At 39.4% G+C, this 72,089-nt stretch overlaps 3 protein-coding genes and 1 pseudogene across 3 annotated transcripts in view; all 4 read left to right on the forward strand.

The window, feature by feature from the left end:
- The first annotated feature begins 1,649 nt into the window (after positions 1 to 1,649).
- SLC30A5 (solute carrier family 30 member 5) lies at positions 1,650 to 36,460 on the forward strand. The gene is made up of 16 exons (XM_065905414.1): positions 1,650 to 2,019; positions 10,606 to 10,728; positions 15,410 to 15,476; positions 16,901 to 16,986; positions 19,615 to 19,702; positions 22,270 to 22,357; positions 25,034 to 25,110; positions 25,338 to 25,508; positions 26,020 to 26,308; positions 26,484 to 26,692; positions 27,318 to 27,475; positions 28,484 to 28,613; positions 31,879 to 32,086; positions 32,865 to 33,091; positions 34,058 to 34,186; positions 34,788 to 36,460. The coding sequence occupies exons 1-16, from the start codon at positions 1,925 to 1,927 to the stop codon at positions 34,956 to 34,958; spliced, it is 2,316 nt and encodes a 771-aa protein (XP_065761486.1). The 5' UTR covers positions 1,650 to 1,924; the 3' UTR covers positions 34,959 to 36,460.
- A 14,374-nt stretch (positions 36,461 to 50,834) lies between these two features.
- Positions 50,835 to 60,604, forward strand: CCNB1 (cyclin B1). Its single transcript, XM_065905597.1, has 9 exons — positions 50,835 to 50,983; positions 51,607 to 51,777; positions 51,871 to 52,023; positions 53,694 to 53,876; positions 58,362 to 58,520; positions 58,732 to 58,968; positions 59,242 to 59,382; positions 60,000 to 60,110; positions 60,318 to 60,604. The coding sequence occupies exons 1-9, from the start codon at positions 50,963 to 50,965 to the stop codon at positions 60,423 to 60,425; spliced, it is 1,284 nt and encodes a 427-aa protein (XP_065761669.1). The 5' UTR covers positions 50,835 to 50,962; the 3' UTR covers positions 60,426 to 60,604.
- Positions 60,605 to 67,381: 6,777 nt separating this feature from the next.
- CENPH (centromere protein H) overlaps positions 67,382 to 72,089 on the forward strand; it is a 17,391-nt gene continuing 12,683 nt past the window's right edge. The window contains exons 1-2 of the mRNA XM_065905380.1: positions 67,382 to 67,534; positions 70,932 to 70,987. Coding sequence (XP_065761452.1) covers positions 67,410 to 67,534; positions 70,932 to 70,987 — 181 coding nt within the window. The 5' untranslated portion in view covers positions 67,382 to 67,409. The remainder of the gene's footprint in view (positions 67,535 to 70,931; positions 70,988 to 72,089) is intronic.
- Positions 68,246 to 69,613, forward strand: LOC136146722 (mesoderm-specific transcript homolog protein-like; annotated as a pseudogene).

The raw sequence follows: 72,089 nt of genomic DNA on the forward strand, positions 1-72,089 counted from the left end.
GCTCTAGAAAAACAAGATAGCTAGTTGTTACCACCACCATCTGGATTAGAAAATAACAATTCCGCAAAGAAATTGCTACAAGAAAAACAAAAGCTACAAAAAAGTCACTTCAAAAAGTGAAGCAAGAAAGTCATTCTTTGTTCAGCTTTACCTGATCTACTCCCCTCTGAGTCAATGACTACCCACTAACCCAGGTAAAAGATATGGATGTTTTTGTACAAATTCAAGAAACAAACGTCCTGAATTTAAAACCCAGTTCACTGATGGAGTGTTGTATCTTTGCTCTCTTCTTTGCCTCAAATGGGAAAATACACATCCTTAGCTTTTAAAGTTTATGCCTTCCCCTCGCACCCTAGAGCCCACGCTCTGCAACGAGAGGCCACTGCAATGAGAAGCCCGTTCACTACAGCTAGAGGACAGCCCTGCTCTCCCCAATAAGAGAAAAGTCTGCGTAACAGTGAAGACCCAGCACAGCCATAAGTAAACAAACAAATAAACAAATAGAAATTAAAAGTAAAGTTCATGCCTTCTTCTTTGTTCTACACTTAGGACGTTATCTTTCCACAGTGTTTTTCTCACATATCCAAAACTTAGTTTCCAGATCAGCTTCTATCCGTGAGTCTTTTCTGGTTACACCTGTATCACACCTTTTTGGGGAACCCTTAGCATTTGTGCATTTAAGGTGTAATGCTGCCAACCAGGTCTTGCTCTCAAATTGCTAAATATTTTCCACAATAGATTATGAAGTCCCAGCAGGCAGAGACTATGACTCCCCATTCTCTAAAAGGTTACCAAGACTCTATGTATCAATATATTTGAATTAAGTGGAACATTGTAAACTAATCATAATTTACACTGCTCAAAAACCCTATTTATATCTCCATATCCCAGTCCTCAAATTTCCCTATAAATAATAGCTAACATTTACTGATTACTATATACCATTCACTGTTACAGACACCACGTATTAACACTTAGAATTCTCCCAACAACCCTATGACATAGATACTACTATTCTTGCTTTGCAGATAAGAAAACGGAGGTACAAAAAGGCCAAGTGACACAGTAAATGGCAGAGTTGACAGTCAAAGAGAGACAGACACTGAAGCCCACTTTCTTAACTTTTTAGCAACAGAAAAATAACCCTAATAAAAGAGGGATGGGATGGAGAGGGAGGCGGGAGGGGGGATCGGGATGGGGAACACATGTAAATCCATGGCTGATTCATGTCAATGTATGGCAAAAACCACTACAATATTGTAAAGTAATTAGCCTCCAACTAATAAAAATAAGTGGGAAAAAAATAACCCTAATAAAGCCTGGTCCTAGGTTTACTGATGTGCCAGGATTAAGTAACAAGTTTAACAGCCAGAATTTAAAAGAAATTCTACTCTATTAGTAATTCATCACAAGTGGGGCATTTTCTGTCTCCTGTCTCCGCTGCAGAACTCGTTGTAGTCCTTGCGGCCCATAGGTGGCGCTGCAGGGACAGGTATGTGCTCAGGCTTCATCAATGGGAGGGGCAGATGCGGGGGGGCGAGAACTCCATTCAAAGCCCCGCGGTAGGAGGAGCCTTGGGGAGGAGAGGGGATGGCGAGTGTTGCTCAGTGCGCAGGCGCAGGACGAGGCCCTCCCGCCCCGAGAGTGAGGGCTGCTGGGCCTGATGACGTGGCCTGGTCGCGTCCGCTCCGGTGAGCCTCCGGGAAAGCCGGCGCCCCCGGAACTGTCCGTGGCCTAGTCCCGACGCACGCGTGCTTGTGAGCCGGGGATAGCGGCGGCGGCGGCGGTCTGGCCTGCGGGGACCTGACGGGGCCGTTGCCATGGGGGAGTGACGCGCCCGCGCCCGCTGTTCCGCAGAGCGGAGAGACATGAGGAGACCCCGCCGCGGGGGTAGCGGCGGCGGCGGCGGCTCCTGATCCCCGGGATGGAGGAGAAATACGGCGGGGACGTGCTAGCCGGCCACGGCGGCGGCGGCGGCGGCGGCGGCGGCCTTGGGCCAGTGGATGTGCCCAGCGCTCGGTAAGGGACCGATCGGGCTCCCGCTTCCGGAGCCACTCTCTCCCTGCGCCCGCCCGGCCGCTGCCCGGATCCTCCCCGGTGCACGCGGGACCCGGCGGCCGACAGCCCGGAACGCCCGCCTGGGTGCAGTCCGCGCTCCGCGGCAGCTCTCATTGGCTCCCGGGTTCCCCGCTGCGGGATAAATGCTCCAGGACCCGGGAAGGTTCCGCCTGAGTTTCTGGTGTTCAGAGCGGTCCGTTAACCTTAGAGCTGCTGGCCAGTTCACGTGAGAGGTTTTCTGACCTGTCAGAAGAATTTCTGTCGGCTGTTCCTCCCTCAAATAGTAATTTGGTGATATTTAACCTTTCTGACGTCTGCCTGCGTACCTTTTAGAGGAAGGGTCACCATCACCTCTTCAGGCGAGCAAATCAAAGTACAAACAGATGAACTTTGATGTTCAGGTTATAACCCCGCACATCAAGAATCCAGCCCGCCCTCTAGTTTTTCTTTTCCTTTCTTCGCCTATTTTGTTTTATCGTTAATTAAGAAATGCGTGCGCATTGCCAAAAAGTTCAAACAGTACAGAAATTCATAGAGTGAAAAGGAAAAATTCCCCCCTCCCGGTAATGTTCCCACGAAGGCCAGAAAGGTCAGTACAGTGACCACTTTCCAGCTTGTCTTTCTGGACCTATGCTAATTTCTGAGGTAGTGTCGCAGGATGCACGAAATAGGGCTCAACAGTTTGATTGAACCTGATTTTCATCGCCTTTATATATATTTTTTTCATCGCCTTTATATTTAATAGGGTTAATGAAGTTAGGTGTTTCTTGTTCTTGGATATCTCCTTTGAGACTGGAAGATTGCTTTGCTAAATTCTTTGGAACTGTATAAATAGCATTATTAACATAACTATTTTTCTGTGAAATGCTGAGCCACTTAAATCAGCTTCATTTTTTGTAGTACAAATTTAATTTTCTAATCTGTCTTGAACAGCTCATTTTTGTAAAATAAAAACATGGTGGTGGTGGTTTGGTCGCTAAGTCGTGTCCAACTCTTTTGCAACCCGATGGGCTGTAACCGCGCCAGGCTCCTCTGTCCATGGGATTTCCAGGGCAAAAATACTGTAGTGGGTTGCCAGTTCCTTCTCCAAAAGGCCTTCCTGACCCAGGGATCAAACCTGGGTCTCCAGCATTGCAGGTGGATTCTTTACTGACTGAGCCACCAGGGAAACTAAAAAAAAAACCATCATATCAAGTATTATTTACTGAGAAGTGACAGCTAAATGTAATAGGCAATTCTGGTGTAGCTTTAATACTGAGAAAATGTGGTAAAGGATAGTACTGGGTCAGTTGATAAAAGTGGACTGTAGATGACAGATTAGATAAAAGTATATCCATGTTAAATTTCCTATAGTTTATAACTCTGATTTCAGAAGAGAATGTTCTTGGGTTTAGGAATACAAGTAATTAGGGATAGAGGAGCATAATATATGTAACTTACTCTTAAATAGTTCAGGGAAAAAAAAGTTTGCACCTGCCAATGAAGGAAATGTGGGTTCAATCCCTGGTTGGGGAAGATCCCCTGGAGAAGGGGATCTAAAAGACCCCACATGCCATCAGGAAGATTGGAGATCATAAGTGCCATAACGGAGACCTGGAGCAGCCAGGTTGAAAGAATTTTTCTTTATTATATAGACTGAAAATCAAATTCTGATTATAATCTGCAACAAAAGCTAATTGACAGATTCTTTATGGATATTTTTATGCCTGAATTCACAAATATAAATTGTTTTACATGTTTCTGTGTTAGCTTCAATAAATCCTCTTGGCAGGAAAGAGCAGAGGGTGACAACCAGCATTTGTTAAGCACTTCGTATATTCCAGGGACTTTGCATGCAGCATTTCACTTAAGCCTTACAACAGCACTGCAGACTCATTAGTTGTGTCCTTGTCTCACAGATCAGGAAACTGCGACATAGAAAAGTAATTTTTCTAAGGTCACACACCTAGTAACTGAACTGGGAGTCAGTTCCCTCAAACTTCTTTTTTTTTTTTTTTTTTTTTAGCTAGAAGCTTCCTTTTTATTTATTTATTCATTTTGGCGATGCTGGGTCTTCTTTGCTGTGCGGACTTTTCTCCAGCTGCAGAGAGCAGGGGCCCCTCTCCGGTTTCAGTGTGAGGGCTTACTGTGTGGCTTCTCTTGTGGAACTCAGGCTGCAGGGGGCGTGCGGGCTTCAGTATGGTGACTCCTGCCTCTAGCGCACAGACTCAGTAGTTGTGGCAGCATCACTGAGTGAGCTGCTCAGTTAGTTGGTCCTTGGCATGTGGGATCTTCCCAGACCAGGGTTCAAACCCGTGTCTCCTGCATTAATTGATAATTGCAATAATTGATAATTATTGAATTGATTGATAATTATTGGATGAACCCATGTCTCCTGCACTGACTGATAATTATTGAATTGATTTATATTTATTGATAATTATTGAATGTCTCCTGCATTGCAGGCAAATTCTTTACCACTGAGCTACCAGTGAAGCCCCCAAACTTCATTTACACTGCTTTCTACATAGTAGATACTTAAATATTTATTGAATGAATCAAAATAGAATTACATACACTGATTCTGTCTTTTAACTGGAGAACTGTGAGCTGCTACAGTGGGCAAAGCCTGAAAGGCAGGTTTGAATCCAAACTCAGATTTCAGTAATTTCAGATTTGAAGAATGAGTTTTTTTTCTAACCCTTCACAGAAAATACCAGTGATACCCTTGATGAGGCTACTTAGTGGCAGATAATGATTTACAAGTCAGGAAGGTGGATTGGATCGCAATAAGTTGCCTGAAGGATCAGTGAGTGGCTCAGAAGCCACTGCCGCCATTAAAGAGCCTCCCTTCCTCACCCCTGAAAATTTCCCTCTTGGTATTTTTCCCTTTGCAACGTGAACTAGGGATTATGTGCTTATTATTAATAGTATATGGTTACCTGGCCTTAGCTAGTGTTTTGTTGTTAGCCCCACAGGAAGACTTCATTAGTTGACACTTTAAAAATCAAAGTATCTACCTTTCAGGTAAATATTCAAATAGTTTTCCTAATAATGACAAAAACTTCAATATATATTACATGAAAAATCACATTAAAATATCAAACTGTGTACAGTGGTAAATACATGAATGTATCTAAAATATATGCTTGTCCATACATGGAGATGCAAAGGAAAAGGTTTGGAAGGATGTCCCCAGTTGGGCACCTGTGAGCAGAAAATTAGGAATGGTTTTATTTAAAACGTTGATAACAAGCAACTACTCAGGAATTGCTGTCACTGGTTTTTTTGTTGTTGTTGTTGTTTTAATTAAAAAGGAAAAGCATCCCTGGTGGCTCAGTGATAAAAATCTTCCTGCCAGTGCAGGGGACACAGGTTCAATCCCTGATCCAGAAAGATCTCATGCTCCAGAGCAGCAAAGCCCTTGAGCCACAACGGTTGAGCCTGTACCCCAGAGCTGGGGAACCGCAAGTATTAAAGCCCACTCACCCTAGAGCCCAAGCTCCACAACAAGAGAAACCCCCGCAGTGAGAAGCCCACACACTGCAACTAGAGAGTAGCAAGTATTACAGGGACTTCCCTGGGGGTCCAGTGGGTAAGCAGCCAGCTTACGGTGCAGGGATGTGGGTTCAATCCCTGGTGGGGAACTAAGACCCCACATGCCTGGGAGCAGCTAAGACTGTGTGGCAGAGCTAGAGGGTCCATGCGCTGCAATGAAAGATTCCTCATGCTGAAACTGAGATGCATGCAGCCAAATAAATAGTTTCCAAAAGAAATACTATGTTTAATGTTCTGTATGACTGAATCTTGCCATTAAAGTGCCAAATTTTTAAGTTTTGTTAGCACTTTAAAGAAAAATCATTCAGAAATAATTTTACATATTCCCCTATCTTAAAACAAGTCTATTAAGTATAGTTTACCTTTTTCTTGATGACGAGACTTGATTTGTACCTGACTGTTTGTGACTGCATGGACCATAGCCCATCAGGCTCCTCTGTCCATGGAATTTTTCAGGCAAGGACACTGGAGTGGGTTACCATTTCCTGCTCCAGGGAATCTTCCCAGCCCAGGGATGGAACTCAAGTCTCTTGTGTCTCCTGCGTTCTTTACCACCATGCCACTTGGGAAGCCCAGATGCAACACACACTCTCTAGTTGTGGTTCTTGGGCTTAGTTGTTCCACGGGATGTGGGATCCTAGTTCCCCCACAAGGGGTCAAACTCACATTTTTTTATTGGGTTGTTTGTTTTTTCTACTTAGTCTTTAATACACACACACCTGAGATTCTGTAGACTACTTTTGTTTCCCTAGTTGCAATTAATTGCTTCCACATCTGTTCCTTTAGATCTCTGCTTATTAACCTGGGTCACATAAATACTTGTTTCTTGCCTGTCTTCTTTAGACCTCAAACTCCTTGAAGGGAGGGCCTCTATTACAAGTTTCTTGGATAGCACCTGGAAATGCATTTAATTGTAAGTAACCAAACTAAGAGAGCTTTAAACAAATACGGATATATTCTTCTCACATAAGAGAAGCCAGAGGCTGCCAGTACTGGTTCAGCCCCTCAGTAGTACCATCTAGGAGCAGATTCTTGGCCTTTGCTCTCTACCATTCCAAGTATGACTCTCATATTCAGGCTTATTGTCAAATGGAAGACATTTTTTAAAGAATGTTAAGATTTTGGTAACATTTTTAAGATAAATTTTAGATAAAAGTCCTCCTTTGAAGTCAGAAAGAATGCAGAACTAGTTCCAGGTGCATCAGGCCCTTTTATCAGGAGGAGGGAAGGCTGTCATACCTGAAGCCAACCCGTCAGACTGGTCTCATTAGACTCCAGTGACACCTGGCACATAGTAAGTGAGCAGGGAATGTTTGAAAAATGGCTTCACAGCTCCTGAGGGCAGTACAAGGCTCTTTGCTGGCATCAGGAATTCCCAGGTTGCCGGGGTTTTTAATGTACGTCTGTCTGTCTTTTCTGGTCTCTTGTTTTATCCTCCCTGTCTTGTTGACAGCGTCCTTGCTTCTAGCCTGCTGCCTTATTTTTACATCTAGTTAAGAGCTGAAGGAGTGAAGCGCTTGAGGCTTCGAGCTTCCCTCTCTCTTCCCTCATTCTGAATTCATGCCTGGGTGGATGACAGTTTCAATTGCCAGAAGCTTGACTGCCCGTTATGTACTGTGTTACTGTGCTGTCCGTATTGCTATGCTAGACATCACTGTATCACACAAATGTTAACAGCAGAGTAAGCATTCTTTCGTTTAGGAAACATTTGCTGAGCACATACTATGTAAGTCCCCTTGTTAAGAACCGAATAAACAGAAGAGTTCTAACTCAAAAGTAGTATTTTTATTGGCTAATTACAAATTGCTACCATGATCATTAGCATTAATGTAGTTAATTTACTTCAGTCTATCTGACTTTTTTCTCTAGCTTAAGTGAAGTTGCTCAGTCGTATCCGACTCTTTGCAACCAGGTAGACTGTAGCCCGCTGTGCCCCTCTGTCCATGGAATTCTCCAGACAAGAATACTGGAGTGGGTTGCCATTTCCTTCTCCAGGGGATCTTCCCGACCCAGGGATCAAACCTGCGTGTTTCCTGCATTGCAGGCAGACTCTACCCTCTGAGCCACCAGGGAAGCCCTAGCTTAAATAGAGAAAATCTACATTAATCTTGGGTGTAATATGCATTTTGTTTGTAATATTTAATGATTTTACCCTTCGTGAGGGCCACTGTGAATGTATAATTGGAAACAGTTTAGAAGATGGGAATCCCCAAAGCCTTCTGGATGAACTTGGGTTTTCTATGTGACCTAGTAAAAGAGCATATTTAAGAGTCAAGGACTGGGCCCTCACTAACTCTATGGACTTCAATTTCCAATCTGTGACAGGAGAGGAATTGGACTAGAGAATCTCCAAGGTGTTTTTCAGCTCTTAAATGTTACTGGTTTGTTTTTTCTAGTGCATATACATTTGCTTTCATACCTACATAATTGCTAGAAATGCGATGGATTTTTCATGTCATACTGTGTTTTCAACCAGTCTGCAAACAATCCAAAAACAAAATACACTCAGTTTTCTGTTGTTGTTATAGCCATAATTTTATTATTTTTTCCAGTACTCCTTTTCTCATTGAGATATAACTTACTGTAAAATGCACAGATTTTAAAGGTACCAGTTTGCATTTTTTGCAAATGCATATTCATCTTTCAGCACAATCAAGCTATAGGCCGTTTTTATCACCCCAGAAAATCTGCTTGATCTTTTAAACAGAAATTTCAATATTTATACTCTTCTATAGGTAGATTAAGTAGGAACCTCTGTGCTTTAGGATTTGAGTTACGTCATTCTGCAAAATGTTTTTATTACCTTTTTGGTGATAATTATCACATTGTTAAAATTCCCAAATGGCACCATTAAAAGGTCCCGCAGATTATGTTCATGAAAAGAAAAACCATTTTGTTCTAAATCTGATTTTCTTTAATATTATTTGGTCTAAAACAGAAAATGAGCTGTCAGATGGTGAAGATGATAGAATTGTTGAGATTCATTCTTTCAGGGGCTGAAATTTATTTTCACAGTTGCATTAAAACTTCCAAAAGTATATATTTTGATGTCTTCTTAAGCAGATTACTGTTTGTTGATTTAGTGCCATGAGACTTAATGATTCACACTCAATGATTTTTTAGAGCATCCTATGTACATTGGTATCATCGCAAATCCAACTGTTTTAGCACTACTATTTGAATGACTAAGGTTTGCTTTAACCTTCTGTGTCTGCTTTTTTGTATTTTCCTCCCATGGGTAGAGACTTCTTCCTCTGCTGTGCTGCTTTACACATCCCCTGTACCTCCTTTTTAATATATTAACTCCTGTTAGATGTAAGCTTTGCAAGTGTCTCCTGGGTGACTTGTGAAGACGATCTGTTAGAATTTCTCAAATTTTTATCTCATTCTTTTTCATTTCTAATTTGTGTGTGTTTTATAACATATAATAATATCAATGTAGTAGTACATGTTTGTAATATCTAGATAAATAATGGGTTTCAGGTGCTTTTTTTTTTTTTAATACTAGAGGTATATGATCAAAGGAGACTCAGTTCAGTTCAGTTTAGCCTATAAGTTGTGTCCGACTCTGCGACCCCATGGACTGCAGCACACCAGGCCTCCCTGTCCATCAGCAACTCCTGGAGTTTACTCAGACTCATGTCCATTGAGTCGGTGATGCCATCCATCTCATCCTCTGTCGTCCCCTTCTCCTCCCGCCTTCAGTCTTTCCCAGCATCACAGTCTTTTCAAATGAGTCAGTTCTGCTAAGCTGGAAAGCAGATGATTTCTGCACTGTTTTCTGATTGCTCTTTCAGGAGTTCCTTTTCCCTTTCTTTTTATGGCAGCACCAGGTTTTCATGGATGCACTGTTCTGTCTTGTCCGAGAATATATAGTTCTTTGATGTTCTCTACTATTGCCTATGCTCTCTGTATCTTTTAAATTTGTTATTTTAGTTTGATCTTTTATTATAGACTTATTGTAAAGGATTAATTACCCAGATTTGGCTTTTCATATGTGAGTGAGGCCTAAAAAGCTAGTTAGAAGACTTGTGTAGGGCTTGTCCCCTGGTGGGCTTCCCAGAGAAGGGTTCTCCTGCTGGGAGATTGAAGTCTGACAGTTAGGATGCTAGAGCTAAATGAGGGAAGGCAGGTGTGTTGGGGTAACAAGGGAAACTTCCTTTTAATCTCTATGATTTTAGTCCAACACCTCATCCTTCTTTTTCCATTTGCCTTTTGTCTAGACCTCTCCAGAGGCTAAACTTCACTTTTTCTGTCCTTATTGAGGGAAAATGGTTGCCTGGCTGTGCTGGGTGGGATTCTGGAGACCTAACTACTTGGCACATTTCTAATATGTGTGTGTGTGTGTGTGTGTGTGTGTGTGTGTGTGTGTGTTAGTCACTCAGTCATGTCCAACTCTTTTCAGCCCCATGGACTATAAACCCCCAGGCTCCTCTGTCTATGAGATTCTCCAGGCAAGAATACTGGAGTGGTTTCCATTCCCCTCTCCACACCCTTTCTGAGGTGCTTCACATTCCTAAGCCTTTTCAAGACTGTAGGTCAGGTCACTTGACTTCAACTATGACTACTGCAGCCACTTAACGAAGCAGAGGAGAGGAAAAACTTCAGGCATTTTCCATCCTCTCCCTTCCTATATTGTGGTCTCATTTCATGACAGAATTTGGTTTCTGTTTTTATTCTTTTTGTTTGTAGTAATTCTTTAAAAAGTGCATTATAAAGTAGTCAAAGCAACTCGGTAAATCAAAAATATTTATTTTTAGTTTGGCTTTTTTTTTTAAGTAGACTGTACCTATACACAATACATTCATGTACATTGAAAAGAATCTGAAAGTATATATACCAGTGTTAGTAGTAATTATCACATGGGGGGTGAGTTGGTTTTTGTTTGTTTCATATTTTGTTTATATTTATGGTTTTCATAATGACCTCTATTGTATAATAAGAAAAAGATTTCAGGGTTCCTTATGATTTCATTGATAACCAAAACTTGTTTCTGTTTTTATTTTTCAGATTAACGAAATATATTGTGTTACTATGTTTCACTAAATTTTTGAAGGCTGTTGGACTTTTTGAATCATATGATCTCCTAAAAGTAGTTCACATTGTTCAGTTCATTTTTATATTAAAACTTGGGTGAGTGTGTGCAGTTCTTTTTTTCCTTAATGTTTTTTAATGTCTTTGAAAATTCTGTGTTAACTGAGTATCTTTAGGAAGTTTTACATAAAATATTTTGTGCATTTTATTCCTCCTGAAAAGCATTTGAGATATATATATATATATATATAAAGATAGACTACCTAAGGTTAGAGATAACAGGCTGGATTTAAAAAAAAAAGAATTGTCACACTCTATTAGCTTGTGAAAACATCAACTTTTACTTTAGTTTGTGTTAATGCGTGAAGAGATACCCCACAACCAAGGTAAGAGAAACCCCAGTGAGACAGTAGGCCCTGAGAGAGGGCATCAGAGGGCAGACAGACTGAAACCACAATCACAGACAACTAGCCAATCTGATCACATGGACCACAGCCTTGTCTAACTCAATGAAACTAAGCCATGCCATGTAGGGCCACCCAAGACCAACGGGTCATAATGGAGAGTTCTGACAAAACACGGTCCACTGGAGAAGGGAATGGCAAACCACTTCAGTATCCTTGCCTTGAGAAGCCCATGAACAGTATGAAAAGGCAAAAAGATAGGACACTGAAAGATGAACTCCCCAGGTTGGTAGGTGCCCAATATGCTACTGGAGATCAGTGGAAAAATAACTACAGAAAGAATGAAGGGATGGAGCCAAAGCAAAAACAACATCCAGTTGTGGATATGACTGGTGATAGAAGCAAGGTCTGATGCTGTGATGAGCAGTATTACATAGGAACCTGGAATGTTAGGTCCATGAATCAAGGCAAATTGGAAGTGGTCAAACAGGAGATGGCAAGAGTGAATGTCGACATTCTAGGAATCAGCGAACTAAAATGGACTGGAATTGGTGAATTTAACTCAGATGACCATTATACCTACTACTGTGGACAGGAATCCCTTAGAAGAAATGGAGTAGCCGTCATAGTCAACAAAAGAGTCCAAAATGCAGTACTTGGATGCAATCTCAAAACGACAGAATGATCTCTGTTGGTTTCCAAGGCAAACCGTTCAATAGCATGGTAATCCAAGTCTTTGCCCCAACCAGTCATGCTGAAGAAGCTGAAGTTGAACAGTTCTGTGAAGACCTACGAGACCTTCTAGAACTAACACTCAAAAAAGATGTCCTTTTCTTTATAGGGGACTGGAGTGCAAAAGTAGGAAGTCAAGAAACACCTGGAGTAACAGGCAAATTTGGCCTTGGAGTACAGAATGAAGCAGGGCAAAGGCTAATAAGAGTTTTGCCAAGAGAACACACTGGTCATAGCAAACACCCTCTTCCAACAACACAAGAGAAGACTCTACACATGGACATCACCAGATCGTCAGTGCTGAAATCAGATTAATTATATTCTTTGCAGCCAAAGATAGAGAAGCTCTATACAGTCAGCAAAAACAAGACCAGGAGCTGACTGTGGCTCAGATCATGAACTCCTTATTGCCCAATTCAGACCTAAATTGAAGAAAGTAGGGAAAACCACTAGACCATTCAGGTATGACCTAAATCAAATCCCTTATGATTATACAGTGGAAGTGACAAATAGATTTAAGGGACTAGATCTGATAGAGTGCCTGAAGAACTATGGACCGAGATTTGTGACACTGTACAGGAGACAGGGAACAAGACCATCCCCAAGAAAAAGAAATGCAAAAAAGCAAAATGGCTGTCAGAGGAGGCCTTACAAATAGCTATGAAACGAAGAGAAGTGAAAAGCAAAGGAGAAAAGGAAAGATATACCCATTTGAATGCAGAATTCCAAAAATTAGCAAGGAGAGGTAAGAAAGCCTTCAGTGATCAGTGCAAAGAAATACAGGAAAATAATAGAATGAGAAAGACTAGAGATCTCTTCAAGAAAATTAGAGATACCAAGGGAACATTTCATGCAGAGATGGGCTCAATAAAGGACAGAAATGGTATGTACCTAAGAGAAGAAGATATTAAGAAGAGATGTCAAGAATACACAGAACTTTTCCAAAAAAATCTTCACAACCCAGATAATCATGATGGTGTGATCACTCACCTAAAGCCAGACATCCTGGAGCATGAAGTCAAGTGGGCCTTAGGAAGCATCACTACGAACAAAGCTAGTAGAGGGGATGAAATTCCAGCTGAGCTATTTCAAATCCTGAAAGATGATGCTGTGAAAGTACTGCACTCAATATGCCAGAAAATTTGGGAAACTCAGAAGTGGCCACTGGACTGGAAAAGGTCAGTTTTCATCCAATCCCAAAGAAAGGCAATGCCAAAGAATGCTCAAACTACTGCACAGTTGCACTCATCTCACACGCTAGCAAAGTAAAGCTCAAAATTCTACAAGCCAGGCTTCAGCAATGTGTGAACTGTGAACTTGCAGATGTTCAAGCTGGGTTTAGAAAAGGCAGAGGAACCAGAGATCAAATTGTCAATATCCGCTAGATCATCGAAAAAGCAAGAGAGTTCCAGAAAAACATCTATTTCTGCTCAATTGACTATACCAAAGCCTTTGACTGTGTGGATGACAATGGACTGTGGAAAATTCTGAAAGAGATGGGAATACCAGACCACCTTACCTGCCTCTTGAGAAACCTGTATGCAGGTCAGGAAGCAACAGTTAGACCTGGACATGGGACAACAGACTGGTTCCAAATAGGAAAAGGAGTACAGCAAGGCTGTGTATTGTCACCCTGCTTATTTAACTTATATGCAGAGTACATCATGAGAAACACTGGGCTGGATGAAGCACAAGCTGGGATCAAGATTGCTGGGAGAAATATCAATAACCTCAGGTATGCAGATGACACCACCCTTATGGCAGAAAGTGAAGAAGAACTAAAGAGCCACTTGATGAAAGTGAAAGAGGAGAGTGAAAAAGTTGGCTTAAAGCTCAACATTCACAAAACTAAGATCATGGCATCTGGTCCCATCACTTTATGGCAAATAGATGGGGACATAGTGGAAGCAGTGGCTGACTATTTCTTTGGGCTCCAAAATCACTGCAGCTGGTGACTGCAGCCATGAAGTTAAAAGACACTTACTCCTTGGAAGGAAAGTTATGACCAACCTAGACAGCATGTTAAAAAGCAGAGACACTGCCAACAAAGGTCCGTCTGATCAAGGCTATAATTTTTCCAGTAGTTGTGTATGGGTGTGAGAGTTGGACTATTAAGAAAGCTGAGCACCAAAGAATTGATGGTTTTGAACTATGGTGTTGGAGAAGACTCTTGAGAGTCCCTTGGACTGCAAGGAGAGCCAACCAGTCCATCATAAAGGAGATCAGTCCTGGGTGTTCATTGGAAGGACTGATTTGAAGCTGAAACTCCAATACTTTGGCCACCTCATGCGAAGAGCTGAGTCATTTGAAAAAACCTTGATGCTGGGAAAGATTGAGGGCAGGAGGAGAAGGGGACGACAGAGGATGAAATGGTTGGATGGCATCACCAACTCAATGGACATGAGTTTGGGTAAACTCCGGGAGTTGGTGATGGACAGGGAGGCCTGGTGTGCTGCAGTTCATGGGGTCACAAAGAGTCAGACACGACTAAGCAACTGAACTGAACTGAATGCGGTTTTTGCAAATTTAATGTCTGGCTTAATAGAACACAGCTGGATTCCCACATCTGAGTCAGCATTCAGTTGGTGCAGTATCCCACGTGAACTAGCCTCTGAAAAGCTCTACTGTACAGCCCTGAGAGAATACGAGTAAAAAGAATAAATGGTATCTAAAAAGCTCTTTAAAAATTGTTTGACCTCACAGCCCCCTAAAAGGGCCTCAGGGGCCCTAGGGATTCCCAGACCATCCTACTGGGGTAGTCTAACCTTCCAGCTGGCATGGAATGTCACCTGAGCCTTGTCTGGGCACAGATGTTCCTCATTTTCCAAGTTGAACCACACTGGTTTGTGTTCACTATATGTCCCTTCCTAATACAGGGTACACTTGAAAAGAAAGTGAAAGTGTTAGTCACTCAGTCATGTCTGACTCTGCAACCTCATGGACTGTAGCCCGCCAGGCTCCTCCGTCCATGGGATTTTCCAGGCAAGAATACTGGAGTGGGTTGCCATTTCCTTCTCCAGAGGATCTTCCTGACCCAGCAGTCTATCCTGGGTCTCCTGCATTGCAGGCAGACTCCTTACTATCTGAGCCACCAGGGAAGGGCCCGCTTACAGTATACCTTTTACATTATCCTGCACGTAGTAAGAAATTCTCTCTAAAAGATCTTTGGACCTTGGGACTGATGGTGACCAACCTCTGTATTAATAAGAGTCTGTTACACTATGAAAAGTGATTCTTGACTAGGAAATTTTAAGAACCAGTTATATGTATTTTTATATAACTATTTTGGGTATGTGAAAGGTAGAGTATATAATTAGTACTTTCTTCATTTCTATTTCAAGATTTGTTATTACTGAATTTTTGAGAAAATAGGAGTTATTTTCTTTGGTATTTCAGAGTATAAAAAAATATCGAGAGTTCTTTTGTGGCTTGTAAACTGGGTTTTGAAGCCCATTACAAAAGAAAAGAGTTCCCAAAACATCATGGCGGAAGCCTTATTAAAATAAGTGTTATTCTCTAGTATTCTTTCTTTAGAGGCTAACATACCCTTTCAAGTTGTAGTATATTTAAGTGCCTTTACGTAAAACCATACCTTGTATATAAGATTAATTAATACTAATTTGTTAATATTTCAATATTCACAGGACTGCATTTTTTATGGTTTTGTTTCAAAAGCCTTTTTCTTCTGGGAAAAGTATTACCAAACGCCAGGTAAGTCTTTTGCAGAATCCTTATGTCCTAGCAGTAGACCAGGAGGCAGTGTTCTTTCCTTGATCAGGATTACTTACTGAATGATTTTAGGTGCACAGCAGAACATTTCTAGAGTTAACTTGCTCTTGACTTAGCTTTTCAGAACTGAGGCTTTAAGAGTACACTAGAAAGTGCTAAGATAATGAAGTATTTAAAAATGTAGTATAGGGTAGAAAATGTCTCAAGCATGCATATAATTATTTTATTTAATACACGATCCATATTTTGAAAAGGTTTCTAAATCAGGCATGTAGACATGCCCACAAGACTGTGAGAAGTCACTGGGGAACAGGCGAAGCATAAAGGTTAAGAACAGCACATCTAGAGTCAGACAAATTCATGGCTGCTCTAGTTACTAACTCTTCCCTAAAGTAAGTTACTTAATTTCTTCACCTTCAGTTTCTCACCTGAAAATGGAGATGATAATGCTTTCCTAATGAAGCTGAGGAATAAATGGATTAATAATGTAAAGTTCTTTAAACAGTGCTGGACATGTTGTGAGTGCTAAGTCGCTTCAGACTCTCTGCAACCCAGTGGACTGTAGCCCGCCAGGCTCCTCTGTCCATGGGGATTCTCCAGGGAAGAATACTGGAGTGGGTTGCCATGCCCTCCTCTAAGGGATCTTCCAAACTCAGGGATCAAGCCCGCATTTCTTAGTCTCCTGCATTGGCAGGCGGGTTCTTTACCACTAGTGGGAAAACCCAAGTAGTGAGTATGCAATGCATACTAGCTGTCTCCCTCATCATCATCATTATTTTCTTTAAGCATCTGAGGTTCAGGATGCATACCCAGAAATGTCCTACATTCTGCATCATCATCTCACATTATCACCTCTTTGGACAGCACTCACACCCTACTATATCTTTGCTTTATGCCACAACTTAGAAACCTGTGCTGTGATTTTCTATTAGAAAGAAATTTAAGTACCTCTGTTTTAGAGACCAACAACATTTTTTAAAACAGGATTAATTTTTAAGCCCCATCTTAACTTTTTCCCCCTCTCTTTTCAAAGAACTGGAGAATTGACTATTCCTGCTGGAAAAGAATTTAAATACTAAAACATTTTATGTTCCTGGCAAACTGGTGAGAACTAATGTAAAAAATGGAGAAAATTGTACTCAATAGAAAAAGATTTCAGGATCTAGCACCAGAGAAGAATATAGAAAATGCAAAACAGAGTAGTATCTTGCAAATCTAGATTTAGCCAAGACATCTTAATAATTTCTGCCTAATTTCAAAATGCATAATTATTTGGCTTTTAAAATATTTGTGCTACCATTATCTTCCCTTTTGTGTTTTGTTTTTTGTGTGTGTGTTTTGTTTAAGATTTTGAGATATTTGGCTAAACATGACTGAAATTTTAAATTTTTTGTTTCCATTTTTAGTGGATCAAAATATTTAAACATGCAATTGCTGGGTGTATCATTTCACTCTTGTGGTTTTTTGGCCTCACGCTTTGTGGACCACTAAGGTAAATAGAAATGCTTCATTTTGAATATTAGTTTTCTGCCATTATGTTTTATGTCAAATATTTTTGTCAGTTAAATACAAATGCTGCTTTCATTTCGATAGCATTGGGTACAACTAAGTGAGTATACATATATATTGAGGACCTATTTAGTCTGTGAACTGGTTCTTTGTTGAATAGCATTAATGTATTGTTCATGATCTGTCATAGATATTTTACTAGAGTCCACCAAACAGTTTCAGAAAAATTTTAGCACAAATGGCTTTTTTGTTATTCATTGATTATATCCCTTTTAGCAGCTGATTTTAGAAATGAAAAGTCTAAAATGGTAAATAAAATCAGCCAATGGGGAGGAGAGCAAAATCTTTTGAAAATGCTCCCTCCCCCAACTCTGAAAGTCCTCTAGTACCCACAGAAAAATGTGTGAAAGATATGGTTATAAACAAATGTCTTGGAAATAGTGTGCCAGTCATCAGATTTGATTTAAGATGAGTTAACTCTCATTTCATATTCCCTAAGTCTATATAGATTCTTATATGTAAATTGATCAGTTCGGGGTGGGGGGTGCAAAATGCTTAGGGCCACTTAATTTAATAAGAATTATGACAGATGCAACTGTGTATAAGTCTTAATGTTTCTCTATCTCAAAATTATAAGAAAAAGTACCTTGCCATTGATGAGGGAGGAATATGGGGACAAGAAGTAAGGAGTAAGCTGAAGGGTATTCTAAAAAAATTCACTCAGGGTGATGGAGTAGACAGAGTAGAAAGTGGGAAATGCTTTGTGAGAAGGCTTTTCTCCTCTCCCAGTGAATAAACGAACTCTGGGTTTGTCTCCCTTTAGGTTGTTTACCCTGTTTACTTTTCGAAAGAGGAATATATAAAATTCCAGTGTCACATCCCTGTCCATGACAGCAGTAGGATCCTGGAGTGGTGGGAAAGCTGGCTGGAATTTCTCAGCTTGGGGAAAGCCTTTTCAGTTTATGCTTAAATATGCCTGAGTGATAATTTCTTACTCCTAAGGTGATCTTTTGGTCTATTTGTTACTAAATCACCATCACTGAGTGTTAGGGAAGGGCGGGGGAAAGTTGTTAATTCTTATCTGGCTCCTCATTTAGTCATCTGTTTCTGCCCTTACAACCCTCAGTACCACCAGCTCCTCTGCCAACGCTGCCCCTCTCATTCTTTTACTAAAGAATTCAGTCATTCAGCTTCTTGATCGTAGACTTCTTTGGTGTTCCATAGCCTATCTTACTTCAAGTGCTCATTCTGCTGATATATATTTTTTTTAATTGTAATTTCCCAAATATTAATAGAACTAAAATAATCACTGCCATGTTTTCATTACAGATTTTTGAGTAAAGAGGAAAAATGAAAACTTTCTTAATGAGAAGCTCAAGATCTGTTACCATGTAGATCCTATAAGCTCCCTTCAGCTGGCAGTGATTTTTCATTATTTCATACATATAAAACAATAAATCTAAATAAATGTGAACATTCATGTGTTCCCCCACAAAAAACCTTACCAGTTCCTCTGGGGCTTTATGAATCCCCTCCTGATTAAATCCCTGTCTGGCTACCATTGGATGTAACCAGTATTTCTTTTTTGCAAGTTTTTTACTTGATGTGAATACAATTACATTGCATGTACTTCTGTGCAGCATACTTGTTACATTCAGTGTTATGTTTGAGATTTACTCATTTTGATGCATGTAGTGTGTGTATGTATATACATGTGTATATATAGTTCTTTCAGTTTTATGTTAGTTTTTTGAAATATAATAATTCTTTTACCATAAAATTCGCTCTTTTTGTCTTAGTCCATTTGGGCTGCTGTAACAAAAATACCATGGGCTGGGTGACTTTTAAAAAAATGCACATTTGTTTCTTAGGATTCTGAAGGCCAGGAAGGCCAGGATCAAGGTACAGGTGATGTGATGTGTGATGAGAGATCTCTTCCTGGTTCATAGAAAGCCGTCTTGTTTCTTCACTGTAACTGACATAGCAGAAGGGGCAAGGGAGCTCCCTTTGGTCTCTTTTATAAAGCCTTTGATCTCATTTATGAGGGTTTCACCCTCATAACCTTAAGCACCTCTCAAAGGTGCTCCTTACCTCCTAATACCATCACGTTGGGGATTGAGTTTAACCTTGGGGCAGGGAGGGGGACACAAACATTCAGTCTGTAGCACTTCTAAAGTATACAATTCTGTATTTCTTAGAATTTGTATATATTCATAGAATTTCCTTGATTTTTACCACTGTATACTAGTCCTTTGAATGGATACACTCTATGTTACATTATCCATTCTCTCATCAGAGAGAATTTAGGTTGTTTCCAGCTTAGGAATATTGCAAACAATGCTGGTATCTTATAAGTGTTTCCTGGTACATGTATATAAGAAATATGTATGATATAATCCTACAAGTAGTATTATTAGATATTTGTAGTTACAACCTTCAGAGATACATAATGCCAGAATATTTTCCAAGGCAGCTGTGCATGTTTATCTTTTCCATAATGGTTTATGAAATCAAGGGGAAAGATGTATTTTCTTCTCCCTGAATCTGGTTGAATTCCTGCGCCCTGATAAAGATCAGACATATCTCATGAATCACGGTTTTATTTCTGTAGGACCTTGCTGCTCTTCGAGCACAGTGACGTTGTTGTCATCTCACTGCTCAGCGTTTTGTTCACTAGTTCTGGAGGAGGACCAGCAAAGGTAGAACTTTCCGTTATTTGAAAATTGAAAGTATACAAGTAAAATATTATCCAAGGCAATAAAATAGTGTATCCTTTCCCATTTAGAAGAAAGCAAGGCTTTTTGCTAATTATAAATTTTTCTCAGAAGTATTCTATTTTTTACTTTTTATTTTGAAATCATTATAAATTCCTGCTTGTGTGTATGTGTACTCGGTCATGTCTGACTCTTCGAGATCCCATGGCCTGCAGCCTGCCAGGCTCCTCTGTCCATGGAATTTTCCAGGCAAGAAAAGTGGAGCAGATTGCCACTTCCTGCTCCAGGGGATCTTCTGACCCAGGGATTGAACCCGTATCTCCTGCGTCTCCTGCCCTGCAGGCAGATTCTTGACCACCGAGCCACCTGGGAAGCCTAGGAAGCTGCAGACACAGCACAGCTCGAGGGCCTTGTGCCTTCGCTCAGGGTCAGCAGGCGCATCTTACCAGCTCAAGTACACCGTCACAACCAGGAAGCTGACATCCGTACAACCCATAGACAGTATTCAGATTTCACCAGTGTTACATACACTCATGTGTATATGTTTGTGTGTGTGTGTGTTTAGATTTGTTTAACCATCACCATAGTCAAAGATACAGAACTGATCAGTCACTGTAAACATCTCCTTCATGCTTTTTCCGAGCCCTCCCCTACTTCATTCTTAACTCCTGTACATCATTTTTGGAAAATATGTCCCTAAAAACTTCTTATATTTAAAGTTTGATGAACATTTGCCAAGTAGGCAACCCTATTCATCTTATATAATTTAAGTATTAATCTATTTTTAGTAAATTTATCATCAATATGCAACTAAAAGTTCTTGCAGCTACAATACTTTTACTTACCAAATTAAATGCTTCCCTGTGTTACAGAGGAAAGGAGAAATAAAGGCAAATAAGGTATAATAGTCTCTTTTCTGAAAGGGACTTTCAGACTCAGTACTGAATAAAATAAAGTGACCAAAGCAATATGCAAAGTAGTGCAAAGTGAGTCTGCCCAGCTTGTACATTTCAGATTGAATCTATGGGTATTAAAGTATATGCTACTATTTAATCTTTTTCCTTCACTCACAGAGTATTCCAAAATAAATGTTAAGTGTACTCACAGTGTACTCCAAAATCAATGTAAAAAAATCACAAAAGAGAAAACCCATACATGTGACTTCATAATGATTACAAACGTCTACATAACAGATACCATTGTGTGGGGACTTCCTGGCAGTCCCGTGGTTAAGACTCCGAGCTTCCACTGCAGGGGACCCTTCCCCGGGAGGGGAGCTAGGGCCCCACGTGGCACAGCCAAAAGAATAGATAAATAAGAATATTTGAAAAATCGTTGTGCAAACTAACAATGGTAACAAATTGCCACAAAATTTTACATTTTTTAAAAAAATATACTCAGATCACTCAAATAGTTTAAAAAAAAAGCTGAAGATCTTCAACATAAACAAGCTAAGGACAAAGACAACTCATAAAATAAATACAAATGACTTTAAAACATTAAAAATTTTACTGCACTAAAATGAGAGTATAGATCTCATATATCCTCTCATTAGTGTCAGTAATGAATCTGGGCATCTAACCAGAACTGTGTTGTTTTTTTTTTAGTTCTGACTGTGAAGTACTACAGAATTTTCAGTGCCCTCTTTGCAACAAAAGTATAAGTTATAGTCTCCATGTTTGGGTATTGTTAATTTACCATGTCCTGATTCAATGAAAATTAGGAAATTTTAAATGGTATGGCTTATGTATACTGACTTTGTCAAAATACCTACCGCACTAAGGGGGAATTTATCAAGTATAGTGGTTATCTTGTAATGAATAAAAATCCTCATTTTGCATTTAAAATTTTTATTACACCTGTACATTTGTAACTAGAGAATGTATAATAGTGTTATTTAGATTGCTTCTGTACAAAAAATTCTGAAGAATTTGCATAAACCTGGATAGTATGTCCTTCCTTTCATTTTCTTTTGTCAAAATCGTTTCCTGGAATGAGAACTTAAGAAGTGTGTCAGCTTTTAAGTGCGTTATACCTTTACCAGATATTAGAGATGACTGCTGATTTTCTTAACATGCCCTCTGTTCTTTTTCCCTAGAAGAATGGTAACTAGAGTACTGACATTATTGTAAATCAACTGTCTTCACTATTTCTTGCATGTTATAGAATAAAATGTCACTACTAATTATTCCTTAGCTACTTAGGCTTTTCAAACAGAAGCAAAGTAACATTTAAGATTAGTTCTTTGAACACTTTAACAGTTTGTGCATGGTAATATCCCTATTCATATTAGCAAAGACACAATTGAAGTTGTCATTAAGTGTCTTAAAATGCCCTGAAAATATACTGCAGAATTTATGGAAGCGCTTTACTTTTGCATCTTACTCTTAATGCTATAAATTTACATTGTATAGTGTAAAGATTTTAATGTCAAATGTTATTTTATCTTTAAATAGGTATTTAAAAAAATTTTCTTTAGCATTTATATAGTCATGGTCTTAAAAATCAACACTTGAAAAAGCCACTCTTGGTGTTATTCTCTTCATTTTCAGACAAGGGGGGCTGCTTTTTTCATTATTGCTGTGATTTGCCTGTTGCTTTTCGACAATGATGATCTCATGGCTAAAATGGCTGAACACCGTATCCTTTTGCAGAAGATGGGAGTTTTTTAGTCTTACAGAAAAACAGAAGACTGGCAGAATGGGAAAGAAGGAGTAACTGAATTAAACTAAGCAATCATGAATGAAACTTTCATAGATTAATGTAGGTATTCTAAATCATTATTCAAATAGTGAATAAATTCATTCTAAGTTAAATATCTTTTACAGCGCCCGAAATTTTGGGACAATGAAAGAATATTTTAGAATGGTGTGGTTCTAATGTATGTGCTTACATATATATGTATGATTTAGTCACTCAACAAAATCAATCTGTTTGCTGCCTTGTAATTTAACAATTTAAATGCTCCTTTTAGAAAGCAGTGGCACTTTTTTTTTTTTTCCAGTGGGTTTTGTCATACATTGATATGAATCAGCCATAGAGTTACACGAATTCCCCATCCTGGTCCCCCATCCCACCTCCCTCTCCACCCGATTCCTCTGGGTCTTCCCAGCCCACCAGGCCCGAACACTTGACTCATGCTTCCCACCTGGGCTGGTGGTCTGTTTCACCACAGATAATATACATGCTGTTCTTTCAAAACATCCCACCCTCACCTTCTCCCACAGAGTTCAAAAGTCTGTTCTGTACTTCTGCGTCTCTTCTTCTGCCCTGCATATAGGGCCATCGTTACCATCTTTCTAAATTCCGTATATATGTGTTAGTATACTGTAATGTTCTTTATCTTTCTGGCTTACTTTACTCTGTATAATGGGCTCCAGTTTCATCCATCTCATTAGAACTGATTCAAATGAATTCTTTTTAACGGCTGAGTAATATTCCATGGTGTATATGTACCACAGCTTCCTTATCCATTCATCTGCTGATGGGCATCTGGGTTGCTTCCATGTCCTGGCTATTATAAACAGTGCTGCGATGAACATTGGGGTGCACGTGTCTCTTTCAGATCTGGACTCCTCAGTGTGTATGCCCAGAAGTGGTATTGCTGGGTCATATGGTAGTTCTATTTCCAGTTTTTTAAGAAATCTCCACACTGTTTTCCATAGTGGCTGTACTAGTTTGCATTCCCACCAACAGTGTAAGAGGGTTCCCTTTTCTCCACACCCTCTCCAGCATTTATTGCTTGTAGACTTTTGGATAGCAGCCATCCTGACTGGCGTGTAATGGTACCTCATTGTGGTTTTGATTTGCATTTCTCTGATAATGAGTGATGTGGAGCACCTTTTCATGTGTTTGTTAGCCATCTGTATGTCTTCTTTGGAGAAATGTCTGTTTAGTTCTTTGGCCCGTTTTTTGATTGGGTCATTTATTTTTCTGGAATTGAGCTTCAGGAGTTGCTTGTATATTTTTGAGATTAATCCTTTGTCTGTTTCCTCATTTGCTATTATTTTCTCCCAATCTGAGGGCTGTCTTTTCACCTTACTTGTAGTTTCCTTTGTAGTGCAAAAGCTTTTAATTTTCATTAGGTCCCATTTGTTTATTTTTGCTTTTATTTCCAATATTCTGGGAGGTGGGTCATAGAAGATCTTGCTGTGATTTATGTCGGAGAGTGTTTTGCCTATGTTCTCCTCTAGGAGTTTTATAGTTTCTGGTCTTACATTTAGATCTTTAATCCATTTTGAGTTTATTTTTGTGTATGGTGTTAGAAAGTGTTCTAGTTTCATTCTTTTACAAGTGGTTGACCAGTTTTCCCAGCACCACTTGTTAAAGAGATTGTCTTTTTTCCATTGTATATCCTTGCCTCCTTTGTCAAAGATAAGGTGTCCATAGGTTCGTGGATTTATCTCTGGGCTTTCTATTCTGTTCCATTGATCTATATTTCTGTCTTTGAGTGGCACTTATTAAATATAAAGTTTTTTTGAAATTAAATGAAAAAACCTTTGGCATTTTCTTAACTGAAAGAAGTTTAAATTCCTTAATCTGGTATTCACTCTCTTGCTCTAAATTATTTCCAACTCAACCCCCCACTCTTCTCTTATATTGACTAAACCCAACTTTGAATCAAATATATCTACTCATTTTTCTCTGCAGACATGACTTGTTCTGGCCTATCCACATACCTTAGCCCTCTCCATGTAGCAGGGCTCAGAACATCAGTTTTCAATCTCCTGGTGATTGATACTGCCCTAAAACCTATTCATAAACTAATACCAGTTTACTGTGTTACAGTGAAAGAGAATGGCATGGCTTTTGTAAAACTTTGGGTTGACTGTTAAAACAGGTGTTGCCCACCCTACTCTCTTTTGCTTGCTGCTTATTTTGCTGAGGCTTATGTTATTTATCAATGACTCAGAACCAGATTTAGGACTGAGTTTTACATGGAATTTCAAAAGATCAACCTTAATTCCACCAGATAGGCGTGGTCTAAGGAGGTTCCCTGTTCTTGCCACTTTGTTCTAGTATGTATGCATATGTCTTTTGGAGGTTATGTACTAAAATTTAACAACTATTCCTTAAGCACTATTATACTTGTCTTGGAAACAACAAAAGAAGTATATACAAGCCATTCTAATTTACAAATCATGTTCCCTAAATTAATTTTTTCATTATTTTCTTTTGTTTTTAAGGGAAACATTGTTGAGGATAGTCAGGTTTGGGGCCCTCAGACTAATAGTCAACCCAAAATAGTAGCTAAATTCCAGGAGGACGTCAGGATTCAAAGAGTTAAATTTTTTTCCTTTACTCCAACTGACCTAGCTGAAGGACACCATGACAGTGCTCTGACCCACATGCTGTACACAGCCATCGCCTTCTTAGGCGTGGCGGATCACAAGGTAGGTCTTCTTTTCCTTGTTCTTAACGTGAGATTCTGAAAAGTTACAGCAGCAGTAACTTTAAAACTGCATTTACAATGATTTACAGTACTGCCAACCATTTAAGTAGTTCAGTAATTTGGGTTATGAAAAAAACATGCTAGCTCCACTTCTTTAAATATTATGTATTTAAGGCTTAAGTATTAAACTCTGTGTTTCTAATAAGACTTATCTACTTTTACTCACAGGGTGGAGTATTGTTGCTAGTACTGGCTTTGTGTTGTAAAGTTGGTTTTCATACAGCTTCCAGAAAACTCTCTATAGATGTTGGTGGAGCCAAACGTCTTCAAGCTTTATCCCAAATTGTTTCTGTACTTCTCTTATGCCCATGGGTCATTGTTCTTTCTGTGACAACTGAGGTAAGAGCAGGAATTTATTGGTAATAAGTAAAATAAATTACTATTACTTATAGATTTTAGTTCAGTACATTATATTTTATTTCAGTTTGATGTTGCAAGTGGCTTAATTTCTTTGCATTTTCTTTATAGGTTTTGAAAATTTTTTAGAGTTAACTTTATTGTTTATAGAAAATACAAATCAAGTACCATTACATTTATGTACCCGTCCCATCCCTGTGGCCAGAAAGAATCAGTTAAATACTACCCCCAAATAATTTAATACTTACCCAAAAACCCAAGGATTGTACATCACCAAGTATTTATAAAATTATTTAAACCATAATGCTTCTTTTTTTAATACTTTGGGGAATACTAGGAAAATATGCCAATATCTTATAACTCATATTTTGGCATTTTACAAATTGTATTGAATCATTGCAATACTTGTTTATACATAAATGGATTAACTAAAATATAAGATGTGAACTTTATACTCATATGGTATTAACAATTTTTTTTTTTAAATTTCTAGAGTAAAGTCGATTCTTGGTTTTCTCTCATCATGCCTTTCACAACGGTTATTTTTTTTGTCATGATCCTGGATTTCTATGTCGAGTCCATTTGTTCAGTCAAAATGGAAGTTTCCAAATGTGCCCGCTATGGATCCTTTCCCATTTTCATTAGTGCTCTGCTTTTTGGAAATTTCTGGACACATCCAATAACAGACCAGCTCCGGGCCATGAGCCGAGCAGCGCCCCAGGAGAGCACGGAGCACGTCCTTTCCGGAGGAGTGGTCGTCAGCGCGGCGTTCTTCATCTTGTGTGAGCGTCTGCCCCTGCACGTTCCTCCTCACGGATCCTGCTGCTCAGCTGCTTAACTGGGGGGTGTGTTCAGTGCTCACATAATGCTCATAGATACCACGTTGGGTTTTATAGGGTAAACTTTTTAAATTTTTGTAATATATATATATGTTTGTTTTTTTCCCCCTCATTTTAGCTGCCAACATCTTATCATCTCCTTCTAAGAGAGGACAGAAAGGTACCCTCATTGGATATTCTCCTGAAGGAACACCTCTTTATAACTTCATGGGTGATGCTTTTCAGCATAGTTCCCAGTCCATCCCCAGGTTTATTAAGGAATCACTAAAACAAATTCTTGAGGAAAATGACTCCAGGCAGATCTTTTACTTCTTGTGTTTGAATCTGGTAAGAGTTTTAAATATTGATGGCATATCTTGAAAGCTTAATCTTTTGTTTTCTTTTTGAAGGCTTAATCTTTTAATTTTGACAGTTCTGGTGTAATTGTTCTTATTCCCAAATAATTTTAATAGTTAAAGGTGGGCTAAAATATTTTCTCTAGGAGAAAGATTACAGGATCATATTCATACTGCTTAAACACTTCTGAGGTATTTTAGAGGCATTGGTTTAGTGTGCCATTTCAAATCAATAGATAGAGTAGCTTACAAAGATTCTTATGAACTCCTTTTGGGATCTCACACCGAACCAGACTGCTAACATTTTCTAATCTAGTTTATTGAGTTCTACAGACATGTAGGTAAAGCTGTCTTCTTTTAAATAATTTATGATGGACATAGCTGATTTAGCATGATTTCTTACCATTTATATGAAATGAGATTTCTTGTATGAGAATCAGTTAAGTAATGAAAGAGGCAGTATATCTTCAAGTAAGCTTTGGCTAATTAAGCGTTAAATTCCTTATGATGAAATTCTGATAAATTTATCTTAAAACAGTATTTCCCAATTGTTTTTTTAGGAAATAAAAACTATTCCCCTGTTGTTATTTATTTTTTTTTTTTGGAACATGTTTTAGCTCTTTACGTTTGTGGAATTGTTCTATGGCGTGTTGACCAATAGTCTGGGTCTGATCTCAGATGGATTTCACATGCTCTTTGACTGCTCTGCTTTGGTCATGGGACTTTTTGCAGCCCTGATGAGCAGATGGAAAGCAACTCGGATTTTCTCCTATGGGTAGGTACACTGACCATCAAGTCTTGTGTTAATAGCAAATTCCATCTCATGGGATAAAATTTTACTACCTTGAACACAAATTTAATTTTTCAGAGCCTAATTTTTCTTTAAAGTAGATAAGAGGAAGTAAACCAAGCATTTGATAAATACTGAATGGCAGTAAGCTTAAGACCATACTCCCTGACAAATCCTTCTCATAGATAGGTAGCAAAAATCAGTTAAATAGTGAGCTGTTTGGCCAGCAGTGTTTCTTTGAGGTCATGGAATGTGCATGATCATTCACATCTTTGTTGTTAAAAAGAGAATTCAAACTTTGAAGTGACTATGCATGCAGTATCCTTTCACTAAGTAAATCATTCAGTGAATATTAGAATCCCTGATTTGTGCAGAGTATTTTGATAAAAGATCTGCTGTAAATAGGTTAATAAATTCAGCTTCTTATTTTCAGCTGTTTATATTTTGAAAGATGGATGAGCCAAAGATACAAAAAATCTTGATACAAGCTGAATCTATGTGTTGTGACAGATACAAAGAACATCAAAGTCTTGAAAGAGAGAAAAGTAACTTCTTGCTAAGAAATTAGGACAGTTGGAGAAGGAAATGGCAACCCACTCCAATATTCTTGTCTGGAAAAGTCCATGGACAGAGGCGACTGGCAGGCTGCAGTCCATGGGGTTACATGGCTGAGCATGGGTACACAAGGGTGGAGGGGGATGGGTTGGTAGCAATAAACTGGTAGAACTAAAAAAAAAAAAAAAAAAGAAATTAGGACAGGCTTTGTATAAGAGGGGACACTGAAGAAGGACTTTGATAAACACATAAAATCTCAACAAACATAAACCTTCCAGCATTAGTATGATATTTAAAATCTTGGTAATTTTCAAGTCTTACTGTTTGTGTAGTTGAAAATCTGGATTCATTTCCTCATTTATAACATAACAATGTTTATATTTTAAAAATACTTCATTTGTCCATTTCCTCTTCTAAAAATATATTCTCTATTTTTAGGTATGGCCGAATAGAAATTCTCTCTGGATTTATTAACGGGCTTTTTCTAGTGGTAATAGCTTTCTTTGTGTTTATGGAGTCAGTGGCTAGGTTAATTGATCCTCCGGAATTAGACACACACATGTTAACAGTAAGTCTTTTCATTTTACTCTTTGAATTTCTACTCATACTCATACAACTTTTTCCCTGCTAAAGTTTAACTACTTGTCATTACTGACCTAAGAAGGTTCTATTTATTTATTTTTTAACTTAACATAACTTCCTATCTTGCTATTTACATTTACACTGCTGACTCTTAGAAATTAATTAATATACTTTTCTCCAGTACATTGGTAGTCAGAATATTAGATGACATTCTAAAACATAGATTTTTTCCTGTCTTATTGAATGTTTTTGTTTGAAGATGTGTTTTTAGGTACCTGAGGAAATTTGCAAAGACTATTACTCTAAATTAGCGCTGTGGCAGCCTTTAATGCTCTCCGTGTGTCCCTTAACCTTGACATGCTTTTCCCTGTAGCTCTCATAGCTTTCCCACACTCTGCCCTTTTAGCCTGTACTTCTAATGTCACCTCTGGTGGGATACTTGCCCCTCATCCCTCTCTTCCCACCTCAAAGTATGTTAGACTTCCCTTTCTGAATATTCCCATTGTATCTGTGCGGTCTTCTTATAGCAACGTTGACTTAAAGCTGTTGTTTAATTTGTCATTCTTCCACAATTAAGATGTATTATCAGGACCTAAATTGTGTCTATTTTTTTTTTTTTTTTTTTTTTGCCTTTTTTTTTTAATTTATTTTTCAGTGGGTTTTGTCATACATTGATGTGAATCAGCCATAGAGTTACACGAATTCCCCATCCCAGTCTCCCATCCCACCTCCCTCTCCACCCGATTCCTCTGGATCTTCCCAGCCCAACAGGCCCGAGCACTTGACTCATGCATCCCACCTGGGCTGGTGGTCTGTTTCACCACAGATAATATACATGCTGTTCTTTCGAAACATCCCACCCTCACCTTCTCCCACAGAGTTCAAAAGTCTGTTCTGTACTTCTGCGTCTCTTCTTCTGCCCTGCATATAGGGCCATCGTTACCATCTTTCTAAATTCCGTATATATGTGTTAGTATACTGTAATGTTCTTTATCTTTCTGGCTTACTTCACTCTGTATAATGGGCTCCAGTTTCATCCATCTCATTAGAACTGATTCAAATGAATTCTTTTTAACGGCTGAGTAATATTCCATGGTGTATATGTACCACAGCTTCCTTATCCATTCATCTGCTGATGGGCATCTGGGTTGCTTCCATGTCCTGGCTATTATAAACAGTGCTGCGATGAACATTGGGGTGCACGTGTCTCTTTCAGATCTGGATTCCTCAGTGTGTATGCCCAGAAGTGGTATTGCTGGGTCATATGGTAGTTCTATTTCCAGTTTTTTAAGAAATCCCCACACTGTTTTCCATAGTGGCTGTACTAGTTTGCATTCCCACCAACAGTGTAAGAGGGTTCCCTTTTCTCCACACCCTCTCCAGCATTTATTGCTTGTAGACTTTTGGATAGCAGCCATCCTGACTGGCGTGTAATGGTACCTCATTGTGGTTTTGATTTGCATTTCTCTGATAATGAGTAATGTGGAGCATCTTTTCATGTGTTTGTTAGCCATCTGTATGTCTTCTTTGGAGAAATGTCTGTTTAGTTCTTTGGCCCATTTTAAATTGTGTCTATTAACTCTTAAATTTTAGCACCTGGCTTGGATAGGAAGCCAACTATTAATTGGTGGGGATTTTTTTTGGTAATATAGTGGAATTTTTATTATAATGTTATGTTGGTTTCAGATCTACCACAAACTGATTAAGTTATATATATGTATATAAATATATATATATTCTTTTTTTATAGTCAGCTATTAATCATTAAATGACTAAAAACAATTAAGAATATTACTGATGGAAGTATATATTAAATGTTTTTGAATTGTAGTTTGGATATATATTTTGGGTTTTTAAATGCTTATATCTTTGACCTTTAATATTTGCTACAGAAATATTCACACAAGGGTGTAGGGGTGCACCATTCATTGTACCATTGTTTATGGTACAATGGTAGAGAAAAAAGAAACACAGTGTTCACCAATGACAGGACTAGTTAAATAAACTTGGCACGCATACAATAGAATACTACACACCTACTAAAAAGAAGAGTATATCAATATATGCTGACATGAAAAATATTAACAGTATGTACTAAGTGAAAAAAATTATAAAGTAGTATTGAATATGATCCTGTTACTGGTTTTTAAAAGGTATATATATGTATATTAGTATTGTGTATATAGGATATACACCATCCTCTTAGGAGAGACTAACTCTTAGAGGGCAGAATTAGAGGGGCCTTTCACTTTGTTGTTTTTTTTTCATTCTGATGAAATACAGAAAAATGTAGTATTTCTCAACAGAGTAGAGTATTTGTGGTCTAATGAAGTCTCTGCAAGCAGTATTTTATTTTATTCAAAATTCATTAACACTCTTCAGGATAATAAAGCTGACTGAAGTTTTTAAATCTGACAGATGGATGGTCTGAGTCATGAGACTCTATACATGTTTACTACAGACTACTAAGCTAGTCTCTTTACTAGCTTTGAAAATTAATTAAAATAATCTGTGCTCTTATTTTTATATGTTCTTTTTATAAAACAAATCGATTTCTCTAAAGGAGAAATTGTAGATATATGTAAATTAAATAGTGCCATGAGCTACTGTTTCAAATCACCTTGTAAGAGGTGTTAATGAAGGTAAGTAGCTTTGTTTATCCTTTGAGGTGTTGTTGTGGCACCATTAAGTCAAGATAATCCTGTTTACTTTATTGTTGAAAAAATGCTTTTTCATTACACTTTTTTTTATTTTGGGAAATCTTAACTATAGTTAAGACACAATAAGACTATGTTTATTTGGAGTCCACTCGTTAGTAAATTACAGTCATTGTCTTTTAAAATACTGAAATTTACCTAATAATATAAATGAGATTTCAGGTACAGTGTATACATGCTCTGGTTAAGCAGTACTTTCAAACTCTTATTTAAATAAACAAGACAAAACTTTAGCATCATTTATGTATTCATAAACCCTGAATCAAGTACATTTTTATTCTTAATCATTTAATTAAAGCAAACGTAAATCCTTTTACTTGCAGCACTTTGGTATTTGAAACTTAAGTGCTGCTTCTAAAATATTCTAAAATTCACACTTTACAATTTTTTCTTATTGAATTTAGTGAGGTTTTACTATATTTTCAAAACTATAACCCCAAAAAACGTATAGCTGCATAGTAAGTTTTAGATAACAAATTTGTTTTTTTGTTTTTTTTTACAAATTTAAAGGTTTTCTTTCCTTTTTTTTGCTAGCCAGTCTCAGTTGGCGGGCTGATAGTAAACCTTATTGGTATCTGTGCCTTTAGCCATGCCCATAACCATAGCCATGGAGCTTCTCAAGGAAGCTGTCACTCATCTGATCACAGCCATTCACACCATTTGCATGGACACGGTGACCATGGGCATGTTCACAGCCACAGCCACGGATCTGCAGGCAGAGGCATGAATGCTAACATGAGGGGTGAGTCCTGGCCAGAAATTGTCCTACCTTTCAACTGTGTTCTGAGTGATACTGTATTAAGAATTGGGCTTCTGGTACAATTTTATTTTAAAAAACCAATCTGTAGCTAAGAGATCTAAAATCATCTGTTACAGAAGATGCCCACAAATGTTCATAAATGTCAATTTTTTTAAATGAATTATTGTAATTATAGAGTCCCTTTCATAGTAACACTTTAATAAATATTAGTTGCAAGGGAAACTGTGTTGTTACGCACTTTCATGTAAAAGAATTAGGAAATGTTTATTGTACTGTAAAAAAAAATACAGGGGAAGTATTTATCATTTATGTTGAGTATTTATTCTGATATTTATTTGTTTGGACGTGCTGTGCAGCTTATGGGATCTTAGTTCCCCAACAAGTGATTGAACCTGCGCCCTTGACAGTGAATGTGCAGAGTCCTAACTTGTGGACTGCCAGAGAATTCCCCATTCTGATATTTTAATATAAATAATTTCAGTAACGTCAAAAGTTGGCACGTGTATGATTTCTAGGAATCCTTCCCAGGCAAACTACACCATCGTAAAACTCACCACATTGTTAATAGTTGCCCAAATCTTTACTTTCACCTCTATGCCATGAATTCCTTGATGAAAGTGAGGAGGTTTAATCATTTGGAAGTACCAGCCCCTAGCACAGTGCCTGGTGGATAATAGACACTCTGTGATATTTGTAGAATGAATAAAAAACTAAATTAGATGTGCTTTAGTTTTTAATATTTTATGTATCTTACTTGTAGGTGTATTTCTACACGTTTTGGCAGACACGCTCGGCAGTATTGGTGTGATCGTATCCACCATTCTTATAGAGCAATTTGGATGGTTCATTGCTGATCCCCTCTGTTCTCTTTTTATTGCTGTATTAATATTTCTCAGTGTTGTCCCACTGATTAAAGATGCCTGTCAGGTTCTACTTCTGAGGCTGCCACCAGAATATGAAAAAGAGCTGAATATTGCCTTAGAAAAGGTACTGTGTATAATTGCCTTACTATTCTTCTTCCTTTTAAAATAGTATTTGAAATTAAGTTGGCCTAACGAGATGAAAATGAAAATGACAATCTTACAGAAAATGAACTGAAAATATGGACAGGCAATTCATAGAGACACCAGACACAAAATAGAATATATTTCAACTTGTAGTTTTCCATTTAATATTAAAGTAATTAGGGTCTGCTGATGAACAGTTGGCATCTTGAATATATAAGTTATAACATTTTAACCACACTGGTTTCATAAATAAAATTAGTCAAGTTTTGTCAGTTTCTCATAACTGGTATCTACTAAAAAAAAGTTTTTACTATGTCCTACTAAAAAAAGGTATTTTACTTCAAAACTAACATATGTCCATTACAGAAAGTTTTAAAGTATAAAAAAGAAAAAATATATATAGTTAGTTTCACCACCTGGAGAGAAATACTTTTGAAGAGTTATTTTTCTAAGTAAAAATACTTTAAAAATAAAAATGGCCAAGAAAATGTTTTGTACTGCTTTGTAAATTTTTTCCCATTGAATTTAACCAACCTGTATTGTTGAACATGAATGCTATCTTTTGAATGTGTTATCTCAAATATAAAATAATACTTGAATGTTTGTATCAGTATAAAGGAAAACACATAGTTCATTAAATGTATCCGATGTTTAAAATAGGTAAGTACATGTTATATAGGTAAAAATAGGTGTGCACCCATTGTGTATAAAGGCACCTGTGTAACCCTGTTCACTTTCTATTCCAAACTTCCTTCGCTGGCATCACTGCCAGGTCAGTATTGTAGACACCTTTATTTGTAGTTGTCCTTCCTATTCCGTTCTAAATTCTAAGCTCTCTTTTTTTTTTAATCAGCTTAATAATGGTTCCTGGACCAGAATGACTGCTTTGTGTTCAGTAAATTAGCCTTTCAAGTCCATTTATATCACCTCTCCTTTTATTTGACAGCTACAGAAAATTGAAGGATTAATATCATACCGAGACCCACATTTTTGGCGTCATTCTGCCAGTATTGTGGCAGGAACAATTCATATACAGGTGACATCTGATGTGCTGGAACAAAGAATAGTACAGCAGGTAATCATCTTAAGTTTTTAAAATAATCTCAGTTGAGGTAATTCATAAGTAAAATTGTATACATTACAAGTTCTACAGCTCGATAGTCACTTAATTTTTTAAAGATAAGGACAGCCTTACAGCTGTCCAGGGATAGCTTTCTTTTTTACATTTAGGTTTGTTTTATATCCAAAAATAGTAAACATAAAGTCAACCTTTATTATGTGGAGGACAAGCTTAAGTTAATGTAAAAAAAAGTTCATTTGTAATCCATCTTGATTACCAACAGATGGTCAAAAATAAGTTATTATAAATAGTCCTAAGTTAATAATAATAAAGTTGGCAGAGTAGCGATAAGGATGAAAACAGTTCCTGTATCCCTCTTCTGGACCTACCAAATTGAAAACAATAGCTGTTTTCCTTTTCTCCTCTGAATGTTAGTTCAGTGAGCTATTGGCCTCCTAACAGATCCTGTGTAATATTTGACCAGCTAAATAACAAATGTTACTTTAAGGACTTATCACTATCTGGCTATTTTTTAAAATGTGATATTCATTATTTAATCCATGTGCACTAAATGCATTAATCTAAATGCTTTTCAATATATGGATTTTTATAACAGGTTACAGGAATACTTAAAGATGCTGGAGTAAACAATTTAACAATTCAAGTAGAAAAAGAAGCATACTTTCAACATATGTCTGGCCTGAGTACTGGATTTCATGATGTTCTGGCTATGACAAAACAAATGGAGTCCATGAAATACTACAAAGATGGTACTTACATCATGTGAGATAACTTGGGAATTACCGCTGGGGTTTGAACAATGAAGATTAAAAGGCCAGGTATTTGTAATACCACCAGAAGGAAGAAAATTGCACATAATTGTACAGAAACATTTTATTGTTTTTGAAAAAATTTTTAAAGCTCCCTACAGTTGGATCAAGGAATCTTTCTAAAGGAAATTTAAATACAGAATGAAGCATTAATTGTACAAGTAAAATAATTGTTGAAATTATGTGTAAAATAGCAAACTTATAATTTGAGTGAATGTGATGTATTATCACATCATCTTCAAAAATGAACATACAATGATGGATTCAAATGAAGACCAAAATTACTTCTGTGTGTTTACTTTCTGCCAGAAAGCATCTCCACTGTAAATAATGTATGTAACATGTTTATTACAAAGACCCAAATGAAAAAAATTTAGTCAGTTTTTTGCATAGCCCTAGGATAAAATAGGAATAAAAGATCTATATTTATGGACTTTCTGTATATAAAACTGGTTTCTAATTATAACTTAAATCCATTAAGTAAAACCTTGTTGCCACTTTAAATGTGAACTAAATTATTTGGGAGAGACCGCAACCACTGATAGGAGGCAGCAGTGAGGACAGTGAAGGATAACATGACAGATTTTGATGTATTACAAAAGTCAACCACTCTGTAAAATAAATTTTTTTTTTACTTTTGGTAATATTTGCAAATGAATAATTGCTTTTATTAGGGTAAAGAACTTAGACTAAGTTGTGTCCATGTTATTCACTCACTTGTCTTCTTCTAAAGTAGACTATTCCATTTCTTGTTATGCATCTGGCATTCCAAGTTCCTTATTAAGCTGGTATCCAAACAATGCGAGGCATTTCATCTTTTCATTTAGCTCTATATACTGTGGAAGAGCCAACGGAGAGACTCATAGATAACTGTCAACTCAGTTGAATTTTCTGCCTAAAAATGTAACTTTTTAAGAAAATTTCTGAAACATGTCAATATAAAAGAAATATCAAAGAATTAGGTGGTTATTTTAAAGTTTAATAAGTAAATCTTGTTCATTGGGCACTTGGGCACTATGAAATCAAAGTACCCTATAAGTACTTTCTGTAATAATATCTAATTTATATTTTTTCATTTCCAATTTAAACTGAATGTATAGTCTGAAAAGACTGTATGATAAATAGATACATAATAATATATGCAGTTCTATGAACACCAAAGAATGTTGTCCAAAAGAAACTTTTGAATACCTATTTATAAGCATCTGAATATTTTCACTCTTATACTAGGAATTTTGACGAGTAGGATGAATTAATTTTAGTATGGGTACTATTTTCTTATCTATACCATAATGGCAAACATATATTGTAAATCATATTTTTGTCTTACAAATTTTAATATGTGAGAGGTTTTAGAAATTTGTTATAAGTTATTTTGATATTCCTTGTCTTCTCTTTACACATTTTCTGGTCCAGAATCTTCAATACATATTAAAATTTTGGAATGGTGGGAAAATAATTGCATATGGATGTTTTAATGTAATTTTTATACATTAAAAAAATTAAGTAGATAGGTACAATAAATATTACATCATTTTTTAAAATTATTATTTCCCTTTAAAAATAAAATTGTCATCTCCCTTAGAAGGCATAAAAATAGCAAGATAATTAAGCCAATGTGATTGACAACTATCAAGATGAGAGAGAAGGCAGCATGAAAATATGACTTTAGGCAAATCAGCCTCTGGTTTGTTTTGGTTTTTTTTTTTTCTCATACATAAAATCAGAATACAGTCTGCTCAAATTCACAGATATGGAGCAACTGGAACGCAGACACTACTAGTAGGAATATGAAATGATGCAGCCACTTTGGAGAACTGTTCAACAGTTTCTTTTAATGTTGAACATACGTCCATCCTATGACCCAGCAGTTCCACTCCTGGGTCTTTACCCAAGAGAAATGGAAACATGTCTATAAAAAGAGTGGAACAAGAATGTACATGTTGGTGAGAGCCAGGAACTAAAAGAATCTAAATGTCCATCCTCAATAAATAATTAATTGTGGTATATTTACAATGGACTACTACTCAGCAGTGTTTTTAATTACTGTTATAAACAATATAGGTGAATCTCAAAAATGTAAGTGAGGGACTTCCCTGAAAGTCCAGTGGTTGAGACTGTGTTCTCAATGCAGGGGGTGAGGGTTCAATCCCTCTTCCAGGAATTTAGATTCCTACATGCCACAGAGCGCAGCCAAAAAAATAATAAGTGAAAGAAAGCAGCTACAAAAGAGGTCTGGGGAAAAAAAAAGAGGTCTGGGTTTCCCTGGTGGCTCAGATGGTAAAGAATCCACGTGTAGTGCAGGAGACCTGGGTTCGATCCCTGGGTCGGGAAGATCCCCTGGAGGAGGGCATGGCAACCCACTCCAGTGTTCTTGCCTGGAGAATTCCCAGGGATAGAGCAGCCTGGTGGGCTACATACAGTCCTTGGGGTCGCAAAGAGTCAGACACAACTGGGTGACTAAGCACAGCACAAAAGAGGTCTATATGGTTCCATGCATATAAAGTCCAAAAACAAGATGACTTAACACAAACTTACTCTATACTTCTGCAGTCAGAAGCTGAGGATGGGACCTACTGGGTTAAAATCAAGTTGCCAGCAGGCTGCATTTCTTTCTGGAGGCTCTTGGAATCCATTACCTCGTTCATTTCAAGTTGCCGGCTGAACTCACTCCTGTGGTTGTGATGGAAGTCTCTGTTTATTTGCTGGTGTTCCCAGATTCTAGAGACCACCTGTATTTTTTGCCCACCCCCTTCCTCCATCCTCAAAGCCAACAAGAGTAGGTCATGTGCTGCTTACACTTCAGATCTCTCCTGCCTCTTTTTTCACTGTAGCATCTTTCTCTGACCCACTCTTCTGTCTTCCTCTTCTATTTTTAAGGACTCTTGTGGTTACATTGGGCCTCCCCAGGTAATCAAAATGATCTCCTATCTCAAAGTCCCTTTTGCTATGTAACACAGTCACAGGTATGTTCATATTCACAGGTTGTGGGCATGCGGACAAGGACATCTTTCACAGAGTTATTTTGCCTGCCACATGGTCGCCTTGGGAAGACAGGGAACTGTTCCAAAAGGTCAGGGAGATCTTTTTAGATTGGTGGAAGTGTTCTATACCTAGAGCACAGTGGTGGTTACACAGGTATATACAGTAGTCAGAATCTTAGTTATAATTTAAATTCTGTGTTACTGCATTTTTTTCAAGTGCTTTTATATTACTAATTTGCTGATAGTTACTCAAAGCAACCATATGGTAGGCACACAATTATCCATTTTTTTCTCTTAGTACTCTGGTGTTATCGTATAATAAGTTAGCTTTAACTGATCTAGTTCAGTAACACAGTATAATGGACTAGATTTTTTTCCAGATACACTGTTCCTCTTGGTGGCTGGCTATGTTCCTCTTGAATATAAAGGCCAAGGAGGTTTCCCCCGAAACAAAGTACAGTACGTAGCTCTGTCAATATTCACACTGTTACGGAAAGCCCGTTTAAGAAATAATACAATTCAGTAGTTTATTTATGGTTTTTTAAACATTGAATAAATCCATTCATTCTTCACAAAACTCACTGAAGTTCTTAATAGCAAGACACTGCTCTAGGAGCTAGGGGTAAAATCACCAGTAAAACAGTCCTGCCCTAGAGGAGCTTACTTCGAAATGTGGAAGACAGACCAATACGTAAAAATGCCCGTTTGTGATAAGCACTATGAGAGAGCAGTAACTTACTGAACCCTTATGTACTACGTGGGCACTATTCTAAGCAATCAGTATGTATAATTATCCGCATTTTACTGATGAGGAAACTGAGGGAGGGGGGGAGGTTAACTGCCTCAAATCATACACCTAATAAGTTGTAAAGCCAACTTTTCAAACCAGGCAGTCTGGTTTCACTCTTAAGAGAGGTGCTAGAGAATAGCCAAAGAGGATCTCCATGGGGGGAAACAGAACCAGATTTGAATAAGGAAGCAAACAATATTAGTATCCTAAACTGTATTCTGTTAATAGCCACTACTCTACCCTGAAAACATCAAATGCAAGGCATTTGAGGCAGGTGGTGGTTAGCACGATAGAAAAAAAGCAAGAAGGCCACTGTGATAACAGCAAAATTAGGCAGACAGTGTAGTGAGGACATGGAAATTCTGTAGAGGGCTTTGAGTAAGGGGCTGATTAGTTTCGAAAGGATCAGGACAGGAAAACCAGAGTGGAATCCAGGGAACAGTGAGAAGGCCTTTGCCAAAGCCCAAATGAGAGATTCGGGAGGCTAAACAGCATGTCCGTTGCCTCTTATTCATAAGCTTGCTGTTTAAGATAAATAAATCAGACACAAACCCTGCCTTCACTGTGCTAGTTACATTAAGGAAGATAAGGTGTACATAACTGTAATTCAAGATTTAGAGAGATTCAGTGCCACGAGGGAGTGGCAAAGTTCAGAAAATGGAAGTTACTTTTACCTGAAGGGACAAGGGTGAGTCTTCACAAAGGAGGTGGCATTTGATAGATCGAAAGGACCAATGAGGTTGGAGACAGAAGGCAAGGGGATTAATTTCCTCTGGAGTAGAGTGTATAAACCCATTAGGGGTTCCCTTTTGCACAATCAATGGTGTGTGGGTATGGGTGTGGGTGTGGGGTTAGCAGTCCTATGATTAGGAAGGTCAGGAGCAGAGCATTGAGGATATCTGAAAACCAGGTAACAGTTAACCACAGACCTGTTAGGTTATCACGCATGCATGCATGGTAAGTGGCTTCAATCGTGTCTGACTCTTCAACCCCATGGACTGTAGCCCACCAGGCTGCTCTGTCCGTGGGATTCTCCAGGCAAGAATACTGGAGTGGGTTGCCATGCCCTCCTCCAGGGTAAGGTAATCATACAGGCGTTCATCTCTAGCCCTGTAAAAAGCATCAGCTAAATTACAGTGACTTAGCAGCAGCATACTCATGCCTTATTTCAAGAAGGATTTTCCACTGTTGGTTGCCTTGATTTTTCACAGGAGCAGGATAGGAATGCCTAATATGAAAGACTGCAAACTGATTATAGGCTGGACACTGGCAGGCCTGGGAATCAGACTTTGCCCATAGCTGTGATCTAAGTGTCTGTCACTTAATCTCTGACCTAAAATGATAGGGTTTGGATCCAGTGAATATAAGGTGATCGAGCCCTTACAGCCCTGTGCAATCAGGGCAATAGTCCTAAACTCATCTATAGGAACCATTTTTGTTAAAGGCAACAGATACATTAAGAGCCTAAAGTGTACAAAGCTGGGTGCATGATACAAAGAAATCTAATACAGTCTCTGCCCTCATAGGAACAAAACAGTTACTAAAAATATAAAAATATGTAAAAGAATGAAAGAGATAACATGCTGAAAGAAAGGTAAGTGTAACACTGCTCCAAGTTCAGAGGAGGAAGAGAACCCTTCTTCTTGGAAGATTGCAAAAACCGTTATGGAGGAGGGGGCATACATTTTCAATAATCAGGGAAGATCAGTGCACTTCGTTATGATTTTGAAGTTTGACTTGTCCATATCTTGGCTATGTAAAAAATTAAATCTGCTTAAACTCTGAGCTTCAGGTTCATCCGCTAGGAACACCAATGAGTTCTGGGGTGATCAGCAGCACCTTTCACCTACTCCCACTTCTGACCCCATCAAACAGCCATTGTAAAGTATAGCTGGGCACCAATAAAAGACTATTAAATTGTGCTTTAATTTCGCTCTGTACTGTACCCCATGTTACTCAGTCCCAGTCTTAAGAGTCTAAGGCTACTCAGCCTTCTAGAAAGACTACTCACTGTGCAAAGACTAATTACTGTGCAAACTGAATAAGGACAGATACTGCAGGAGTGGTTTGCAGAAGAGAATCCTTTCTTCAGTTTCCAGGACCAGTAGACAGTTCTCTCATTCTCTATCCGTTTTTTCTTGGACTTGTTTTACTACTTGTCTTTCTTCTTCATTCCCGTTTATTCCTCTCCATCTCTTTGAAAGTGAAAGTGAAAGTCGCTCAGTCATGTCCAACTTTTTGCAACCCCATGGACTGTACAGTCCATGGAATTCTCCAGGCCAGAATACTGGAGTGGGTAGCTTCTCCCTTCTCCAGGGGATCTTGCTGACCCAGGAATCCAACCAGGGTCTCCTGCATTGCAGGCGGATTCTTCACCAACTGAGGTATGAGGGAAGTCCATCTCCTGATCACTACTTAACCCAACAAGCTGAAGATCCTACGAGGTGTGAAGTTAGACTTTACAATAGAAGATTTCTCAAATGTGTGAGACATTTAGTTGTAAAATACTTCACCTCACTTTGCCAGCTTCCCTTGTAACCTAGTTGGTAAAGAATCTGCCTGCAATGCAGGAGACCTGGGTTTGATCCCTGGGTCAGGAAGATCCCCTGGAGAAGGAAACGGCAACCCACTCCAGTACTCCTGCCTGGAGAATCCCATGGACAGAGGAGCCTGGTGGGCTACAGTCCACAGGGTCGCAAGAGATGGACACAACTTGGCAACTAAACCATCACACAGGGCATAACTTATTCCCAGAGTAATGTCTGTAGGAAAAAACAAATGTATTACTTTTGTTTGTAGCCTCATGGGCCACAGACCATGGGGTCACACAGAGTCGGACACGACTGAGTGACTGGGTACACACACATACAAAGTGAACAGCAAGTCACCGTGACCCCCTACAGAGCTGGGAAAGAATGCTGTTCCTTCTTGAAGGTACATTGCTAGCATCAGAAGAAAGAACAAAATTGATCTTCACAGTTGAGCAGACACTTCTGTATTTAAGAAGATCTAGTTAATGTGTAATGCAGATGAACAATGGATATTAGGAAGGGAAGGGGGAGACCCAGACAGACAGGGAGGGAAGGGAGAAACCCAGACAGACAGGGAAGGAGACTTTTATGTCAAAGTTTTCTTCCCCGGTCTTAAAATGTAAACACTATTTCATCACAATAAATAGAGCTTCAACAGTAAGGTGTTTTTGCATGAGGCCAATTCAAGAAATATATACAGACCATATTCTAAATATAACAAAATATATTCTAAATAAAGCAAAAACAAGTTTTTCACTTCCTTCTCAAGTACCAATTCATTAACACCCTTACTTCTGTAAACCAATTTTTGTGTTCCCCATGCCCACACACCCACTGTGGGGTAGTAGGAGCAGAAGTATCTTGCAGCTTTAAAATCTATGTGTTTTTACATGGGACTTGTCTGATGGTCTGGGTGGTTAGGATTCTGTGCTTCCCTGCATGGGGCACAGGTTCAATCTCTGGTCGGAGAGCTAAGAGCTCCCCCAAAACCCATGTACTCTTATATGTGCAAAGAATATTCCTGAAGGATACAAGAACCTTTTAGTATATTTTCCTTTATGGAGGTGGACCAACTCTTTATTGTATAACCTCCGTGACTATTAAACATAGTATCCAAAACCTAAAAAAACAAATTTAAGGGACAATGGCAAGGGGTTAAAGTATACATCAGCTTTACAAATCCATGGTCAATATACAACTGAAGAAATTATTTTCTGGTGTTTTTCTGTGTACTGTCTGTTTTTTTTTTTTTTTTTTGGCCACATAGCTCATGGGATCTTAGTCCCCTGATGAGGGATTGAACCCCAGCGCTCAGCAGTGACAGTGCAGTCCTAACCACTGGACTGCCGGGGATTCCCTACACTGCTGCCTTTTTCAACTCCTGTTTCCATCAACATTCTATTGTGAACATCCCTGATTTTCAGTCAATACATCAACCACTCTAACCTTAATTTTTTTTTTCAGTTACACAGTGTATTGTTTTAAAAAGTCAAATAGTTCTTTAAAACTGATAAAATCATTACACCCCTGTCTACCATTCTTGCTCTCTAAAAAAAACCATTTTCTATTATTGTAACTGTGTGATTTGCTATTTACAGTCATAATTCTCAATAATTTCCTTACATTGTTATTTTTCATAGTTTTTTACCAGTTTTAAAAATCATCCACTTCTAACAACGGAAGACGAGGGTTCAGCTCTTTTATACTATCAGCACACACACATACTCACACATAACACTCCCCTCTCCAGCCTCCCAATAGAGTTGAACCATAATTTGGGGTTAAATTGATCTTCAGTGTTTTAATTATTTTATGACCATATGATTTACAATTTGCCCCATATGATTTACCAATCTGCCCTAAGTCCCATATTATAATTACATTTTCAATTTTTCTTTTAACTAGCTTGTTACAGATTTAATAGTGCCTTATTTATTTTCATTTCCCTAGTTTTTCTGTACCTATTACTCATTCATCTCCAATTCCACCAGAAGTGTAAATCTCTCCTCAGTATATTCAAATACTTCAAGTAAGGTATTGATTTAATTTTTTGCTTGGAGATGTCCCACCCACCATCATCCTTGTCATTCTATTCAAAGGTATACTGACTGCTCTCCAGGCCTACTAAAAAGAGTCAGCTGAGGATTACCTAAAGTCTTGTATTCTTTTTGCCTTTGTCCTATGGTGGGACTACTGTTTTGTTTTGTTTGTTTGATCCCACACCTTCCTCTCTTATTTTGGCCTTGCCACAGCATGCAGGCTCTTAGTTCCCCAACCAGGGACAGTTCAGTTCAGTTCAGTTGCTCAGTCGTGTCTGACTCTTTGTGACCCCATGAATTGCAGCACGCCAGGCCTCCCTGTCCATCACCAGCTCCCGGAGTTTACTCAAACTGATGTCCATCGAGTCGGTGATGCCATCCAGCCATCTCATCCTCTGTCGTCCCCTTCTCCTCCTGCCCCCAATCCCTCCCAGCATCAGGGTTTTTTCCAATGAGTCAACTCTTCGCATGAGGTGGCCAAAGGATTGGAGTTTCAGCTTTAGCATCAGTCCTTCCAATGAACACCCAGGACTGATCTCCTTCAGGATGGACTGGTTGGATCTCCTTGCAGTCCAAGGGACTCTCAAGAGTCTTCTCCAACACCACAGTTCAAAAGCATCAATTTTTCGGCGCTCAGCTTTCTTCACAGTCCAACTCTTAACCAGGGACCGGGGAACTAACCCACGCCTGAGCAGGAGAAGTGCAGAGTGCTGACCACTGGACCACCAGGGAAGTCTCCTTCCCCTTTTAAAATTGTCATCCTTGTTAGCAGACTACACACTCCAATAACTTTCTACAAACGCACATGTGGAAAGTAATTTTTAGACTTTGCCAATCTAAAAATGTCTTTATTCTACTTTATGATTGTTTAATGGTCTGACTGGGTACAGAATTATGGATTGAAAATCATTTTCCTACAAAATCTTGTAGCTTTCAACATTGTTATTGAAAGCCTCATTCCATTCTGATTCTATATCCTTTGTATGCTATCCGATTTTGTTTCCTTAAGGGTCTCCGCTTTATTTTAAATGTCATATGCCAGCACAGTATGCCATGAGATGAAGCTTCTGTTCACCGATTATGCAACTCTCAGACATGGATCCATGAAACTCATGTCCTTTAGTCCTGAGAGGCTTTCTTGTATTATCTCTTTAATAATCTCCTCCTTGCATTTTCTTTTGTCTTTTTTTTCTAGAACTCCTCCATCTGTTGTATGTCAGATCTTATGGAATGAATTTCTTAAATAAATAGATTTCTTATATTTGCTATAGTTTATCTCTTTGTCTTTTTGCCCTTTCTGGGGGAAATTTTCTTGACTTTCTCTTACAAACCTGCTATTGCATTTTTAATGTTTGTTATCATATTTTTAATTCCCTAGAGTTCTTTCTAAAACTTGTTTGTGGGTGCATTATTATTTTTTCTTACTCTGATTATATAAACAACTTTTATACTTATTTTTTAGCTTTCTTATCCTTGAATTGTCTGTCCACTTGGGAGTTCTTTTTTTAAAAAATGTTTATTTGCCTGTGCCAGGTCTTAGTCGAGGCACGCAGGATCTAGTTCCCTGACCAGGAATGGAACCCAGGCTCCCTGCACTGGGAGTGTGAAGTCTTAGGTACTAGACCACCAGGAAAGTTCTAGGAGTTTCTTTTTATGTTTTCTTGTTAGGTCTCTTTCAAATTGGAGGATTTCCTTGAATGTCCAGTGCTCCTTGATCAGCTGTTAATAGTTAGGAGTAAGAAATTAATATATTGATTAGAAACCCTTTGTCAGCATACAAGTAGGTCAAACGGTATCGCTTTAAACACGTCCCATCCATTTCATTGATCATCCTTCCTAACCTTCTGTATTTTTAAGACTTCTCTTTCAGGCTCTTCACTTCTCAGAGAGGCACACCTTGATCTCACTTAGGAGGGCATAAGTCCAGCTGCCTGCATTTAGGGAACTAAGTGGAAGAGGGAGCAGGGGGTCTCACTAACTGGGATGAAGAATTTCACTTCGTCCCCTTTCAACTTGCCTGGAGTCTGAAATCCCAAGTTCCATTAGTTCAGCCTCTAATCATCTGCCAGGACCAAGAAGATGTTTCACTCTAACCATGCTCCCAAATGCAGGAGGTTATCAAGCAGTCCTGCTCTCAACTCTACCTATGTCACCAGTTTCATAGATTCCCGGTGCCTCCAATTCCCAAGACTACTGGAATCCACAGTATGGATCAATTTGCTGCTTTAATCTCCATTTCCAGCCTAGATTCAGACTTCCTTGGTCTGGTACTTCCATTATTACTCTTCAAAGTGTTTCCTGCTTCCAAAATGATGTCATTATTGTTTCCTCATCCATCTTTGAAAGTTTATGCATTTAAAGAAAAAATCCCTTTATTGCCTTCAGGAAGAAATATGTATATTCAACCTGCCATGTTAAACCACTACTCCCTCTGTGAAACACCACCTTCTCTTTTATGAGAAACCACTGTTTGGTGTCCTACCTGTTTGGTATTCTTACCCAATCTTCCTAACTTCCTGACAGAGAAGGGATCCCCCTCTCTGTTCAGTCTTTAAAATGGAGGGCCCTGGGGCTTGCTTCTGGGCATCAACTCTGCTTTACATTCTCTAGATGATCTCACCTGCATCACAGTTATAATACTATCTACAGGAAAAGAGGCTTTAGCTCCCACCCTGACCTTTGCCTAATAGACTTCTCTTGTATATCTCTAGGCATTCCAAATGTAGCAGAATTCTTGATCTCCTACCCAGAACCTGCTACTCCCTAAAAAATGTTCATCTCTTAGTCTTCTGTTTCATTTACTCAAGTCAAAACCTAAGCGTCATCCTTGATTCCTTTTCCTTCACTCCAAGCATGTAAACCATCAAGACTTAGCAAGTCTACCTCCAAAATATATCCAGAATCTCTATCTGTCTAGCACTACTAGTACGATCAAAGTCATCATCTTTTATCTGGCCTCCTCCAGTAACCTCTTAATGGCTCCCCTGCTTCTCTTCCCCTCCTCCTGCTTCCCTCTCGGCCTCCTCCCCACCTACACTGTGTAATTTCTCCACAATCTCTCACTATCTTTCAAAAGGATAGATTATGCCACGCCTTGGCTTAAAACCCTCAAAGCCTTCCACTGTACCTATCATAGCTTGGCTTAACAAAGCCTTATATAATTTTACCCTTTCCAATTTCTTCAATCTCATCTCTACTCCTACCTCCCCCCATGCTCTAGCCATATGGGCTTTTCTTAACATGACAAGCTCATGTCTGTTTAAAAAATCAATAAACAGAAACCTCAATTAAAATAGAACGGGAGGTCAGAAAGGGGACATTTCACGCCCTGTGACTGTTGTTATTTAGCTGCTAAGTTTGTCCGACTCTTTTGTGACCATTTGGACTCCTCTGTCTGTGGCCAGGCTCCTCCGTCCATGGAATTTTCCCGGCAAGAATACTGGATCGAGTTGCCACTTCCTGCTCCAGGGGATCATCCGACCCAGGGATTGAACCTGAGTCTCCTACACTGGCAGGCAGATTCTTTACCACTGAGCCCCCTGGGAAGCCCAGCTATAGCAGGGCCCAACAGGAAGAACAGGGACTTCCTCTTCTTTCCTGGCAAGAATGCAGTCAATAAAAAGCCACTATACTTCAAATTCTGAGTTCCTTCAATGGACTCTGTTTACTATAGCCCTTCCAACTTCCTATTCCCCTCTCTGTGAGAGTCCTCTTAGTGGCTTGAAACTTGTATGGCTTGCCGTGGTTACAGATCCCAAATCGCAAGTCTTTGTTGATTGTGAATAAACCCATTTTTGCTGGAGAAATAACTGACAGTCTATTTTAGGTCAACACTATCATTGGTTTTCACAGACTATTTCCTCTCTCTGGACTGTTTTCCTTCTTGTCATTTAAGCCTCAGCTTAAATGTCAACTTCTCAGACTCTCTGACCCACCAAGTCTAAGCCAGCTACCAAATGGCTCTATTTGAATCACTTTCTTTTTAGTCTCTGCCATGCACCTAGTACTATCTAACTTTTTCCTATTGTACTTATTTACTTAGTTTCTCTCCTAGAATATACACTCTCCTGGAATATACACTTAATGAGAGCAGGAATCTCATCCATTTTGTTCAGAACTGTTTTCCTAGCACCTAGAACACTGCCTGGTATGTGACTTTCACTAAAAACCAGGCCAGGGAAGAGAACATGGAGTAGTTCACCCAGGAGAAAAATCAAGTTTTTAAGTGTTATAAAGAAAGGAGATAAGAAAAAAAAAAAAAAAGAAAGGAGATGATCCATGAAATTTGTGTTAATTAAGCATCAAAAGTTAACATTCTGGTGATCCAGTGGTCAAGAATCTGCCCTGCAACGAAAGGGTTCAATCGCTGATCACAGACCTAAGATCCTACATGCCTTGGGGCAAATAAACCTGAGTGCCACAACTAGAAAGACTGTTCACCGAAAAAGATCCTGTATGATGCAACAAAGATCCCAAGTGCTGCAACCAATGCAGCTAAAAAAAAAAAAAAAACCAAACAGAGCTCCTAAAAACAGATATTAACATTCTCAATAGAAATGACTCATAAAGTATGAACACAATTTGCAAAATTTCTCAAGCCTGCATTCCTAAACTATGCACATTTGCTGTGCTTAGTCACTCAGTTGGGTCGCACTCTTTGTGACCCCAGGTACTGCAGCCCACCATGCTCCTTTGTCCATGGGGATTCTCCAGGCAAAAATACTGGAGTGGGTTGCCATGCCCTCCTCCAGAGGATCTTCCCAACCCAGGGATCAAAGCCAGGTCTCCTGCATTGCAGGTGGATTCTTTACTGATTTGAGCCACCAAGGAAACCCAACTGACATTTGGGGCTGGATAATTATTTGTGTGTGTGTGTGTGTGTGTGTGTGTGTGTGTGTGTTTAGGGGGTAAGACTGTTTTATACATTGTAGGATGTTTAGAGACCTCTCTGATCTTCACCTACTAGATGGCAGTAAGCACCTTCCCAGTTGTGACAATCAGAAATGCCAAATCTCCCCCTCCCCGCAGCCTCTCCCACCCCGGGACAAAAGGTTAACCAGTTAAGAACTACTGTGTTAAAAGAAGTTCCACTGTGCAATGGTCACGAAAGGGTTGTCACTTAGGTCTGCTAAAGGCCTGACATCCTAGGATCATTCAAAGTGTATGCTTTTTTTTTTTTAAATCAGCTTCAGCTAGTTGGAGAGAGCCCATGGCACTGAAATAACAATGACAATATTTCCTAAGCAAGTGCTGCTGCTCGAGGAGGTGAAACCCAGGGGGAAATCTGATGAAAAGCATGGTTCTAAAGTGTCTTACCATAGACACTTTATTAGTTGTAAGAAACAAACAACTAAATACAGTGGAGAAAGGAGGTAAAAGTGTAACCATGTGATCAAAATTAATCTCACTTATGGGGAACAGGTGAACACTGTATGTCTGCAGAGTTGATTCCCTGAGAAGAACATGATGTCACCTACGTGGCTTAACAGCCAAGAATGCAAATCACAAGGAACACTTATACAAACACAAAAATAAGAAAGTTCTCTTTTCTAAAAAGTGGCAGGGAGTACTGTATTCTTCAAAACCATCAGTGATATAGAAGAAAAAGAAAAGCTACAGGAATTGTTTTGGACTAAAGGAGACTACATCCAACATTGCCCTAGCGGGGTCCTGTACTGGAGAAAAGAAAATGCTGGAAAGGACATTATTAGGCCAACTGACAAAACTGGAATACAAACTAGGTAACTAGGTTGAATACAATGTTGTGATAAAGTAAATGTATGAAGTTGATAACTGTTATGAAACACACACTTAAGAACTGAGGGATAAAGGGCCATGATAATTGTAACTTACCCTCAAGTATTTCAGGAAAAAAAAATTTATATAGTTATACACAGGGAAAAATATCAATAGCCTCAGATAAGCAGATGAGACCACCCTTATGGCAAAAAGAGAAGAAGAACCAAAGAGCCTCTTGATGAAAGTAAAACAGGAGAGGGAAAAAGTTGACTTAAAACTCAACATTCAGAAAACTAAGATCATGGCATCCAGTCCCATCTCTTCATGGCAAATAGATGGGGAAACAGTGGAAACAGTGACAGACTTTATTTTTTGGGCTCCAAAATCACTGCAGATGGTGACTGCAGCCATGAAATTAAAAGACACTGACTCCTTGGAAGGAAAGTTATGACCAACCTAGACAGCATATTAAAAAGCAGAGACATTACTTTGTCAGCAAAGGTCCATCTAGTCAAGGCTATGGTTTTTCCAGTAGTCATGTATGTGAGAGTTGGACTATAAAGAAAGCTGAGGGCCGAAGAATTGATGTTTTTGAACTGTGGTGTTGGAGAAGATTCTTGAGAGTCCCTTGGACTGCAAGGAGATCCAACCAGTCCATCCTAAAGGAGATCCGTCCTGGATGTTCATTGGAAGGACTGATGTTGAAGCTGAAACTCCAATCATTTGGCCACCTGATGTGAAGAGCTGACTCATTTGAAAATACCCTGATGCTGAGAAAGGTTGAGGGCAGGAGAAGGAGACGACAGAGGATGAGATGGTTGGATGGCATCACCAACTCAATGGACACGAGTTTGGGTAAACTCCAGGCGATGGTGATGGACAGGGAGGCCTGGTGTGCTGTAGTCCATGGGGTTGCAAAGAGTCGGACACGACTGAGCGACTGAACTGAGCTGATACATAGATGGGTAGTTACATACATAAGAGATTAATGAGAAAGCAAATGGTATAAAAAAAGGATATTTGAATCTGGGTAAAGGGTATACGTGTGTGTTCCTTGCGATATTTTTGCTTGCAACTTTTTTGTTTGAAATTATTTTCAAATCAAAAAGTAAAACATTATTTGCAAATCAAAAAATTGGCTTTGGGAAACAATCTGATAGAAATAATCTGGCAGGTTAAGAGGCTGGCAATATTCTTAAAAGACTATTAGTGTTGTGGAAACATCATGGATCTAAAGAAATCTATGTTTATTCCCGTGTTACTAAATTATGATCCAGAGAAAGTCACCCAAAGCCTCTCTGAGCTTCGGTTCCTCCACCTCAGAGAGCTGTTGGGATGATCAAACGAAAGAACGCGTATGTAAAAGCCTCTCCTGCTACGTGCCACTGCAGAAGAGGAGCGTTTGTTTAACAACAAGCAGGACTAAAACCATAACCGCCTCTCACGGCGAACCAGCGGCTCCACCATCTCTTTTCCAAGGGCCCGAGGCCAACTCCGGTGGTTAACAGGCTCACCTCCTCAGGTGGGCGGTGAAGGTACCACTTCCCTCTCCAGGTGATCACAGCCGCTGCCCGAGGGCGCAGGCGCCGAGTCAGGCCACGTGACGGTCTGGCCCCGCCCCCGCCCGAACGTCTCCGCGGGATCGCCCTGGAAATGCATTCTTGGAGGAACCAGCCGCCGCCAATGGGAAGCGAGCGAGTGCCACGAACAGGCCAATAAGGAGGGGGCCGTGCGGGGTTTAAACCTGAGGCGGGGCCCGATTCCTCCCGGCGTGCTGCGGAGGAACGGCTGTTGGCCTGTGGTTGACTCAAGCTCCCGGCTGGTCGGGGGCTCTAGTGCTCCCCTTCTCCTCGCTGAGCGGCTGCCGGTGCAGAAGCCATGGCGCTCCGGATCACCAGGGTGAGCTGCGGACGGTGAACAAACGCGGCTCTCCTGACTGGCTGCGCCTGCTGTCCCTGTCTCTCCTACCGGAGTTCCCCGGGCAGGAGCGGACCGGGACCGAGATTGGGGGAGGGAGGGGGGCAGGAGCGGACCGGGACCGAGATTGGGGGAGGGAGGGGGGGATGGAGGTCGGCGGGCCCCCAAAGTGGTGGGAGAGTTCGGGGGGCGGACGGACGGAGAGAAGATGAAAAAGGGTAGTGGATGGGGGGAGGGGCAGATGGAGGGTAGACGCGAAGCCTTTTTTTTACAAGGTAATGGAGGACCCCTGAGCGAGCTCCCACCAACTGCGCAACCACCCAGGGGAAGATGCCTGCAATTGAACGCTTTTTAGATTTCCTTTCAAATGTAAATTCATGGTATTTTAGGTACGGCAGGGATTGAGCAGGCGATCCTTCAATAGGTGAAATTCGGGAAGGAAATGGGCTTGTCATCACCTTACCGTAGCCCCTGGAACCCTGGTTTTCACTAAGAGCCCATTTACAGTTGACTTTCCTCCTGAAAGCTTGTTTTGCCCCCATTTTAACCCTTAACTTACTCTAACCTGGCTGAGCCAGCTCTCAAAGTACTCTTGCTTCTTACAGAACAGTAAGATAAATGCTGAAAATAAGGCGAAGATCAGTATGGCAGGGGCCAAGCGCGTGCCTGTGGCCGCTGTTGCAATCGCTAAGCCCGGACTGAGGCCCCGAACAGCTCTCGGAGACATCGGTAACAAAGTCAGTGAACAACCGCAGGCCAAACTGCCTCTGAAAAAGGTATAACTGCCTCCCTGATTGAACTACTCTGTGAGATGCCTTCCAGCTGTGACCCGTAATGGAGAAACGTTCCATTCTCCTTTTCATCCACAGGAAGCAAAAACTTTAGCTGCTGGGAAAGTTACTGCTAAAAAAGTACCAAAACCTCTGGAAAAGGCTCCTGTACCTGTGCCGGAGCCCCAGCCGGAGCCAGAACCGGAACCGGAGCCTGTTAAGGAAGAGAAACTTTCCCCCGAGCCTATTTTGGTAAACTTGACTCTACTGTTTGAGAACCTGTTGTTTCTTTTCCTTCATTTTACTAGTGGATGGCATAGTATTTGAATAAATAGTAATAGTTACAGAGTGCTTAGGAGGTAGGCTCTGCTAACCACTTTGCATGAATTAGCTCACATAATCTTACTCTCGGCACTGGTATTGTCATTGCTAGCTTTTTAGATAATGGTACAGAGAAGTATTAAGTTTGAGCACATAATTCATAGGGTCGTAAAAGGGTTGGACAGGACTTAGCCACTGAACAAGAAACTCTTTTCTAGTCACTTCTCATCAGTGGCATAAAATTGGATTCAAACACAGACTATCTGGCCTGAGAATCTGTGCTTCTAATTGTCATACTGCCGCTCCTTTGTTTACTGTATTGAGCTGCCTGGAGGAAAGATTTGACTGTCTTTGGGTACAAGCCATCTCTGTTTGGAATTTATTGATTGAAACATTGTTTTCTTGAGTCTTTTTTTTTTTTTTTTTTAAACTCCATAACATGGCCTTCAGACAATAAGCCTGTAACTCTGATAAGGATGTAAAGCAGAAAACAGCTCTTCAGAGTAGACAAGAAGATGAGTTAACACTTAGCCTCAAAACTAAGAACTTTTTTATTAAATATCAGGCATGTAAATGTATCTACTTCTGTGAAGGAAGACTACACCATCTTTGAAGAGGCTACTTTCCTGAAATTGCAATGACTTGCATTCTTAAGTTTTAATTTTTAAAACTTTATTAAAGCTAGTTGGGCAAATAATTAAAGTCATTTTGCCTAGCTCTCTATATCTAAGGGAAGGGGGCATGAGGCTATGGCTTTATTTTATTTTATTTTATTTTTGAGGCTATGGCTTTAGTATTGACCTTGTGAACATAGCACAGATACCTGTAGCATGCACAGTCTTTAATTGGCCATTCTGAGCTTTTCATCAAAATCCTATACTGATTCTTGCCTTTGCTTTCCCACCCTCTTTTTTTTAACTGATAATGCTTTTCATCCTTCAAAATAGCTCATGCATCAACGTTTAAAGCTTCCGCTAATTTTCCAAACCATACTCTAACTCTCCTCACCCCTACTTTTGTTCCTAGAATCTCTTTTACTTCATTTACTTATTTCTTCTAAATTCAAATCCCCTTGAGGACACCATAAAGCCAGTACTTAAAGCTTGACTTGATGAAAGTGCTCTATAACTGTTTCGACAACAGGGTAACTGGAGCTTGAAGAAAATGACTCATGATAAGGAAGTCAGTTAATCCTTAGTAGTCTGGATAGAACTTGTGTTCTCCTGTGCAGTGGGAAGCAGTCCCTGTTTTGAAATAAAGACTGAAAGCTAACTTGTCATTCACTTGGATTAACTTTACATGACCATGCTAAACAACACATTACTCATCAGTTCCCTTTGGAGGAAAGTCTAGGTATGAACTTGCTTCTTCTCTTTTACCTGTTAGCATGCTTCTAATTCTAAATTGGTTCAGTCTAAGTTGGCATCTCACTTTTCATATTACTCACTTCCTGAAGACAAATTGAATAGATTTGAGAAGATGAAAATAAACTGCATGTCTATGCAGCAGATAGTCTCTTGAGTTGATACCAATAATCTGACCTTCATTCTCAGACAGCATGCTCCTTTTTGCTATTATTTCAAAAAGTTTTCTGTTTCCAGGTCGATGCTCCCTCTCCAAGCCCCATGGAAACATCTGGCTGTGCCCCTGCAGAAGAATATTTGTGTCAGGCTTTCTCAGATGTAATTCTTGCAGTGAGTGATGTGGATGCAGAAGACGGAGCGGATCCAAACCTTTGTAGTGAATATGTGAAAGATATCTATGCTTATCTAAGACAACTTGAGGTCAGTAGTAGTATTAAACCATTGTTTTTTTCTAAACTGCATCTAGCTTGGAGATGTTCCATTAACAGTTTTAAGCAGGATACAAGCAGCATTTCTTAACAGTAGATTCCACTTTGAAGTTCTTTGCAAAATGCCAAAAATGGCACAAAATGCCAAGAAGGTTTTTTTTTATTTTACGTGAAAGTCCTAACCATTGGACTGCCAGGAAATTCCCAATGACAGCTTTATTTGCCATTTTGAACAGGGGAAATTCAAAGTGAAAGATTTTACCATGGCTTTTCCTAAAGGAAAGTCTACAGATTGAAAGATATTTTATATCCATCACAATTAGGAGTGTTTAGTTTAGTCGATCAGTCGTGTCCTGCTCTTTGTGACCCCATGGACTGCAGCATGCCAGGTCTCCCTGTCCATCACCAACTCCCGGAGTTTACCCAAACTCATGTCCATTGGGTTAGTGATACGATCAAACCATCTCATCCTCTGTCGTCCCCTTCTCCTGCCTTCAATATTTGCCAGCATCAGAGTCTTTTGAAATGAGTCAGTTCTTCACATCAGGTGACCAAGGTATTGGCATTTCAGCTTCAACATCAGTCTTTCCAATGAATATTCAGTACTGATTTCCTTTAGGATAGACTAGTTGGATCTCCTTGCTGTCTAAGGGACTCAAGAGTCTTCTCCAACACCACGGTTCAAAAGCATCAATTCTTTTTTTTTTTTTTTTTTTTAGTTCTACCACTTTATTGCTACCAACCCATTTCTCTCCACCCTCGTGCACACATGCTCAGTCATGTAATCCCATGGACTTCAGCCCGCCAGACTCCTCTGTCCATGGACTTTTCCAGGCAAGAATACTGGAGTGGGTTGCCATTTCCTTCTCCAAAAGCATCAATTCTTTGGCCCTCAGTTTTCCTTATAGGCAAACTCTCACATCTATACATGACCACTGGAAAAACATCCTTAACAGGCTTGACTAGATGAACCTTTGCTGACAAAGTAATGTCTCTGCTTTTTAATATGCTGTCTAAGTTGGTCATAACTTTCCTTCCAAGGAGTAAGCGTCTTTTAATTTCATGGCTGCAGTCACCATCTGCAGTGATTTTGGAGCCCAAAAAAAGTCTGTCACTGTTTCTGTTGTTTCCCCCTCTATTTGCCATGAAGTGATGGGACTGGATGCCATGATCTTAGTTTTCTGAATGTTGAGTTTTAAGCCAACTTTTTCCCTCTCCTGTTTCACTTTCATCAAGAGGCTCTTTAGTTCTTCTTCACTTTCTGCCATAAGGGTGGTGTCATCTGCATATTTGAGGTTATTGATATTTCTCCTGGGAATCTTGATTCCAGCTTGTGCTTCATCCAGTCCAGCATTTCTTATGATGTACTCTGCATATAAGTTAAATAATCAGGGTGACAATATACAGCATTGATATACTCCTTTCCCTATTTGGAACCAGTCTGTTGTTCCATGTCCAGTTCTAACTGTTGCTTCTTGACCTGCATACAGATTTCTCAGGAGGCAGGTTAGGTGGTGTGGTATTCCCATCTCTTGAAGAATTTTCCAGTTTGTTGTGATCCACACAAAGGCTTTGACATAGTCAATAGAGCTTTAAGTAGATGTTTTTCTGGAACTATTTTTTTCGATGATCCAGCAGATGTTGGCAATTTGATCTCTGGCTCCTCTGCCTTTTCTAAATCCAGCTTGAACATCTGGAAGTTCTTGGTTCATGTACTGGTGTAGCCTTGCTTGGAGAATTTTGAGCATTACTTTGCTAGTGTGTGAGATGAATGCAATTGTGCAGTAGTTTGAACATTTCTTTGGCATTGCCTTTGTTTGGGATTGGAGTGAAAACTGACCTTTTCCAGTCCTGTGGCCACTGCTGTTTTGCTAATTTGCTGGCATGTTGAGTGCAACACTTTCACAGCATCATCTTTTAGCATTTGAAATAGCTTAACTGGAATTCCATCACCTCCACTAGCTTTGTTTGTAGTGATGCTTCCTAAGGCCCATTTAACTTCACATTCCAGGATGTCTGGCTCTAGGTGAGTGATCACACCATCGTGTGAAGATCTGGGTCGTGAAGATCTTTTTTGTACAGTTCTGTGTATTCTTGCCACCTCTTCTTAATATCTTCTATTTCTCTTAGGTCCATACCACTTCTCTCCTTTACTGTGCCCATCTTTGCATGAAATGTTCCCTTGGTATCTCTAATTTTCTTGAAGAAATCTCTAGTCTTTCCCATTCTGTTTTCCTCTATTTCTTTGCATTGATCACTGAGGAAGACTTTCTGATCTCTCCTTGCTATTCTTTGGAACTCTGCTTTCAAGTGGGTATATCTTTCCTTTTCTCCTTTGCCTTTCGCTTCTCTTCTTTTCACGGCTATTTGTAAGGCCTCCTCAGACAACCCTTTTGCCTTTTTGCATTTCTTTTTCTTGGGGATGGTCTTGATCCATGTCTCCCGTACAGTGTCAGGAACCTCCATCCATTAGTTCTTCAGGCAATCTATCAGACCTAATCCCTTGAATCTGTTTGTCACTTCTACTGTATAATCGTAATGGATTTGATTTAGGTCGTACCTGAATGGTCTAGTGGTTTTCCCTGCTTTCTTCGATTTAAGTCTATTTGGCCATAAGGAATTAATGATCTGAGCCACAGTCGGCTCCCAGTCTTGTTTTTGCTGATTGTATAGAGCTTCACCATCTTTGGCTGCAAAGAATATAATCAGTCTGATTTCGGTATTGACCATCTGTGGTTAGAGGAGAAGTGATGGAGGATGCTAATTATCCTTTGCCAGTTTTGTTTTGGTTCAAGTAACTAGTCTATTTTAACTTTATGGGCACAGTGATAGTGTTTCTCTCAAACAGGCAGGTTAGTAATCTTAAAAATCAAATTCATGCACTGCCTGCGTCAAGTGTGTGATGTTAATTTTGTATAGTCTTACTCTGGCCTCCATCTTATTTCTTTCATTACTCTTACTTCCCATTCTCATAATTCCTTACTTTTAAATGACTTAATTTTGTTCATACATTTATAAGCCACCATGAATCATTAAATAGCTTATAAACACACACTTTGTTTTACTTTGGTAGCTCATTGTAAATTCTATCAGCACTCTCTAATCACTAGGCTCTCCAACAAAAACTGATAAGTGCTACTGGTTTATGTTAACTGGAACCTTCAGTTCACCTCTGTTCGTACCATAGGGTTGGTTATAAATTAATATATGTGTATGGAGAAGGTGGTAAAAGAATATAAGCCAAAACAAGGCATTTTGGGTCAGTGTGGCTTATGAACATGTGATATCTGGGAAATTGTTTTTGTCCAAGAAGAGCATACTCAAAAACTAAAACTTTCGGTCTTCTTCCATTTCATCTCATTTCTGAATGAAATTGGTGTCCTTTGCCCTTTCCCCCCAAACAAGGAGGCATCATTTATGTTAACAACATAAGCAATACAGTTACCAAATTTACTCAGTTGCTTGTTTATAATGCATTCTATTGTAGTGGCATCATTAATATCTTCAGCAGGCTGTTGCCTGGTTATTTTGTGCATCTCCATTTTCTACAGGATTGTCCTGTAAGACTTTCGCCAGAACCAGCCTTCTCTGAATTTTTTCTCCTTTGTTTTTGTTTTTTATTTATTTGGCTACACTAGGTCTTATTTATAGCACTCAGGACCTAGTTTCCTGACCAGGGATCAAGCCTGGACCCCCTGCATTGGGAGCAGAGAGTCCCAACCTCTCAACCACCATGGAAGTTCCTTCTCCCTTGTTTTTAAAGTTAGTGGTCTAACTTAGCAGATGTGTGTGCTGGATTTTGATGGTTGACTTTTCTCACCCATGCTGTTTCAGGGTTTAAACCTTGAAACACATGTGGTAGCATATTAGTTCCAGCTGATCTGGGAGCTGCTACTATTATTTTCTCTTAACTCCGTGAAGCTCAGGGGCTTCCCAGGTGGTGCAATGGTAAAGAATCTGCCTGCCAACGCAGGAGGCACAAGAGATGCAGGTTTGATCCCTAGGTCGGGAGGATCTCCTGGACTAGGAAATGGCAACCTGCTCCAGTATTCTTGACTAGAAGATCCCATGGACAGGGGACCCTGGTGAGTTACAGTCCATGGGGTTACAAAGGGTCTGACACAACTGAGCACACACACATAAAGCTCAAGGTTCTGGGTTTAGAGTCTTAAAAAGATCTGAGGTGATAGTACAGTATCTTTATTTGGGAAGGGGGACAGGATGTGGGCCAGTAGTAGTGATGGTGAAGTGGATATAGTAAGATCTGCCAGTGTGAAAACCTGTCACACTATCCTGTTTGGTGTGTGCTTTCTTTGTTTCTCAGGGATGGAGCTGTTTGCAGTGACCAAATGATAACAGGGCTTAGAGCAATGAAAGATTCTAAATGTTCCAGAGCTATTCTGAGTGACCAGTTATTTCTGATCAGAAATGTAATGTGGAATCTTACTTCTTAGGATAACCAGCATTTCTTTTGCAGGAAGAGCAAGCAGTCAAACCAAAATACCTAATGGGTCGTGAAGTCACTGGAAACATGAGAGCCATCCTAATTGACTGGCTAGTGCAAGTTCAAATGAAATTCAGGTTACTGCAGGAGACCATGTACATGACTGTTTCCATAATTGATCGGTTCATGCAGGTGAGTGTAATTCAGCAGTTGAGGGTTCTTCCTCTCAGGGTCCTCTCTGAGTCATAAGAAACAGACCTTTTCAGCTAAAATCTGTCTTGAGGCATGGTGTATCTTTGAGATTTTGTTGTGGGAATGTCTTTCCAATCTCTCCTTCACAGTTCTGTGCCTCCTTTTTCAAATACCTATTAACTTGTTCATCGAGTTGAAATCCCCACCGCAGGATAATTGTGTGCCCAAGAAGATGCTGCAGCTGGTTGGAGTCACCGCCATGTTTGTTGCAAGCAAATATGAGGAAATGTACCCTCCAGAAATCGGTGACTTTGCCTTTGTGACTGACAATACCTACACCAAGTTTCAAATCCGACAGATGGAGATGAAGATTCTAAGAGCTTTAAATTTTAATCTGGGTCGCCCTCTACCCCTGCATTTCCTTCGGAGAGCATCTAAGATTGGAGAGGTACAGATTTCTTGAAACCTCTGGTATGGTACGTTAGGGAATACTGCTGGCCATTGAGATCTAATTCAGATGGTTATATTTATACCTAACTGCCTGAAGAAGGCATAAAAGTGATCTTTTATTTCCAGTCGGTCTGTGTGTTAATATTATTAAAGCCTTTCATGGGGAATTGCATTTGAGAATTTATAGGCAAACAATTGTAGGTACAGCGATGGGCATTCTAGTTACTGCCAGGGCAGAATTCTCTGACAGAACCTGTGGGTTTTATTCCAGGTTGATGTTGAGCTACACACTCTGGCCAAATATCTGATGGAACTAACTATGCTGGACTATGATATGGTGCACTTTCCTCCTTCTCAGATTGCAGCGGGAGCTTTTTGCTTAGCACTGAAAATTCTTGATAATGGTGAATGGGTAAGCTCTGTCCCACAAACTGATATTATCCTGAGCTTTGAAATTTCACTGTTTGCTCAGGATAGAGCTGTTGTCATTAAAGGACAATTCATACAGCTCCTACATATGGCATCTTCTTAGGCAATGATTGTGATATCTTGTGATATTTTCTTAGAATGCTTCCATTTCATTGCCTAATCTCATCTTTCCATACCCCTTTGAGAAAGGCAGAGAGAGCAGCTGCTGCTCCTTGTAGAGAGTAGCTCAAGCAGGTCAAATACCATACCAGAAGTTCATTCATATTTGTTGATTCATTGAGTATTTCTCTTATATGTCATGTGGTAATACTCTAGGCCCTAGAAACAGAGCTGTGAGAAAGTCAGCTCCAAATAACTTGGAGTCTAGCTTTGGGGTGGACAATTCAGCAATTACAGAAGTGTAATTAAGTTTGAGCACAGGATCCTAGAGAAGCCATGAAAGAAGAGTAATTGGGGAAGAAAGAGTCTTAAGCTTGTCTTAAATTTCAATTATAATCATATAGAGTATCTACTTCCCTACCCTACTTTTGAAGAACATCTAGAAATTGTGTGAAAACCCCTGGTGATGAGCATCTTCAACTTTAACTTTTGTTGTCTTAGACACCAACTCTGCAGCATTACCTGTCATACACTGAGGAATCCCTTCTTGCTGTTATGCAACACCTGGCAAAGAATGTGGTCATGGTGAACCGCGGGCTTACAAAGCACCTGGTGAGGCAATCGGTGGTCCTGCAGGGTGCTGGGGAAAGTGGAAATCGTTCAAATTTCATGCCTGCCTGTCAATTCATAGCTTACTCTTTTAAGGAGTTGATTTTTTTTTTTTTTTTTTTTAGGAGTTGATTTTTAAGTGAATATCTGTACCATTGATTCTATGTTTTCCTCTTTTCCATCATTAATTTCTATACTTTTCTCTTCCAGACTATCAAGAACAAGTATGCCACATCTAAGCACGCTAAGATCAGCACTCTAGCACAGCTGAATTCTGCACTAGTTCAAGATTTAGCCAAGGCTGTGGCAAAAGTGTAACCTGTGAACTTTGAAATACTATCTGCAAATAAAATTGGCACCATGTGCCATCTGTACATATTATATGTTACATTTATTTACTTTTAATAAAGTTACAGTTCTTTTTACTCATCCTTTAACTCATTTGAATGTGGCTACTTTCCACTTGAGGATAAAAGTTGTTTTAAAGGTATGGTGGGGATTGCTTAAAAAACAGTTTTCAGTTACCTGGGGACCCAACTAATACATAAAATTGGTTCTTCTTGGTTTTTGTTTTATATGCCTGGCTTTACTTAAGATGATTTACTAAGCTCTTGAAGGCATTTAAAATGTAGATGTACTTTATATGTCATACTGTATGTAAGCCCAAGTCACCTTAAGAGATTTCTGCTGCCTAGTTCTACATAAGGAAAAGTCTACGTCTCATTCCTAGTCCTCCTGATTCCTGTTTACTCTGGTGGTTGCTGCCATAATTCTAAGTAATCTACTAGTACCACTTTCTTAAATTATCAACTTTAGCTAGTGTCAGCATTTTCATTTGGAAAAATAAGAATTTTAATTTATATTCAAAGCCTAGTTTTTATTAAGAAAATAAAACAATCCTTAAATATGAAAGTATCTTAAAAACTTTATTTACCCACCCCCTTCTTACTGTCCCGTCTCAGTCCCATCTGAAGGATATAAGGAGTTTGGAGTGTATCGATCCATGAATATAGATATGTGTATAGATCTGCGTATGTAATATTATGGGAGGTATTAAAAATGGGGTCATTTTTGTATACTTAGCAATTCTTTTCAACATGGACAGACCTTACCTGTATTTGGGCATTACAGTCCATTGTATTATGGATATATTATAATGTATTTAACTGTTCGTCTGTTTACATTCAGGTTGCTTTTTCTCTTTGTTCCTATAGACAATGCTGTTTAAATGTCATTATATCCGATACTTTTCTTTATGTACATTGACTGAGTTCTCCAAAGAATGTATTCTAAATTCTGGCAGTTGTAGCCAGCTGACGTTCTCAATGTCATCAGCAATAAATGTACAAAAGTTCTGATTTTCTCAGCATCCATGCCTGAACTGAAGCTAATCATCTGCTTTAGTTTCTATGACTTTTCTTGTGGCAAAAAATATCCTATTTTGTTTACTTATACTTCTCATGACTAGTTGAATCAATTTTTGTTGTCCACTTAACAACTTGTAAAAAGTTTCCCACTTTGTCATTTGCCCTAAATCTGATTATGCTGTCTTTTTCCTTGCAGACAGTTTTAAATTTTGGTATTATCAGATACATATTTTTTGTAGTTGCTTTTAGATTTTTAGTGTTAAGGTCAACTCCATCCTCCAAACCATTAACATCTCTTAAATTTCTAAATTTTTCCTGTTAGGTGTATAAGCCCTCAGTTAAACTTTTTATATGTGGTTGAGGTAGGATTCTTTACTTGTAGATGGATACCCATTTGTGCCAGTACCATATGTTTAAACCCCACCTTTTACAATTGAAACACTAGTTTATTGTTCCCTGATCTACTTTTTTCCTGTGATTAATACAGTTTTACATTAAGTTTATCTGGAAAGATAAGGCTACCACTATTTTTCAAATATTTGGGGGAAAATTTCAAAGAGGAACTTTAAAAACTTTTTCCAGTTAACTGATAAGTGCCTTTTAGATTTTGACTGAATGTTGTATACATACATATGTATTAGCTCTGGATAGACTGACATTGTCTTCCATTCAGAAACTTCTCTAGTAAGACTTGTTGCATGCCCTTCCTTGCAATGTTAGAATTTAATTATGTAATTGCTATACTTTTCTTGTCAAGTTAATTGCTGGGTTTAGGCTCTGTTACCCCACCCCTATTTTTTATTGCTTTTTGTATTTTTCTTACCCAGTTGATAAGTCAATTTTCTTCATTTTAGTGGTTTTCTAGGTTTTAAATCCCCAAAATTTATTTTTTCAACTATATGGTTTTTAGGTTATTGTTTTAGAATCTCCAAAATAACATTGTGAATCAGTAGATTGCTGTCTTATTCCTGGATTGGACATCTCTGCAGTATTTTTGCCATCTAATATTTTTGCTTTTAGTCTGTAAGTGGTCTTTATATTTTAGGTATATCTTTCTTACTGTTGAGAAAAGCTGTGGAATTTTATTTACTCTTTCAGTTTTTGATAACTTTTTTTAAATATTACATTACTTTGAGGTTAATGAATTCCTGCTTACAGTATACAGATTTAATCTGCTAGTACTTCACTTAGGAAGTTCTGCATTTTGTGGGTACTTGGCTCAGTTTTCACAACTTTCTGATTTTTGTCTCATTTACCAGCTTTAAGCTAGATTAAAGAGGTTTTGATATTCAAGTGTTATAATTTGGAATCTTTATTCATTTGTTGAAAACTAGCTGAATCAATATGTAAAGTCACCTGGCCTGTGCTTATAGTGGTAGCTTTCCATAGTTGTTTGGTGTTTTTTATGAATTTCCCTTCCTCTGTCACCACTTTAAAAGAAAATCATCCATTCTAGATTTTCTTAATTATAGCATGTATTTTTAGTAATAAAAGCCTTTGTATATACATTTTCCTCTGAGATAACTCATTTCTAATGTTCTCTTTTTCATCAATCTGGTTGCTAAAATTTCTTTTGTAATCTTTTTTGATCTGGAGATTATGTTACTGCTTATTTTCTTAAGTTGATTGTTTTTTGTCAGACCACCTATATGTTGGTGTTTTCTTATTTCATTGGAGAAGTCTGTGTATTCAGTCGTGTCCAGCTCTTTGTGACCCCAGGGACTGTACCCCACCAGGCTCCTCTGTCCATGGGATTCTCCAGGCAAGAATACTGGAGTGGGTTGCATTGCCCTTCTCCAGGGGATCTTCCTGAACCAGGGATCTGAACCTGTTTCCTGTGTCTCCTGCATTGCAGGCAGATTCTTTACCGTTGAGCCACCCAGAAATGGTCTGTAAAAAGCCTCTTGAAACTTCTATGTGGATTAAGTATATGATTGACTTATGTAGACAGTCCATGGACAAAAGAAAGGGTTTTATTTCCTAATAGGCAAAGTTTTAGTGATTGAGGATAATATTCCCTTAAAATACTTCCATCATGTGTCTAATGTCCTAAGAATTAGGATCTTCCATAGCTGCAATCTTTTTGTCACACTAAAAGAGTTAACTATTTATTTGGCTGCACCTGGTCTTAGTTGCAGCATGTGGGATCTTTAATTGCAAATAAAGCACATGAGCTTTTTTCCCTTAATGCAGAAGCATTTTTTTCCAACACTTTGAATTTTTTGTTTTGTATTGGGATATGACCGATTATCAGTTTCAGGTGAGCAGGGAGTGACTCAGCCATACATACACAGGTATCCATTCTTCCCAAAGCCCCCTCGCATCCAGGCTGCCACATAAAATTGAGCATGTGCTCTTGAGAAACCTGTATGCAGGTCAGGAAGCAACAGTTAGAACTGGGCGTGGAACAACAGACTAGTTCCAAATAGGAAAAGGAGTATATCAAGGCTCTATATTGTCACCCTGCTTATTTAACTTATATGCAGAGTATATCATAAGAAATGCTGGGCTGGATGAAGTGCAAGCTGGAATCAAGATTGCGAGGAGAAATATCAATAATCCCAGATATGCAGATGACACCACTCCTATGGCAGAAAGCGAAGAAGAACTAAAGAGCCTCTTGATGAAAGTGAAAGGAGAGTGAAACAGTTGACTTAAAGCTCAACACCCAGAAAACTAAGATCATGGCATCTGGTCCCATCACTTCATGGCAAATAGATGGGGAAACAGTGACTGACTTTTTTTTGGGCTCCAAAATCACTGCAGATGGTGATTCCAGCCATGAACTTAAAAGACGCTTACTCTTTGGAAGGAAAGTTATGACCAACTTAGCATATTAAAAAGCAGAGACATTACTTTGTCAGCAAAGGTCCATCTAATCAAGCTTATGGTTTTTCCAGCAGTCATGTATGGATGTGAGTGTTGGACTATAAAGAAAGCTGAGCACCAAAGCATTGATGCTTTTGAACTGTGGTATTGGAGAAGACTCTTGAGACTCCCTTGGACTGCAAGGAGATTCAACCAGTCCATCCTAAAGGAGATCTGTCCTGGATGTTCATTGGAAGGACTGATGTTGAAGCTGAAACCCCAATCTTTTGGCCATCTGATGTGAAGAGTTGACTCATTTGAAAAGACCCTGATGCTGGCAAAGATTGAGGGCAGGAGGAGAAGTAGACGACAGAGGATGAGATGGTTGGATGGCATCACCAACTCAATGGACATGAATTTGGGTAAACTCCGGGAGTTGGTGATGGACAAGGAGGCCTGGCGTGCTGTGATTCATGGGGTCGCAAAGAGTTGGACATGACTTACTGACTAACTAATATATAACATGTACTATACAATAGGTCCTTGTTGAATATCCATTTTAAATATAGCAGTGTGTACCTAACCATCCTTAATTATCCCTCCCCACTCCCCCCCCCATTACTGTAAAATTCGTTGTCTAAATCTGTAAGTCTCTTCCTGTTAAAGCCTGTGGGGTCTAGTTCCCTGACCAAGGATTGGACTTGAGCCCACACATTGGAAGTATGGAGTCTTAGCTACTGGACCAACAGGGGAGTCCCTAGATTTTTTGTCTTTTACTTTATTTTTATTTAGCCATGCTGCATGGCTTGTGGGGATCTATTAGTTCTCTGACCTGCAACCTTGGCAGTGAAAGCAGAGTCTCAACCACTGGAGCACTAGGGAATTCTCTTTCTTGTTCTGACATTAAAGATACTTGTTTTGAATAATTTGTCACACTGGGAGTGAGATGATGGTAATTATTCAATTTTATTATCCCTTCTGTATTGGACATCCTCTAAAATTTGGCTCCCCACCCACAGACATGCCCTCTTTGACTTTTTTTTTTGGGGGGGGAGGGGGCGGACTGCACCCAGTCTTAGTTGCAGCATGTGGGCTCTTAGTTCCCTAACCAGGGATCAACCCCGGGCCCCTTGCATTGGGAGCAGAGTCTTAACCCCTGGACCACCAGGGAATTCCCTGTTTCAATTTTTTTTTTTAATTCATTGTTATAATCCACTACTGCAGTGGCTCTTAAAGTGTCATCCTCAACCAGCAACAGCAATATCACTTGGGGACAAGAAAAGCAAATCAGAATCAGTAACTTGGAGAGGGACCTAGCTATCTGTTTTAACCAGTCCTTTCCATGATCCTGATGCATGCTCATGAGGAAAAGCATTGCATAACCTTTGGCCCAAATTTGACCAGTGGACTCCTGATGGGCAGCTGCTTAAAAGGATGAGATTGACGTGAGATACCGGAAGACATCCCAGATAAAATAGTTCTGAAACATTATAAGACATCCCTGACAAAGTAATTAAGTGAAAAAAGAAAACAGTCACTTTCTTGTAAAAGAAAAAATGAAGCAAAATGTTCTTCCAGGAATTTGGGAGTAGTAGCGGTGAATTTAACATTTTACATCCTACCGTGCCTTTTGAATCTTTTAACAGGGGCCAAATTACTTTGATAATAGGAAAGGGAGGGTGCTATTGTGTGAACAAGTAAACTCAGGAGAAACTAGAAACTCTCCTGTTCAAAGAGGCCCGAGTTGCTTGTGCCACAAAGATCGTGTCACTTATGGGACAGATCATAGTGAAAAACTACAATCAGGCATTTATGCCCTGAACACTGCTCAGCTAAACACTGGAGCATGAAATTCAGCTGAGAAAGCTGGATTGTAATCTGTCAGATCAAAAAACTGACACTCGGGGGCACGCAAACCTGTTGCAGCGTGTGGAATCTTAGTTATCTAACCAGGGATCAACCGCCTCCTCCCGCAAAAAAAGTGAAATTAAAAGGTCAATCTTACAGCTGAATTTCACACTGAAAGTCTGCACACTGCTTCCTAGAGGGCAGTGGGTATCTCTGAACTTGGGTCTCTGGTTTGTCTGTCAAATGAGGGGTCTGGACTTAATGAGCTCAGAACAAAACTCCCCAATGCTTATCTCTATTTGCCCTGCACACCCATCTTCCAAGGCAGCAGATGGAAGAAGAATGCTAAAATGGCTGCAGCTCAAAGGCTGAAAGACAGTTGATGTCGGCGTTCTCCCCTCCAGGTCGCGGTGCCACAAGCCTGAGTGCCTCCAAATGGCTGCAGCATAGCGCTTAGCCCAGCTCGACAGAGCTGACGCTTAATTAAAGTGCTTCGAACTTTTACTAGTGGTCTGTAGTTGATGCCTTCAAACTGTGGTGCTGGAGAAGACTCATGAAATTCTCTTGGGCAGGAAGAAGATCAAACCAGTCAATTTTAAGGGCGATCAACCCTGAATCTGCACTGGAAATACTGTTGGTGAAGCTGAAAGTGGAGAGTGAAAGTCGCTCAGTCGTGTCCGACTCTTTGCGACCCCACGGACTATACAGTCCATGGAATTCTCCAGGCCAGAATACTGGAGTGGGTAGCCTTTCCCTTCTCCAGGGGATCTTCCCAACCCAGAGATCCAGGGAATCCCGCATTGCAGGAGGATTCTTTACCGGCTGAGCCATAAGGGAAGCCCAAGGCCATCCGATGCGAACGTCGACTCATTGGAAAAGTCCCAGATGCTGGGAAAGGCTGAGGGCAGAAGAAGAGGGCATCAGAGGATGAGAAGGCTGGATGGCATTACCCATGCAATGAACTTGAACTTGGGCAAACTCTGGGAGACTGGGGGACAGGGAGGCCTAGCTGCAGTGCTAGGTCCATGGTGCTGCAGTCCATGGGGTCGCAAAGAGTCGGACACGACTGGGCGACTGAACAACTTTAATTACTAGAGCCGGAATAAAAGAAGAGCCTGCAGCAACCATGGCAACCAGAGGGCGGGGCCATGAGGCGGAAGGGGTGTGGCCGCGCGCGAAGACCCTCCGGCTGGTTCCGGGAATCAATTTTGTGGCGGGAAAAGCGGCCCCTTCTGTGGCAGAGGTCGCCAATCCTGCGTGGTAGCTCTTCGCGCCCGGAATGGAGACGCAGTCCGAGGAGCAAGCCGTCACCAAGCCTGCGGACTCCGGAGGGGAAGGCGGGCCGCCGCAGGTCGCCGGCGCCCAGGCGGCGCGGCCGGAGGACCGCATGACCCTGCTGCTCAGGTTGTTCCCTCCCACCGACGGGGCAGGAGCCAAGTGGGCGTCTTGGCCAAGAGCTCCCCTCTCTGCCGAAAATGTCTAGGGTTCGAATTAAGTGTCGATCGCTTAATGGCTGGTGACTAGAGCATTCACTTAAGCTCCTTAAGCCCCTTTCTTCGTCTTGGAAAAGAGAGGAAAAATGACAGCTTCCTAGCTAAGTTGCTGTGGGAATTAAAAGATATTATAGGGTCAGCGTTTAGCAAAGGGCCTACGGAGCTATAATTAACATCGCTTTTCTTACCCACTTATGCCCTGCGGTCCTGATTTTCAAGCCCTTTGTGGGTTGCATCCAAGCCCAGATTTATACTGGAGGGAGGTTTCTCTGCCCTTCTCTGTTATAGCTATGACCCTTTTCAATCCAGAAGCTGCGTGTTTTGTATTTTCTACCAGGAAGCAATGTCTGTACGTTGCTATGGAAAAGACTTAAGGAGAAAGGACATCAGTCTTCTACTCCAGTGGGCAACTATGGTCCTGGGCCATATCCATCCTACTCTTTCTTTCTGTGTGACCCCTCAGGCCAAGACTAGTTTTCATGTGTTTAAATGGTTGGGGGGAAAGTTACAAGAATGTTAATAACAGGTGAAAATTATATGAAATTAAATTTCAGTCTCCTTATGTAACATTTTATTGGAACACAACTTGCAAGGACTGAGTTGAGTAGTTACAGCAGATACCATGAGTGAAAGTGAGTGAAAATCGTTAAATTGTGTCTGACTCTTTGTAACCCTATGGACTGTAGTCTGCCAGGCTCCTCTGTTCATGGAATTCTCCAGGGAAGAATACTGGAATGAGTAGCCATTCCCTTCTCCAGAAGTCTTCCCAACCCAGGGATCAAACCTGGGTCTCCTGCTTTGACAGACAGATTCTTTATCTTCCCCACCAGGGAAGCCCATAGTAGATACTATAGGACTCACAAAGCCTAAAATATTTACTTTCTAGTCTTTTACAGAAAAAAATTTGCAGACCTAAATCATAACAAGGGAATTTTTTAAAAAAAATAAGCTTTGTAACTGTATGTATTTCAACTTCATCACTGCTTTGAAAGGCCTTACCTTATAAACCTCACAACCTCACCTTCAGAATTACCCCGATACAAATGCACAACAGGTTCCTCCAAACGTGGAATCTTATAGCCCAGGTCTTACCCTTCCTTCCCCACTCCCACAGTTTTCCCCTTGCTCCTCACTCATGAAAGTTGCTAGGCAAATTTTTCACCTACAAGGGACTGAACATCTGTTAAAGTCTCTGTGGGTATGGTTGGAAGTCACCAGATAATCATGCTTTTACATGACTTTCCAACATCCAGCTCTGATTGGTACAAGACTTGGATAGTTCTTACCCTCAGATTTCATCAAGTGATTGCTCTTAATTTCTTTGGCTTTGGCTTCACTGACAACCAGAGCCCAAACTATTCCATTTTGGGGCAGGTCAGTTTCTTGGAGGCATTTTGGCAGCCTCTGGAGCTCCAGAACCACAGGATCAGCCTTTGTCTCATGATTATGGAGATACTGTTGCCCAGGAGCTGCTCTGCGGTTCAAGTGGAATTGATCTGGCTGACTTACCATAAAGAGTCTGTCAAATGGAGTTATATTTATCAAGACTCACCATCCTTTCCTTCAAAATTTTCTCAAGGGTGGAGGCATGCTGCCACCCATCCTCACGTGACTGATGAACTTCTTTGTATTCTCTCAAAGTCTCACCCCGGTCTTTGGGCCATACACCCAACCCCCTGAGAGTGAGCTGTGGGACCGGTGGGCAGAGATAGGCAACAGTGATGGGGATTTAGTTATCGATCGTCTCTTACAATATATACAGGAAGAAGTTCAGAAGACACGAGCGGGAGTTCTTTCCTGTTAACTATTCCCTTTCATTTTATCTGTGGGCCATGGGATCTGGTGAATTCCTATCCAGAGTTCTTGGAGCTATACAGGAAAGTGCCCATATAGTCCAGGGTCCGTTCCAGATGACCATAATAGCCACTGTTCACAGCTAGAAGATCCCATGGGTTTCTTGAATGCATATATGGGCTTCATCAACTCCTGAACTGAAACGAGTAGCTTTCCTGTATTACTTTCCCCTATTCCCATCTGTTGTGTATTACACTTAGGAAGAAATGCCCCCAAAGAGGTCCTGGCCACCAAACACTATTCTCTCACAAAAGTCCACCTGACTCAACTGGTGAACAGCATTTAGTAAAAAAGGCAGCAGGAACTCCAGGGGTGACATAATAGCCCACTTCCCATTCCTTTGACATCTGACCAAGTGTATGGGCTTGCCTTCGTCTTTTTGTTCTCAGAAGATTCTGATGAACACTATTACTCACTGATGTGGAAAGACATTCTTTTGTGTAAAAGTCTTTGAAACACTTCTAAAAAATGAATAAATTAAAAATCCCTTTCTACCTACAATATGAAATAATAAAATATTAAAGATATAACATCTCCTTTTCCGTCTCAGCTAAAAATGAATTATTGTTTTAGTGTGTTCATAAAATGCTGTCTTACTTAAACTCTTAAGAAATTGCTCTTTTCATTTGGAATTTTAAAACAGGGAACTGAATGCTGCAAAGCTTTAAAATTTTGTCTAATGTTCCTTAGCTACTTAACTAGATCTCAGGGTCACAAAACAAACAGAACTGGGGAGTTACCAGGTAAATGTGAAACATCTAATAAGTAGTTATCATTTTACCCATAGCTCTTCTACCCATTTTTTTGTATGATTTTTAAGTAAGTAGAGTCATAGGATGACTAAGAAACTACATAAATTACTTATTTATCCAAGGATTAGTATCTTCGATATTTTTCTGTATCTCTTAAGAATGTTTCAATCTGTTTGTAACTCATTACTGTGTTTGGGAGTTTACCACTTTGATCTATTTCTTTGTGTAGTCTTTAAGCTTTATTTCAGTGTAGCCCATTAAAAATAAATTTAAAAATCAAATTTTTAACTTTTTCTTACAGATGCTGTTTTCCTACTGTATTTCATTTTGTGTATTTTTCTGAGGCATAACATCTTATAAGCCTGTTTTAAATAAAATGAGGCCAACCTGGAAGATTTTTTTTTTTAACTATATATTTACTTATTTAGCTGTGCCAAGTCTCAGTTGCCGTGTGTGGGAGGGAGCTTTCATTGCAGCATGTGGGATCTAGTTTCCCAACCAGGCATTGAACCTGGGCCCCCTGCATCAGGAGCACTGAATCTGAACCGCTGGACCACCAGGGAAGTCCCTGGAAGATTTTAATGCTCTTTATTTATACTCATTTTGTTGCATCAGATTCCAACAAAGATGAGTTGATTTATCATACAGTAATGAATAAAACCTCAATAATTATATAACTTTCTTCTCTTTATCTGTTTTCAGGCTAAGAGCACAGACCAAACAACAACTCTTGGAATATAAGTCAATGGTTGATGCAAGTAAGGATTTTCATTTTCAAATAAGGTTTTGTGAGTTTGATGATGAACAGTACTCCAGGGAAAAGATCAATTTTACAATTATTTATCTAGGGAAGGGGGGGTGTTAGGAATTCAAGAAAATTAAGTTCTATTGATTGGAAATTCCTGTGGGCCTAGCTACCAGCAACACTTTGAACATTAAGTTAGGAGATTAGATGATTATTGAGCAAGTGCTCTGAGACCTGTACTTTGAGAAACACTAGATTAATGACATGAAAGCAGAAAGGAGATAGGCATAAAAGTATGATTGACAATTTTCAATTCTATATAAAAATTTTTAATTTATCTTTTACAATTGTTAATCTAAAAATCTCAGGGCCAAGAGAGTAGTTAAATGATGGGTTTAGTCTTCTTAAGTAATAACCACCTAATGCCACCTGATTTATTATAAGCCCTTGGGTCACAAAATAGATTTTGGTTACTTTTTCTTTCTCTATGAAGTAAACTTATAGAATAAAACCAAATAGTACACTGTGTTGAATCAAGAATTGTGGAAAAGCCTAGGCACCTCATAGATGTTTTAGTTACTTCCCTGAGTCCATGTTTGAACCTATATAATTTTTGTGCTCTGTTCAAGCTCACTTTAAGGCCATAGATCAGAAGGCATTTCTGGTGTGTTTTCCATCCCCATTCTAGGGTGTCTAAAGTCATCTTATGCACAAAACAGAACAAAAGAAAACAAAACCTTAAAAAAAAAATGGGCCCCAGCCTCTCTTCTGCTTATTATAGCTAGTAACCATTGGAGTTAGGAAATGAATCAGACCTTACTGCCTCTAAAGTCATGTCCCTTTTGTAACATCAATAATGCCTATGTAAGAATATGTATTATCTATAAAGTATTTATATTTATATATATGTAAAACAATCACTTTGCTATATATCTGAAACTAACAAAACATTGTAAATCAACTATAATTCGATTAAAAAATGCTTACCACAAAGATGATAGGTAGGTCAGTGTCCTTCCCCTGGAGGAATTAATGGTGTCCTTCTTTCCAAAGCCTGTGTTCCTTGTATTAAACAAATTATATTTATCTTAGAGATGAGAAGTAGGACTTGTCTA

This window comes from Muntiacus reevesi, chromosome 14 (assembly GCF_963930625.1).
Source record: "Muntiacus reevesi chromosome 14, mMunRee1.1, whole genome shotgun sequence".
Lineage (NCBI taxonomy): Eukaryota > Metazoa > Chordata > Mammalia > Artiodactyla > Cervidae > Muntiacus > Muntiacus reevesi.

Excerpts from the sequence above, each read along its gene's own strand:
- SLC30A5 (XM_065905414.1), top strand. The coding sequence starts at position 1,925 with ATGGAGGAGAAATACGGCGGGGACGTGCTAGCCGGCCACGGCGGCGGC. Across the intron at positions 16,987-19,614 it reads ACGCTTTGTGGACCACTAAG|GACCTTGCTGCTCTTCGAGC; the intron begins GTAAATAGAAAT and ends TTATTTCTGTAG. Across the intron at positions 34,187-34,787 it reads AACAAAGAATAGTACAGCAG|GTTACAGGAATACTTAAAGA; the intron begins GTAATCATCTTA and ends TTTTTATAACAG.
- CCNB1 (XM_065905597.1), top strand. The coding sequence starts at position 50,963 with ATGGCGCTCCGGATCACCAGG. Across the intron at positions 51,778-51,870 it reads CCAAACTGCCTCTGAAAAAG|GAAGCAAAAACTTTAGCTGC; the intron begins GTATAACTGCCT and ends TTTCATCCACAG. Across the intron at positions 59,383-59,999 it reads TTCTTGATAATGGTGAATGG|ACACCAACTCTGCAGCATTA; the intron begins GTAAGCTCTGTC and ends TTGTTGTCTTAG.